Raw genomic sequence first — 72089 nt, forward strand, 5'->3', positions numbered from 1 at the left:
TCTTCTTTAGTGGTAGAAAAATTGCCTATGCTGTTGTGCAAAAATACGTTCTCTCTTTGGTCAAATATTTTAATTTTTCCTTTTTAAAAAAAGAAAAAGTGTTTTAGCTTCATAAAACCTGATCAAATAAACTCATTCCTTTCATTTCAAATTAATATCCGCTTTCACAAAAATCATTACTACATTAAAAATTAAATAATTATTTCTAATTATATATTTAATAGTAAATAATGTTCACAACACTCAAGAGAAAATAGAATCTATTTGATTAAATAAAAATAATTTAATATGATTTGTTATTTTCTTGATGAGCAAAACGATAATTTAAATGAACGAAAGAAGTATAAAATTTGGATTACCACCTCTAGTTTTCGATTGACCCTTTAGAGTAATAAAAAAGAAAAAAAAATTGGATGGTTGATATTCAAAAGAGAATAAATAAGGGTGACATGAATTTTTAATAAACCAATAATTATTTATTTTTTTGAATAAATTTTATTTAAATATTCGATTTACGATCGGTTTGAATTGAGCACTTGGACAAAGTGTTTTTATTAGACACTTACAATTCATTTTTTTTTTGCACATCATGAGTTAAATCGCTTAAATTATGTTATTTTATTTAATCATACACATCAATCTCAATTTAAATCGTTTAACTTATACATAGGTACTTGAGAACATGCGTAAAATATTTATTTTTAAAAAATTTAAGTATAAAATATCAAATATAAGCACTTTATTATATATTTAATTAAAATAAATAATAATTTAGTGACAAGTTTAAAACTGTTGAGGTGAGTTTCCCTCCAAATCCGACAAACCCAGGCAACCCGGGAAACACGAATCGGGTCAATCCGATTGAATTAGGGAAGACAGAAACGGGAGAGTTTGAAAAAGGAGGGAAGCAAAGAGTGTATAATCGTCCATGGCGAGTCTGTCGAGTTTAGTCCACGAACTTCGAGAACGCATAGCAGCTTCATCATCTACACCTCCTAATATCCGAAACGACGATGCATTGGAGGTCCGATTTCGTGCCGTACTTCCCAATCTTCTCAATGCCTATGTCGTTCCGTCTGCCTCAGGTCTTTCTTTTTCTTATAGAATTTTCTCTTGCTACTCTAAATGTTAAGTAATTTTGATTATTCCTTTTTGTTTGAATATCTTGTAGCGAACGAGAGAGAGGTTTTTGCAGTGCTAAAGCTCATAGCACACACCGCTAAGAACTTTCCTGGAGTATTTTATCATGGCAAAGCTGGTGCTGTTCTTCCTGTGATAGGACGTATATTGCCATTTTTGGCTGAACCTGCTTTCCGGTGAGTTGTTTTGAAACATTATTTTCTGCATTACATTTTCATATTTGAGTAGCTGGATATGTTAGGTTTGAATCGTGACTATAACTATGCATATGAACTCATTTGCCCCAGCCTTGGTTGGCGGCAACTATTCGAGTTGTAGTGGTAGGTTGCCAGGTGAATTAGTGGAGGTATGCCCAAGCTGGCCTAGACATAACTGAATGGAGAAAGCTTACTTGAGTTTGTTAGTGTTGTCTTGTGATATACTCGCATTATTTATTGCTAAGAAACATGTACTCTCTTTAGTCATTGGAATTTGGATCTTTGATGAGAGCCCATTTTTCCTTTCTTGCATATTTCAACGGAAGAGATAGGGGAGTTAGAATTGAGGTTTTATGAGAGACATTACTTTTGTTAAAAGCAAGCTTGCTTGAGTTTGTTAGTCCGTGTCTGATTTTTCCAACTCCAGACACACAGACATCACTTCTTTTTTTTTTTTTTAAAAACGGTTACATGAATCTGTTAGTCTGGCCTTTTGAGATGCTCTTTAATTATCTTCTGCATAGAAACACGTAGAACAGTAGAAGTGCTGTTAGCCTCTTTGCTCAGTGGAGTTCCGACCCTTGATGAGAGTGATGAGAGCCTATTTTGTCTTTTTTTGCATGTATCAAGATGCTGACAAGATAATGAGTTGGAATTGAAGTTTTATGAGAGTTACCTCAGATTAATTCCATGTAGTTAAGAGTAACAGCTAACAACCATTCTGATTTTTCCAGTTCCAGACATGCAGTGATTATTGAAACAATTGGAGCCCTATTATCTACTCTTCGTACAGGAGATCGAGATGCTTATCGGCAATTCTTTATGGACACGTTATTGGTGGTTGAAGGTATACATTGAAATTGTTTTCAAGTAGTTCCAGTAGATCCATGAATTGCAATGTGGATTGGTGGTAGATAATCAAACAAAAGTTTCAGTGTGACTAGAGTCAGCAAATTGCTAAAGTAGTGCCTTTGGGAGATAAACTATTCATATGTACATTAAGATTATTTCGATCATGTTAAAGGGAGCTCAAAGAAAAACATCAATGCAAATAATGACTGATGAGGAATGCCAGATAACACGGAAGAGATAAGTCAAATAATGTTTTGACTTGTCTACGAGTTAAATGGAAACAAAAAAAATAGATTACTATATGATTTCTTTTTATTTGGCTTCTATTATAATTATAGTTGAGATGTGTGTTTGACGTTTCTGGATTATGACTATGCCCCAACTGTCATGAACATTTCTCTAGAATTTTACTTGCACAACAAATATGTCGATGTTATGCTTATCTGCATTGAGCTTGAGATATGTAATTTTTCCTAACATCTTTTGAGAAACCCAAACGATCTGGCAGGTAGTTTTCCTCCTCATTTGATTGCTATTACCAGAAAACCTGACTTGTTTCTTCTTCATGTAGATCTTCTTCATGTTGCTTCACTATGTGATAAACGAAGCTCTACAGAACCACAAGAAGTATTTTTGAGGTGTTTCAGTGTATCATGTGGCGGAGATTGGAGCAACCACGAAACAACGATATTAAATGATCTCCCCTTGTGTTGTAAACCTCCTGATGGCCATGGCATTCTGATTAATGTCAAAGGCAAAGAAAGGTGGCAGCCTTTTGCTTCTGCTTCCATCAAGATTCTCTGTAGATGTTTAACCGAAGGAACTCTATATGTTGAAGGACTCCTTAAGATCTCATCTGTTTTGTCTGCATGTACACTTCTGTGTTACGGAGATGTTGATGTGCAGATGGTTGGTACTTCCATAGCAAGCTATCTTGATTTCTTTATAACATGCTTTGTGGTTATTCATAACTTTAACCTTGAGGCCCTTTACTCTCTTGCTTTTTTAGTCTGATATTTTCCTTGCCAAAATTTTAATCAAGGCATGTTTTGACTTTCTACGAATCACTGGAGCAGCTATGAATCGTGAAATGATTCCTGCTGAGAGATTGATTCAATTGATTACGGCCATATTATGCGGAGATGAGGATGGGCTTCCAGTCTTCAGGTACCGATACTTAACTTTTGACTTTGGAGTTCTGATATAAAGGGCAAACCACCTCTAAATTTTGAGTAACATTGCTATTCCTCTCTTCTGCATTTGGCTTAGTGAATATGGATACCAGCAGAGCGTGCACTTATGTTGAAAAAAAAAAAAGTAAATGAAGGAGATGCACCAATTTGACTTCTCTGCTTAGTACAAATTCAAAATCCTTTTGTGTATTCTTTTGCCATTTAATCCAGGGATATAGGATATTTGTTTTGTTAGTTTGTGGACTTAAGCATATGAGATCCGTAGTGTTTCTTGATCATGGTTGAGGTTATCATCCTGACACACTTTAGCAATCACATAGCAACTTCATTGAAACTTCTTCCAGATTCTTCCAGAAATGGTTAAGAACATCTCTTAAACTCGCACTGGAAATGGTTATGGCTCAAAGCTCAAGTTTGTTGAAGAGCAACATCAGCATTAAACAAAATCTTGAAGCCATCGCCGATCCATTTTCTGAAGAGATAGGGAATTAGAATTGAAATTTTAAGGCTAAAATCCCATTTGCTTTGTTTATTCTGAATCTCTCCTTGCTTAATTGTTTGCTTCTGCACATAATCCCTTGTTTCACTGCAGCAATACAGCTTATGATTCGTCCATTGGCGGATGCCTTCATGTATTATACACCAATTGTCCTGATGACATTGTTAGATCGACATCTGCCGAATTAGTTAGTATCTTTCCCCATTCGTTGCTTAAAACAAGAAGTCTTGACCTGAAGGTGCACTGAATCTTATTCCTTCTTCCTTCTGCTTATATATCTGTCTATAGCAAGTGAACTTCTTCTCTATATAGTCTAAGCAACCTAAATGAATTGATTTTTGCCCTCTGATATAATTGTTTTAATAGTTAAAAACTTATTTCAGGATGCTTTATGTCTTGCCTATACTCGTATTGCAAAGAGTTGCCCTCCTCATATCTGGAGACCTGAATCTCTCATACATTTGCTTTACTCACCCACACCTATCATGCCTTTAATCGAGTGCTTTCAAGTGGCTTTATCTAGGCTTTTTCCTGATCTTACTAGAGGTGAAAGTGTTAATAATGGTGTAAAAGGTTTATCTGATGTGCATGAAAGTCCAAGGGCTGCAGAGAAAAGACCAGGTGAAGATTTGGAGATTTCAAATGCCAAACATCAGAAAATTGATGGTGAAAATCGATATTCTAGTATGAAATATGAAGATGTGATCCAGCTTAGCTATGGATTTGGCTCTTTGGGGGAGAAACAATATGCTGATCATATGCACAACTCATTGACTCTTTTTATTAAACTTCTAAAGCCTCCTAGTCAGGAATCCAGTTCTTTGGGCCCAGAAGTTGCATTGACAGCTCTTAGTACACTCTGTATTGTTTTCTGTAGATATCCTCAAGCGGAACTTTCAATTCAAATATTCCATCAGATGAATGAATGGGTCCCTTGGGTGTGTGAAGAGGTTGGTGGTCAGTTATGCATGTTCATTTGAATTATGCACTCCTTCGTCCCCATAATATGGTCATTGTCATGCAGGCAAATCAGAAATTTCCAAACCCTATTGATTTGCATTTCTTTTTAGAAGCAATTCACAACCTATTGATCATAGCAGGTAAATGCAAGATCTATGCTAATTCATTCAGCACTTCCAGTAACTTTTCATTGCTTATAATCTATCAGGAAAAAATATTCATTGCCTGTTAAAACAAGTTCCGAGTGAAGAAATAAGAGTTCCAACATATTTTGCTAAATCTTCATGTCTCATCAATTTGTTACTTTCGATGCTGATATTTCTCGAAAATGACATATCAACTATATGTGTTTCCGTTTGTTGGTTATTAAGGCAGCAGTATATTTTGTACTAATTCTATAACTTCTGCCAGAATAAATATTACCTCTCAGTCCAAGTTCTAAATTGATGTCATCCTTGTGAAGCAATTGCAGTGGGGATAGGTTTTTAATTTAGGTTGTGACGTCTTGCTAGTTTGCAGATAAGAGTTATCAGTTTAGTATTTGATAATTCTCTCCCGTTGCTTCTTCTCATTGTGTTCCATTTGTTGAATTAGCTAGCACTATTGCGCATATCAACATAACTGGGGATACCTTTGTTTTTTAAATGTGAATTGCAGTTGAAATCTACTTGCTTTGTTTCATAGCAATGTGAGTAATTTAAATTTATCTGGCTATTTATGATATCCTCTTAGAAGTTGTGTCTGTGAGTCAATGAAAAGATAAGTATCAACCTTCCATTAACTGCATTTTTTCTTTCTTTGTTTTGTTTGTCTTTCCTTTTTAATATGTAAAATCTATTTAGGCTCCCTTCCCAGTGAGAGTGAATATTTCAAGACCAAGGGCGGCAACTTAGCACTTATGCAGTCATTGCTAAGGCTACCATGGACCAGATCTCAATCTACTGATACCTACTCATCATCGAAGGCAAAGATCCTTTCTCTGTGTGTGCTGTCTAAAATTGGGCCTATACTGCAAGGTGGAAATGATCTTGATATATTGGACTTGGGACTCCATGATACCGCCGAGGATGTTAGGATTGAAGCTGTCATTTCCATGCCAGTGATATTAATGTGGTCTGGTTGTGGTTTACTGAATCATATTTTCAAGAGGCTGGAGTAAGTGAGAATTATATTTTATTTTTTAATGTATATTTGTATGAACAAGACTGCTCTATGTAACAGGCAAAAGTGGTTGTTTAATTTGGTATATTATATGTTGTCATGTGGTTTTGTATTTATCTGCTCTGATATACGAGCTTGTGCATATAGATGTGCAAATAAAGTTGGAGTAATTTCATAAATTTTCTGCTTCTCCGTCTCTACAATGTCAAGCAATCTTGCCATATCATTAATGAATTAGTTAATTTTTATATTGGTTTGCAGGATCCTGGAAAAAGAGGCACATGGTCAAATTAACAAAGTAATCCCGGGGTGTCTTGGTTATTTGGCATGCCTTTATGGATCCTGTACAACTGGTGTATTAAGGAAATGCCAATGCAAATTTTACTTGCCAAAGGGTAATGTAAGACTAAATATGACATTGGATGACCTTGAGGGAGGATTTTGGTGTTCAAAGTGTGACATAAATGCTGGACTTGTGAACCAATCAAATTCAACTGTTTTGAGTCTTCCTGACATACACAAGAAAGAGCCTACTGCAGATCATGAGTATGTTCATTTACAATCCATCTTCTTCCGGCTTCTTTTTGATGAATCATCAGAAGATGTTCAATTAGCTTGTGTAGATGTGCTTCAGAGAATACTCCTCCATGGAACTGAAAGTATTCTGCTTAAAACAAGATCTGAATGGTTAAAATGTGTTGATTTCCTACTCATGCACGAGAAAAAGGCCATTCGAGAATCCTTTTCTAAACAGATTAGTTTCTTCATTGAGGAACCTATTCTGAATTGTTTGTTCTTGTATGAGGAGGGCCACGAGGCTGCTAACAGATCCAAAGAACAAAAGTTCATGGACAAAATAAAATACGCTGTGGAAAAAGCGGATGATCCTCTGGTTTTCGCAACTCTTCTAGAAGCTACAGCTGAGATTATGAAGGTGATTGATGTGCAGAGCCAGTCTTTTATGTTCTCCCTTATTTTATTGATTGAACAGCTTGATAGTCCCCATGTGACAGTTAGAATAATTGCATCAAGGTTGATAATAAAGTCTTGCTACTTTCATCTTAGAGGAGGATTTGAATTAATCCTGTCTCGATTTCTTCATATTCGAAATGATTTATTTGATTACCTGTCTATAAGGCTTGCAAGCCGACCCAAAATGGTTGAAGAGTTTGCAGCAGCTATTCTTGGCACTGATACTGAAGAACTTGTCAAGAGAATGGTTCCTGTTGTCCTCCCAAAGTTGGTTGTTACTCAGCAGGATAATCAACAAGCAATTTTCACTTTATATGAGCTCGCCAAGCGCTTAAATACAGATATGGTGCAACTAATTGTTAATTGGCTACCTAAAGTACTTGCATATGCTCTTCATCGAGCCGATGGCCAAGAATTGCTATCTGTTCTGCAGTTCTACCATGAGCAGACTGGTTCTGACAAACAGGAAATTTTTGCTGCTGCACTCCCTGCCCTTTTGGATGAACTTGTATGCTTCACAGACGAAGATGAGTCAAATGAGATAAGTAAAAGGTAATATAGCTTCAGAAAGCACAAAGAAGATTACATTGTTGAGTTTCTTGAAGCATAGATTCTAGTTTCTGCTAAAGAGGCAGTTTTTGGCCTTTGTTCTTTATTTCTTATCTTTTCTATTTTGCTGTTCTTTTTCTTTATTTCCCTTATTTTAGCTTTTCTCTCGGGGTGGCGAGAGCAGCTGAGGTGAGGTTGGATTAATTCTGAACTTTTACCTTTTTCTAGTGGGTTATTCTTTCTGGAAATGGAATCACAAATTGATAGTATATAAAGCAGGTAGAGGTCCTAGTTTCTAGTATTACTATCATGATGTCATCAGTTAATTGTACTGTGACTTTCCAGATTCCATCTGTTCTGTTGGGCTATAGTAGTGTCTGGATAAGTGGAAAATCTGAAAAGATCATGAAAGTACTTCTTCCTGCACAGGAATGTGACCGAGCAAGTATCCTTCCAAAATTTTGTCTTTTTTCCATCACCCTATTGAAGGTATACGTCTGTCCAGAAATCTTCCCATAAATTTTTGATAACTCCCTTTCTATATGTATTAGAAACAACTTTAGCGCACCAAGAACCTTCCAAACTATATGTAGCATCCATGAAATTTCTCCCCAAGGCATCTTATTCATTTAAAAACCATCCTATCAAGATTATTTAAAATGAAAAGTAGCTAACTGTATTCCAGAAGTAATGAAAATTACTGCAGCTTTACATTGTATGAATGATGTTGCTAATTTCACAGGTTAATGAAGGTGCCTCAGGTGATAAAAGAAGTTTCTGGGATTCTAACTGGTGAAGAAGATATTCCTGCGTTTTTAAGGAATCATTTTGTTGGTCTCCTAAACAGCATTGATAGGAAAATGCTGCATGCTGAGGATATATCACTGCAAAGACAAGCTATCAAGCGAATTGAGATGCTGATAAGTATGATGGGTTCCCATCTTAGCACTTATGTACCAAAACTTATGGTTCTTCTCATGCAGGCTATTAATAAGGAATCACTTCAGGGGGATGGTCTTTCTGTTTTACATTTTTTCATCAAGAAGATAGCGCAGATATCACCATCTAGCACGAAGCACGTGATTTCTCAAGTTTTTGCAGCTCTGGTTCCCTTCCTGGAGAGAGAAAGTGAAAGTTCCTCTTCTCATTTGAATAAAATTGTGGAGATCTTGGAAGAACTCGTACTTCAGAACAGATCAATTCTGAAGGAACACATTGGAGAGTTTCCTCCTTTGCCTACTATTCCTGCTTTAGATAGGGTGAACAGAATGATAAGTGCGGGCCGTGGAATGATGACCTTGAATGATCAGTTGCGGGATATTATTGATGGTTTGGATCATGAAAATTTGAATGTCAGGTATATGGTTGCATCTGAGTTGAGTAAATTACTCAACCTTAGGAGGGAGGATATCATGGCTTTAATTACTAAAGTAGGAGATGCAAACAGGGATGTAATGAGTGCTTTGATCACATCTCTGCTTAGAGGATGTGCAGAACAATCAAGAACAATGGTTGGTCAGCGTCTGAAGTTGATATGTGCAGATTGTCTTGGAGCACTTGGTGCAATAGATCCTTCAAAAGTCAAGGGATTTTCTAGCATGCGATTCCAAATTGCTTGTTCAGATGATGATTTAATTTTTGAGTTGATTCATAAGCATCTGGCCCGGTCCTTCAGGGCTGCTCCTGACACCATTATTCAAGATTCTGCAGCCTTGGCAATTCAGGAACTACTAAAGATTGCAGGCTGTGAGGCATCTCTTGATGACAATGTTGTAGCTTCTACTTCACAGACAAGAGGAAAACGACTGGTGAAGTTGCCTGTATCCATGGTGGATGGTAAGTTGACTGAAGTGCAGGGAAGGGGTCAGAGATTGTGGAATCGTTTCTCTAGTTACGTGAAGGAGATAATAGCCCCTTGCTTAACCTCCAGATTTCAGCTGCCAAGTATGTCGGATTCCACATCTTCTGGTCCAATCTATCGCCCTTCAATGTCATTTAGAAGATGGATATTTTTCTGGATTAGGAAACTGACTGCACATGCAACAGGTTCTCGAGCAAGTATTTTCTATGCCTGTCGTGGTATAGTCCGTCATGATATGCAAATAGCAATGTATCTTCTTCCATATTTGGTCCTCAATGCAGTATGTGATGGTACTGAAGAGGCACGCTGTGGCATAACAGAGGAGATTTTATCTGTTCTGAATGCTGCTGCATCAGAGTATAGCACTGATGTTGTTAACGGTATAAGTTCAGGGCACAATGAAGTTTGCATTCAAGCTGTATTTACTCTTCTTGATAATCTTGGTCAATGGGTGGATGACGTACAACAGGAACTTTCACTTTCCCAGTCTATTCAAACTTCCAGTTCGAAGCAACAAGCTCTCAAGTCAAAGGAGAAGGCCATCAATCTGTCAGGTGATTCTGACCAGGTGCTTATTCAATGTAAACATGTCTCTGAACTCTTGGCTGCAATTCATAAAATGACTCTTGCAAGGGCATCTTTCAGATGCCAAGCTTATGCAAGGTCCCTTTTGTACTTTGAATCTCATGTGCGGGAGAAGTCAGGATCATTTAATCCTGCCTCTGAGAAGAGTGGCCTCTTTGAGGATGAAGACATCTCATTTCTGATGGAAATATATAGTGGGTTGGATGAACCAGATGGCTTGTGTGGATTTGCTTCCTTACGCAAGTCGAAGAGCTTGCAAGATCATCTATTGATAAATAAGAAGGCAGGAAACTGGGCAGAAGTATTGACTTCTTGTGAGCAGGCTTTGCAGATGGAACCAACTTCTGTCCAGAGGCATTCAGATGTTGTCAACTGCTTGCTAAACATGTGTCATTTGCAGGCCACAGTCACCCATGTAGATGGATTATTATCTAGAATACCTAAATACAAGAAAACTTGGTGTATGCAAGGTGTCCAGGCTGCATGGAGGCTTGGAAGGTGGGACTTGATGGATGAATACCTTAATGGGGCTGATGAAGAAGGTTTAGTATGTAGCAGTTCTGAGAGTAATGCTTTATTTGACATGGATGTCGCTAAGATTCTTCAAGCAATAATGAAGAGAGATCAGTTCTCCGTTGCTAAGAAAATTACTTTGTCGAAACAAGCTCTGATTGCTCCTTTGGCTGCTGCGGGCATGGATTCTTATGCTAGAGCTTACCCCTTTGTCGTCAAGCTTCACATGCTGCGGGAGTTAGAGGATTATAGCAGTCTCCTTGGTGGTGAGTCTTTCTTAGAAAAATCATTCATACTATGTGATTCAGATTTCTCAAAACTAATGGAAAGCTGGGAAAATCGGCTCAAACTCACTCAACCATCTCTCTGGGCTAGGGAACCACTCTTGGCTTTTCGGAGATTAGTTTTTGGTGCAAGTGGTCTTAATGCTCAAGTTGGGGAGTGCTGGATTCAATATGCAAAGCTCTGTCGTTCTGCTGGTCATTACGAGACAGCAAGTCGAGCAATTCTAGAAGCCAAGGCCTCAGGTGCACCTAATGTTCACATGGAAAAGGCTAAGCTTCTGTGGAGCACCAGACGAGCTGATGGTGCCATTGCTGAGCTGCAGCAGACCCTTCTGAATATGCCTGTTGAGGTTGTAGGCTCTGCAGCAATATCATCAATCACTAGCCTCTCATTGGTTCCATTGAACCCACAGCCTCTACTTTGTGGCACTCAGTCTTCCAATGAGAATAGTGGCGTTGCCAAAACTCTCCTACTCTATTCAAGGTGGATACATTACACTGGTCAAAAGCAGAAGGAAGATGTGATTAGTCTGTACTCTAGGGTGAAGGAATTACAGCCCAAGTGGGAAAAGGGATACTTTTACTTGGCAAAATACTGTGATGAACTACTTGTTGATGCCCGAAAAAGGCAGGATGATAAGGAGCAGTGTTCAAAAGCAGTCCCAGTGAATTCGACCCTTGTTGCTGCCATCAGTATGAACACTGAGAGAAGTTGGTGGTCATATCTTCCTGATGTGCTCTTATTTTATGCAAAGGGCCTTCACAGGGGCCATAGGAATCTATTCCAAGCCCTTCCTAGATTGTTGACACTGTGGTTTGATTTTGGTAGCGTTTATCATATAAGCAGCTCTCGAGCCAATAAAGAATTGAAAACAATCCATGGGAAGGTGATGTACACACATATGTTTCGTTTGTGTTGTGATGCTGATATCTTTGGATTCTTTTCTTAACTTTACCTCCTTTGCAGGTTCTGAGCATCATGCGAGGTTGTTTAAATGATTTTCCAACATATCAGTGGCTAACTGTTCTCCCTCAACTGGTTTCCAGAATTTGCCATCAGAATGAAGAAATTGTTCGGTTGGTGAAATACATAATAACAAGTGTTCTCCGGAAATACCCTCAACAAGCCCTTTGGACAATGGCAGCTGTTACAAAATCTACGGTTCCTTCAAGAAGGGAGGCTGCTGCTGAGATTATAAATGCTGCAAGAAGAAAGTCCAATGAAGCAAGTGTTAGTTCTTTGTTTGCGCAGTTTGCTATGCTCATTGATCACCTAATCAAGCTATGTTTCCATCCTGGTCAAACAAAGGCAAGAACAATTAATATTTCAACTGAATTTAGTGCTTTGAAGCGGATGATGCCAGTGGAAATCATAATGCCAACCCAACAGTCCCTTACTGTCAATCTACCTACATATGATGTCAATACACCTGAGTCCATTACATCTGAAATCTTCTATTCAGAAGACCTTCCTATGATTTCAGGAATTGCAGATGAGGCTGATATTCTTTCCTCGCTTCAGAGACCAAAGAAAGTAAGGCCTTCTCTTCTTGATGCTTTTACATCTAATTTTCCCGAAGATTATTTTTCTTCTTAGAAATTTCAATATTCTATCTACTTTCATTTACATTAATCACCAAAAATCCATAAGAGAGACATTTGTAGTTTATGTATGTTCTCAACTTTGCTTTCGAAGCTTCTAAGATTCCTTTCTCTCCAGTCTGGAGGACTTCACACCAGAAAAGGGCAGCCCGGTGCACTAACAGGGTAAGGCTGCGTACAATAGATCCTTATGGTCCAGACCTTCCCCGGACCCGGTGTATAGCGGGAGCTTAGTGCACTAGGCTGCCCTTTTTATGATGTGAAGTCCTCCATACTGGAAACAAAGGAATCTAAGAAGCTTGGGAAGCAAAGTTGAGAACATACATAAGCTACAAATGTCTCTCTTATGGCTTTTTGGTGATAATGTAAATGAAAGTAAATAGAATATTTGAATTTATTAGCGCTTTACGTTGTGAAGAAGACGATCACTACTGTAAGGACCACCTGGGTGCTGCTTTTTTCCAGTAATTAGGGTGTTTGGATTGGGTTTTTTAAAGTAGCCATAAGCTAAAAGCCATAAGTTGGTCATACCCAACTTTTGGCTTTTAAAACATTTTTTTGTCTTTCCCAAACACCTCCAAAAATAAAAAAGAGCTTAAAAGCCAAAAGCTACTTAAAATAAGTCGACACCCTCTAAGATTCTTCACTTACCTATCAAAAAAAAAGTCTGCCAGGCTTCTTTAATGTTCTATTGAAATGCTTCACCCCCAATGAGTAATTCCTCTTTCCTCTTTAATTATAGCCAACTTAGTATAAATACTGAATGTTTAACCTAATGGGATGCCCTATGAAGTTTATACACCAAAGCTGTTGCTTAGCACTTATATGGACATAGCAGCTATAGATGACTGCCTGATCAGATGGTTGTGTACAGCTGATATTTTCTTTGATAAAAGATAAGTTGTTATTAATTCTAGCACCAAAAGGGTGCTATTTGGAGCATGTACACTGTACAACATTTGCCCCCTATTTAAATTGAGTAAGGAGCTAATAAAGTCTCACATTCTTTTTCCATCTAATAAAGTCTAACAGTTGATATACAACAACAACAACAACCCAGTGAAATCCCACAACGTGGGGTCTGGGGAGGGTAGATTGTACGCAGACCTTACTCCTACCAAGGTAGGACGGCTGTTTCCGAGAGACCCTCGGCTCAAAAAAAAAAAAAAAAAAAAAAAAAAAAAAAAAAAAAAAAAAAAAAAAAAAAAAAAAAACGGAAAAGGGGGTCAGATAAAGTTAAAAAAAATTCAAAGCGCTATAGAAAAATAAATCACGAAGGCATCACAGATAAAATAGAGTAATCAAAAGTACTGAAAGCAATAAATAGTAACAGAAATAGCAGAAATGAGAGTACAAGGAATTGTAATGTGCTAGTGCGCCTATGAATAGGGAAGAATAACGATACTATGTACTAGCCTTCTACCCTAATGTGGGTCCTCCACAGCCTCCTATCTAAGGTCATGTCCTCGGTAAGCTGTAACTGAGCCATGTCCTGTCTAATCACCTCTCCCCAATACTTCTTCGGCCTACCCCTACCTCTTCTGTAGCCATCCATAGCCAACCTCTCACACCTTCTCACTGGGTCATCTGTGTCTCTCCTCTTCACATGCCCAAACCATCTCAGTCGCATTTCCCGCATCTTGTCTTCCACCGAGGCCACTCCTACCTTGTCCCGAATAGCCTCATTTCTAATCCTGTCGCTCTTGGTGTGACCACACATCCATCTCAACATTCTCATCTCGGCAACTTTCATCTTTTGAATGTGAGAGATCTTAACTGGCCAACACTCTGCCCCATACAACATAGCCGGTCTAACCACCACTTTGTAGAATTTGCCCTTAAGTTGTGGTGGCACCTTCTTATCGCATAGCACTCCGGAAGCGAGCCTCCATTTCATCCACGCTGCCCCAATACGATGTGTGACATCATCGTCAATTTCCCCGCTGCCTTGCATGATAGACCCAAGATACTTGAAACTACTTCTCTTTTGAATAGCTTGGGCACCAAGCTTAACTTCCACGCCAACCTCGTGAGGTGTCTCACTAAACTTGCACTCTAAGTACTCAGTCTTGGTCATACTCAGCTTAAACCCTTTAGACTCCAAGGTATGTCTCCAATCCTCCATCTTAGCATTAACTCCACTACGAGTCTCATCAATCAGGACTATGTCATCCGCGAAAAGCATACACCATGGCACCCCACCTTGAATTTGTCGCGTCAATGCATCCATTACCAAGGCAAATAAAAATGGACTTAGAGCTGATCCTTGATGCAACCCCATCCCAACTGGGAAATGCTCTGAGTCCCCTCCTACTGTCCTTACCCTGGTTTTGGCTCCCTCATACATGTCCTTGATCACCCTAATGTATGCCACAGGTACATCTTTAGCCTCCAAACATTTCCATAGTATCTCTCTTGGAACTTTATCGTAGGCCTTTTCTAAGTCGATGAATACCATATGCAAGTCCCTCTTCCTCTCCCTATATTGCTCCACCAGTCTCCTCATAAGATGGATGGCTTCTGTAGTTGAGCGTCCCGGCATAAATCCGAACTGGTTCTCTGAAATAGACACGCCTCTCCTCACCCTCATCTCCACCACTCTTTCCCACACTTTCATAGTGTGGCTTAGTAACTTGATACCTCTATAGTTGTTGCAACTCTGGATATCCCCTTTGTTTTTGTATAGAGGGATCATTACACTCGACCTCCATTCTTCGGGCATCGTTGCCGTTTTAAAGATGACATTAAATAACCTAGTCAGCCACTCCAAACCTACCAAGCTGGCACTCTTCCAAAATTCCCCAGGAATCTCGTCAGGTCCGGTTGCTCTTCCCCAGCGCATCCTACGAACAGCACCCTTAACCTCTTCGACCTTAATACTCCTGCAATATCCAAAATTGCGACGCCTCTCTGTATGTTCCAAATCTCCCAACACAAAGTCTCTGTCCCCTACGTCATTCAAGAGTTTATGGAAGTATGACTGCCACCTCTGTTTAATGAGAGTCTCTTCTACCAATACTTTTCCATGCTCGTCCTTAATACACTTCACTTGGTCCACATCGCGTTCCCTTCTCGCCCGCACCCTGGCTAGCTTGAACAATTTCCTATCCCCACCTTTTTCTTCTAGTTCAGCATAGAGGCGTTCAAAAGCTATCGTTTTTGCCGTCGAAACAGCCGACTTCGCCTCCTTCTTCGCCATCTTATAAAGTTCCTTATTCGTCCACTCCTCCACCTCATCCGTGCTTTCTATCAACTTCGCGTATGCCATTTTCTTTGCTTCCACCTTCCCTTGCACTTCTACATTCCACCACCAGTCCCCTTGATGTCGACTACGACTGCCTGTCGAGACTCCCAACACTTCCCTTGCTACAACCCTAATACAACTAGTCGTCCTATCCCACATACTGTTCGCATCCCCACTACTATTCCAGGCCCCCATGTCCTTCAATTTCTCTCCCATCTCTAAAGCACTAGCCGTGGTCAAACTCCCCCATCTGATCCTAGGTCGATCATTCCCGACCCTCTTCTTCCTCGTCATCTTGATCCCTAAATCCATTACCAAGAGCTTATGTCGGGTTGTAAGGTTGTCTATCGGAATGACCTTGCAGTCTTTGCACAGACCTTTATCATCCTTCCTAAGGAGTAAAAAGTCTATCTGAGTCTTAGCCACCGAACTACTGAAGGTTACCAAATGGTCCTCCTTTTTTGGAAAATTCGAATTAACTATCACCAACCCAAAAGCTCTTGCGAACTCCAAAAGTGAAACTCCTCCTCCATTTCTGTCCCCAAAACCAAAGCCTCCATGCACATCGTCATACCCTCCCGAAATAGACCCGATGTGCCCATTGAAGTCACCTCCCACGAAAAGCTTCTCAGTAGGCGGTATGCTTCCCACTAACTCGTCCAAATCCTCCCAAAAGCGCCTCTTCTCCTCCTCTACTAAGCCCGCTTGCGGCGCATAAGCACTAATAATGTTCAAAGTGGTCCCTTCAATGACCACCTTAATCGACATCATCCTATCAGTGATTCTCCTAACCTCCACCACCTGATCCCTTAGAGCACTGTCTACTAAAATGCCTACCCCATTCCTATACTTTGATCTACCAGAGAACCAAAGCTTATACCCGTCTACCTCCTTAGCTTTAGTACCTACCCATTTGGTCTCTTGGACACAAGCTATATTAATCTTCCTTTTCTTAAGAATCTTAACTAGCTCTATTGGCTTTCCCGTTAACGTCCCAATGTTCCAAGAACCTACTCTTAGTCTAGACTCTCCTTTAACCCATTTACCCCTCCTTACCCTCGTCCCCGACCCTAAATGAGAACATGACCCTAATCCACCATCACTATCCAAAGCCACGAAAACGCGTATGAACTACTAAAGTATTAAATGGTCTAAAGTCAGCAAAATATAACGACAAGTGTATGAACAAAGAATATTTGGAAACCGGAGGTACCAACTCCAGTTGAAAAGAACCTGGTTCACGCCGGAAATATTGTTCGCGCGCTGGAAACACTGTTCACGTGCCGGAAACACTGTTCACGCGCCGGAAACACTGTTCACGCGCCGAAAACACTGTTCACGTGCCGGAAATACTGTTCACTCGCCGGAAATACCGAAATACCTGTGCAAAAACTGCCCGAAAATCTACTGGTGGAGGATTTTCGATCGCAGTCAAAGAGGAAAAAGGAGAAGAGAAAAAAAAATACAAAGAAGAAGGAAGGAAGAGATGAAGAGAGAGAACAGAAGGGGGGGAGATCTGGCCGGAAATAGTCTTCGCCGGAGGCCGCTAGGGGAGGTGTTGGCCTGGGTGTAGATGGAATGGAGATGGGGGGGTCAGGGGGGTCGGGGGTGGGGGTGGGGGAGCACTTACCGTTGGAAGATGAGAGGAGAGAGAAGAGAGCAAATAGCAGCAATAAAGATTATGAATTAAGCATTGTTGTTGTTGTATTCTTTTTCCATCTAATAAAGTCTAACAGTTGATATATACTATTTTTATCCTCTTGTTTATACCAAAAAGAAGAAACCGGATACATTTAAGTTGATGCTTGGTCTTATGCTTCCTTAAAAGAAGTTGCTATTTCTCTCCCAGCACCCAGAGTATGCCCTGTGGGATTGTGTGGATCTTTTTGCTGAGGCTCATTGTATTATGTCATTCATATTTGAGCAAATCCTTTTTCTTTCTTTTTTTGTGTTCTGCAGATTATTCTTTTGGGAAGTGATGGAATTGAGCGTCCATTCCTTTGCAAACCCAAGGATGATCTCAGGAAAGATGCACGTATGATGGAATTCAATGCTATGGTTAATCGTCTACTATCTAAGTGCTCTGAAAGTCGTAGGAGGAAGCTTTATATTCGCACATTTGCAGTAATACCACTGACAGAAGATTGTGGTATGGTTGAGTGGGTTCCTCATACCCGTGGGCTTCGACAAATACTCCAAGACATTTACATAAGCTGTGGAAAATTTGATAGACAGAAAACAAATCCTCAAGTTAAGCGTATTTACGATCAGTGCCTGGGTAAAATGCCAGAAGATGAAATGCTGAAGAACAAAATCCTTCCAATGTTCCCTCCAGCTTTCCATAAATGGTTCTTGAACATGTTTTCAGAACCAGCTGCTTGGTTCAGGGCTCGGGTTGCATATGCTCATACTACGGCTGTTTGGTCAATGGTTGGCCATATAGTGGGCCTTGGAGATAGGCATGGCGAAAACATCCTCTTTGATTCAACCACTGGTGACTGTGTTCATGTTGATTTCAGCTGCTTATTTGACAAAGGTTTGCAGTTAGAGAAACCTGAACTGGTGCCTTTCAGACTAACACAGGTAAGAAGAAGAGAACAATGATCTTTTTCCATATTAGCATTGGTGAAAAGTTTGAAATTTATCTTGGTAATCAGGTTGGAGTTGAATTTGGTAGGAATACTCATGTTTTATGACTTACTCGTTACATTGACCACATGCAGAACATGATTGATGGCTTGGGCATTACTGGTTATGAAGGAATCTTCCTAAAGGTTTGCGAGATCACACTTTCTGTATTACGGGCACATAGAGAGACACTAATGAGTGTCCTTGAAACTTTCATCCATGATCCTCTGGTGGAATGGACTAAATCTCATAAATCTAGTGGGGTGGAGGTCCAAAATCCTCATGCACAGGTTGGAGCTTTTATCACTTATCCTTAATATTTGTGCTACAGTTTCCGTTATACTTTTTCTCTGGTAAATGACATTAGTGAGTTTTGATAGGCAAAATTGACTTTTGTTTCCTTTTTTTTTTGTGAGTAACATTGTTATACATTATCTTCCAAATTTTGGCGCTTTTGACCTTTTAACTGATCGAGATACCCAATTCTGATGCCCACTTGATGGAAAACCTTATTGTGCCAAACTGCCAATCACATCAAACACAAATTAGGTAATTCTGACCATTTTAAACTCCTTAAACAATGATTCACATTTTTCTCCAACTTCACCTTTCTTGTGCTCAAACCCATCTTTTCTTCTCCTTATCTCGTTCCTAAATCTATACCCTAGTATTTTGGATGCGTGGAGCACAGGTGCTTGATGGTTAGTTGGCTATGTCGTGTTTGAAGGAAGTTGTTTGAAAGTCTCATGAGATGGGTGTAGTGGTGTAGTTAAAGAGGGAGGCAGTGATGGAGTTTGGGGGTGAAGGTAGAGGGCAGTAGATGGGAAGGAGAAGGTGAGCAGATGGACGAGACGTGGAAGGCTAGCAGGAGGGCCGCTTCCAGGAATGGGAAGAAATGAGGACTTGTAGGGGTGGGCTGCAAGAATGGAGATCTTGCAGAAGGAAGGGGGTAGAGGATGGGTTTTGCTGATGTATGCGTAGGCTTTTAGTGCCAAAATGTCAGTCACTTGTTTGCCTGTTAGCCTAGAAGAATAATATCTCACATTAATTACTAGTTAATGGCATGGGATATTGTCTCCCCAATACTGTTGGGTTAAGAAGGAGCGTTAACAGAGTTTCTAGCTGGTGTGCAAAACAAAAAACAGATAACCACCCCACTCCCAAACAAGTTGGATCAGCTATATGATACCTTTCTCCATTTAAGCTCAACTCATGTTATCATCGTACCAAATAAAAACAGAAGTGAAAATAAGTTTAATATGTATAACTAATAATATTAATAGTATTAGAAATTCTCTACAAGACTAAAACCTTTCCTAATTAGTAGATATCACCTATACATATCTTTTTTTATGACTGAGATATCTGTTTGGAGCCAAGTGCCAACCCTAACATCACCTATATAGATATTTCCCCCCTTGTTTCCTATCTTTAGCTAAATCTGTTCCAAGAATGTAGGTGTTTCGAGACAATGTCCTTCCATGTGCTTTTAGGTCTGCCTCGTCCCCTTTTAACATCTTTACTCGCCATAGTGCATCTGTAGGTCGACGACGCAGGACATGACCAAACCATCTTAAGTGACCTCCTTTTATTTTATCCAAATACGTGTTACTTGCACCTTCTCGCAAATGTGGTCATTTTCTTATCTTATCTAATAGACCTTTGTGGTCCGGCCTTCCTCGGACCCCGCGCATAGCGGGAGCGTAGTGCACCAGACCGCCCTTTTTAATCTAATTTTTATAACCACGCATCCATCTTATCATATGCATATCGGCAACACTCAATCTTGTGGATATGTAGGAATTTAGCTGCCGAACATTCACTACCATATAACATTGCTGGTTTTATAATTCTTCTATTGAACTTACCTTTCACTTTGATTGGCATCCTTCTATAACATAACACCCCAAGCACTTCTCCATGACTGGTGTGCGAAACACTAGAGCATGATGCAAGTAGCACCATAGACAGGACCATAAGTGCAATATTCCAATTTTTGAAAAATACAAAATCTTTTTTTTTTAAAAATCAATTAAATAATATTCTTTAATAAAGGGATAAAGAACTTTCGTATACAAGAGCTATACTGAAAAAATAGAGAACCTACAAAAGTAAATAGTGCTGTACAAGAGACATCCATCTTTCAATACAAATGGATCCTCATGGGTGCACTAAAAAGATATCAAAGATAAGAGACTGTTCTTCAGAATGTATATGCAGAATGCATATGGTGTATATAGCCTTAAATTTCATGAGTTATCTTTCGAAGTAGACTAGGTAGGAACTGAGTTTTGGTAAGATACCTGGATATGGATTCTGATACTTTTGTTAGAACCTGATGTAACCCACTACTCAATCTATTTTTTTTGTTTTTATAAAAGTGCCCACTAATGAAAAAAAAGAAGAAGAGGTTCTTAAAATTGTACAAAATCATGTGCTTCATCTTACGTCTTCTAAAGGCCCAGCTGAATCGAGCATCCTTCACTGTAGCCTGTACATTATCCCAAACATATAATGTGTTACGACAAGAAAAAACTGGGTTGAATGGGCAAATTGCATTAGTTACCTTAAGCACAGGGATTCTTTCTACTATTACTCTAATTGTACTTTTCTCTTGTAATATTTTTGACATAACTGCTAAATTGATTTAGTTGAAATTTGCAGCGAGCAATCAGTAACATAGAAGCACGGTTGCAAGGAATTGTTGTTGGTGTCGGAGCTGCACCATCGTTGCCTCTTGCTGTGGAAGGGCAAGCTCGTCGTCTGATTGCTGAAGCTGTTTCACATAAAAATCTTGGCAAAATGTATATATGGTGGATGCCGTGGTTTTAAACCTCTGTGATGCCAATCATTCACAATAGATATATCTATGTTCAAATTGAATTCTGCAAAATTAGTTAAAACCGTCAGCATCGAATTCTGCAAAATTGGTTGTGACCTTGTCAGGCATCTCTGGGAAGATACAGTCTGTAAGTAAACCATTTACTTTTTTGAAAATAAAAGAAAGTACATGCTCTGCCCTTCCAAATGTTCTTATAGTGCTCTTCATGTCCATGTGGATCATTCGATGAGCATGTGTGCATGAAATGATACATTTTGGAGGCACCTCAAGGTGAATTTTGAACTTTCTCCTCAAATGGTTCTATTAGCACTTTTGTACTGCCAGATTTCACAAATCTGCTTGAGAATTTTTAGACTGCTTAACTTCTGGTTATCTGATTTTTGTTTGCACCTGCAATTGATCCGACTGATTGCTTTTGGGAGCTTTAATGGAAAGTTAATTTTTTCTTCTGCCTAGTGTCTGAAAGTGAATGATCCAAGTCATTCAGTCATAAGAACAAGAAATCTAAAATGTTTATCTGTCACCTTTTTCCAGCAATGGCTTTTCGGCACATGGAAGTTTGATAAGGAAAATATTTTCCTCATGACGGTGGTGTTCGGGCTAGCTTGGGCGCACCTTGACTAATTCCACCAGATACCTACTAACTCCGCACAAGTATCAAATAATTCTTCCCTCCAAGGCTTTGGCATTTGTGAAGAAACAACTTAGTGTTTTTTCCCTCCTTTGAGAGTTTGAACCTGAGACCTTATGGTTCTTCTCCCACTTCATTGTTCACTAGTTCACACCCTTGGATATAAACATAACAAATTAGTTAAGATGCAAGTTTTGATATAAACATAACAAATTAGTTAAGATACAAGTTTTGGGACCACGCCTTTTTTATTAGAGCGTTTCTTCTTGATAAAGAAAATATCTAGGTGGAGAAGAAATTAACTCATTATAAAATCCAAATATTTCAGTTATTTGAGGAAGTAGTAATAGTCCTGCAAGAAGTGCTTGGAAATTTGCATTTTCATTTTTATGCACTTGATCTAGTATAGCTTTATTATAGTTAACCTGCAATTAATGGATATATGGTGAATTAGCTTGTTTGCGTGATTTACTCCCATTTTACATTTTTGTGGGGGGGAACTGAAAAACAGCAGTCACACAGTTACATAGTGTAATTAACAAATGGAATTACAGTAGTCACATATTTGCATATTTGCAGTCAACATGTCTTGGTGATTCTTGATTCATCTAGCAAGTACTGCAAGTATAAGCAATTGATTTAGGATAGGACTGATTTCACAAAAATCTTGGTCATTTCTTTGTGACATAACTTTCTGGATAATATATGAGAAGCTTGGAAGTGGCTTTCACCCTTATTGCCCTGGAAATCTTTTATACACTTGTGAAATTCTGCTGATGGATCTCACCTTTCTTGTACACAGGAGGATGTGGTTGAATAGTGACTGGCAGGCTGTAATACACTTTCAGTAGACAGTACGACTTCTTGTAAGAAGATCCTCCAGTCTTCCTTGGAATATGTTCGTGTGCACTGAATATATTTTCTAGCACCTGTAGAAATCTTGGTTGATTGGTTGGGTAAGAGCAATATGCTGCAACTTGGTTTTGCCGCTGTCTTTGTTTTACTCGAGAATGCTCTATTCACACTAGGAGCTCAATGACTTTGTTTTGCTTATGAAGCCATCAAGAGTGACTTCTGCCACATATTTGCTTGAGATCTTGCAAATCCCTCGGATTGATTTACTTCTTACCTACGCTGTTGCAGTTTGATTTGCTCAGCAGGACTTCCAATTGCTGAAGTTGATGTCCACTTGGAACCCCAACATTCATATGATAACCAAGTATTAGGTGCTCGAGTAGCTCTTGAAGAGTGATTTTTCAGCAAACATGCTGATGGTTCAATGGCTGAGGATGATTATTCCCACAAGTCACATACTTCTAAGTTGTCGAATTGATTATGAAGATAAAAAGCAGTTGAGGGGTATAAGGGAACTGGCTAGGATTAACAAAATGGATTTGAAGCCACCCTGTTTTCCAATTATGCGTGCATGTAACACCTCAGGTGATGGATCAGCCATTTGTGCAAGTCAAATTTTAGCCCCCACCTTAACAGAGAAAAGTCCTCAAACAGGTGATGCTGGAACAGAACTGGCCATAATATTGAGGTGATGTATTCCGCTGTGGCTTGAATTATGCGTTGAAATGAAGGTGATGACTGATGATATTGGTCTTGCAAAGTCTCTTTTTCTTAATCCCAGTGCCCTTGAGTCCCCATACATATGTATTTATTTCTTTTCCTTGAGGGTGAATTCAGGTTCTTTTGACCCCTGTGACCAATAAACATATATGACTTTATTTCTCTTTACGTAAACTATACACCTTGAATTTTCCATTTGTAAGAATGTATGTATACTGAAACGCAAAAATCCATTTGAAGGGAATCAATCCACGTTGATTGTTAAGATTTAGACCAGTGATGAAACACCACCATCACCACCACAACAAACCTAGTGTAATCCACCAAGTGGGAGCTTATGCAAATTTTACTCCTACTTGTGAAAATAGAAAGGATGAAACACAAGCATCCAATTAAACCTGAATCGACGAAAGGTACGAATAAAACTTGATTTCTTGGAATGGGATATTTTGAATTTGGCCTGTGTAAACTGTTCATAGTGTCCTTTTGCAATTGTAAGTTTGTTTCTGTTGTTACATATCTTTAATTTGGCAAATCATAAACACGTGTCACTTCGACTGCCATATTTCCATTGACTAAAGCTTCACAAACTATTTTTATTTTTGCCGAGTCTCATGACAGACGTCGCGAATAAGCAATATCCATCAGTTAATTGGCTATGATGTTGCTTGGGACGTAATGTTGAAATCCGAGGACCTAATATCCTATTGAATATAGTGTTCACTCTTTATGACTTTCACAAATGTTCTAAATCGTACTCCCTCCCTCTGCTTTAATTTATTTTGATTTGATATAAAGTTTTAAAAAATAAAAATGACTCGAATGTTATGGTCACAAAAATATTATATAAAAAGTTAGGATTAAAGAGTTGTAAATAAAAATAGAAATATCCTTTTGAAACAAAATGAATATCTCATATTGTATACCGTAGTTATAAATTGTTAATAGTAAAAAATTTAGGTATTCGGTGCACTTTTATTTCCTCAACAGTGTTATTGTAGGCGTGATATTATAACTTCGACAAAACGTAAAAAATGATTCTCTGATTAGTTATTATTAGATGAAGTAATTTATTCGTCTAATCTTATATATATATATAAAAGAGAATCTTCAGCCCGTCTCAAGAGATGCGACGCAAAAGAAAAGCGTGCCGCTTCAAAACTTTTTCTTTTCCTTTATTTATCCCCCTTATCAGTTCCCTTTTCGTATTCTATCTGTTCTTGCGGTTTACTTTCTTCCCCCTCTCTTTGATTGCTTCATTCACAGTCCAGGTATGCAACTTTTTCTTTCTCAACCAATTTATTTTACTACTGCTGTAAGATTTATACCTATTATTCAGTGAGCGTTTGGCCCAAGTAGCTTTTGAAAAAAATTAAAAAATATTTGAGATCTAGTTGTTTGTCCATAGAATTTGCTGTTACTTGACAAATATATTTGGCAAAATCCCTAAGTTCCCAATTATTTATTAATTCCAACTAAATATTTATCTACCAACTTACTTTATTAATATGATCAACAAATATCATTAATCCCTCTTAAATAAAACTTATCTATAAAAATGTCCACCGACTCTCTTTAATGAAATTTCTCTCAATGAGCCAACAATCATATTTCTATTAAAGGAGTGTGATATCATTTTCAAGACTACAAGAACAGTGAAAGAGAGCCTAAGAATGACAAAAAACTATTTAACTATAGACATGTCTCTTTGCGTAATGTAATTGAAAGAACATTTGGTGCGTGAAAAAATAGATTCAGAATACTACGACAAGACATGAAGAACTATGACTTAGACATGCAGGTGAATATAGTAGTTGCTTGTGCTGTATTACATAATTTTTTGTGTGAAAATCAAAGCACTAATGAAATATTTACTGAATATGAAAGTGATGATATGATCGTTGATGAAAATGATGAACAATCGACTCAGAGTAATAATATTGTTTCGCCTTCCCGATCATCTGATCTAGAAATGAAAGCTTGCCGAGAAGAGATTGTTCGAAGAATGTGGGAAGATTTTAAAAAAAATAGTTTGTTATTACCTCCTCCGGCAAAAGAATAGTTTGAGTGATAAGATTGGAAAAACAGAATAATTTATTTTAATTCGATTAATGTATTGGTCTTGCCTATTTATTTTATTTTTATTGATTGTTATCAATTATGTTATAATTTTTTTTTTAACGGAACATGTTTATTATAAAATGATTACATAAACTTATGGGTATTTTTAATAATTTTTAGAACTTACAGATACAAAATAATATTTTTTAAAATTTCACCAAAACTTAAAAAAAATTGTGGTCAAATACATGGTAAAACTTGGGAAAATAAGGTAAAAGGGACCTTTGAGAGTGAAATGAAGCATAGGGGATTTGTTTTTTTTTATTATTATAAATATTTAATTAGATGTTAATTATGAAGAGATGGGGTTAAATTAGAATATTTAAAAGTTTAGAGTAAAAATTAAAAGATCAAAAACTTTTAATAAAACCCTAATTTTCATTCATTTACTCCACTTTTTTAAACTTATGTTCTCTATTTCCCTCTTCTCTTCTCTTTTCTTTACTCCATTTTTTAAAACTTCTGTTCTTCATTTCCCTCCTTTCTTCTCTTCTCCTTTCTTCATTTTTTTAAACGCTCTTGTTTCTTTTTCTTTCATCTTCTTCTTCCTTAACTTCTTTACTTTTTTTCTTCTCCGTTTTTCCTTTTCTTTTTAAACTTTTTGTGTTTTCATCTTTTTCTTCGGATGTTGTCATTCTCATTTTTTTCTTCACTCCGATTTGATTGTGAAAATTATATTAAAAAATTGATGAAAAGAGAAGAGAACAGAAGAGAGGATATGTTGTAAATGTTTATATAAACATGAGTTGTTCAAGCAACCAAGAAGATATTTAAACAACCAAAAGTTGTTTAGTTCAAACAACCCTAAATTGTTTAGTTCAAACAACAGAAGTTGTTTAAACAACCAAAAATTATTTAAACAACCAAAAGTTGTTTAGTTCAAACAACCATAAGATATTTAAACAATCCTAAGTTGTTTAGTTCAAACAACCAGAAGTTGTTTAAACAACCAAAAGTTGTTTAGTTCAAACAACCAGAAGATATTTAAACAACCCTAAATTGTTTAGGTGTTTTTTACAACCCTCTTATATGTTGGACCTATTTGTAAATAGCAAAACTTTGAGGTGTATAAAAATATTCTTTTTTTAAATTAGCATAACTCATTAATACCTAATTATACTAGAGTCCCTTTTACCCAATTTTTAAAACTTGTGTCCTATATCCTCAAATAGATAACTCAAAAGTCTCTTTTAATTAAAATCCCCGGTAAAACTTCACCAAAATTTCTCCCAAAAATAACTTGGCAAGAATATTTTGGAACTTGAGACCAAGCAACACCTTCATTTGAATGCTTGATCTTCTAATCAAAGGTTTCCCTTTGCAAGGGACTACTTTCATGGATATATCTTGCACTTTGTTCATAAGATGAAAAAATAATGCTGTAGACCATAAGAAAAATGAAAAGACAAATCTTCTAATTGCCCTCGTCTCTCCCTCTTCTTTCTCTCACCAAGATTAATTGTTGCTCTTCCTTCTTCGATTTTATATCCATGGCTATTCTTGCTACAGTCGAATCGAGAATAATATAGTAGAAACGTTAGCATTCTTTAATGATTGACAAACTTTTTTTATTAGGTGATGTCCATCAAGTATACCTGAAGGAGGTGCTTTAGATTTGATTTTGATTTTAACACCGGCACTGTTGCATTACATATTTGTGCAATTTCGTTTATACATTTAAGACAATCTATTTGTAGGTACACATCTTCACTATCACTCTTTTGCTGGAATATTTTCAACATCCACAGTTATATTGGTTAATTGTGGCCGAAACTTTCTTAGCCTGTATCTTATGGTATTCTATCTGGTTGGCTCTTTAAACCTCCAATATTACATCTGATTTTAAAATTGTTGGAGTTAATATGTCAAGAAGTCATTCAATTTTGAGTGATTTTATTGAGACATATGTCCAAGATGAGCGATTGATACAAAAGCTTAAATTGAGTGATCTTTTGAGATATTAACTCAAAACTATGAAATGCTATGTTTTTTTTTGCTTTATTCATTGATTAGAGGCATGTCAATTTGGTTTGAATCTGGTATATTTTTGTACCATTTGACGCCATATGAATTACTAAATTCAACTTATTCAAGTGATGGACTGATATGAGCGCGTTTTACTTTTTTCTTGCTCAAGTCGTAGTCCTTTGTTGAATCTGTAGTCATTATGTAATGAAAATTAAAAAGTTTAGTTTTATGAAGGTTAATAAGTAATGTACCACTAGTGAAACTTTAGCACTACTAATTATTAATGTAACTTTAGCACTACTACTTGAGAGGTAAATATCTTTTTTGTGATCTTGAGATTTATTTATCTCTCACAATTTTATTGATGTTCATATATCTGTATTTTGAATTCTTAATGGTGAAGTCACGACGTTATTTCGTGGGATAACAATTGTATTTTGCAATGGAAGAATTCAAAGTTATATGTAGGCTTTGGAGAAATTAAAAAGAAAGTATGTGTAAAGGGGAAAGTTTTGAAAATAGTGTTGGTCTGATTCAATAGAAAAAAATAGGATAATGAAACTGTTGAAGGTGAAAAAAGGGACGAAGTTATTGAAGTTGAAACGAGGAAAGCATGAAAATAGAAGAATGGAGTAGTATGATTGAAGGTTTTTGGTTGTTTTAGGTTTTTAGGATTGGTCTTTTTTGGAGCTTCTTTAATTGATTATTTTGATTAGTATATTGTGTGTAATGAAGCAAAGACAAAATTTGGAGTTGAAAGCTGTTACTATAGATGACAAGGTTAGTAATTTCTCCCTGCTTAAAGTTATGTTATGTCATCAGCTTTTATATAGTTAATAAACATTAACTTGTAGCTTTATCTTTATTTGGTTATTCTGGTTAGTACGTTGTGTACATGAAGAAAGGCAAAACTTGGAGTTGAAAGCAACTACTATAGATGAAAAGGTTAGTAATTTCTCCTTGCTTAAGATATATCATGTCATTAACTTTAATATAATTAAGAAATATTATTTTCTGCTTTTATCTAAATCTTACAACGATATTTTCTTCTTCATCATGTTTTTGGAGCTTTCATACGTTAATGACTCGTGAGTATGATTTTGAATATAGTTTTTAGGGGAGACAAGCTTCGCCAATATGCATGGTTCAAATGTATGGCGACTTCTGGTTGGAACTTGACTATAATGTTTATAGACATATATCGACAATTATTTTTTACTTTAAATCCACTTTGATGAGCTTGTAAAGGCAGACTTATATTAAAATTTTGTATGAATGTAAAATAAGTCAACCTTAGTAGTATTGCATCTGTGATTTATTTTTCGATTTTATTTCATATGAGATATATCTCCATATCCAATATATTTTACCTCATTATTTTATATAAATAAGATTCTTCACACCTTTTTTCACTTTTGAGTTTTGTGTAATTAACGTCAATTAACAAAGTATATTGTCTCTTACATGATTGTTTTCACTTATGCAAACTCTTATACTTACAAGTTTGATTAAAGTTAAAGCATACTTTAAAATTAATTGATTGGCAGATAGCTTCATGCAAATTTTCTTTGTAGTGTGCCAAAGATTAGATCATTAATATTTTGTAGAAAATTGTATAAAGAAAGAGGTTTTGATAAACATTTTATATATCCATTTATTGATTTGACTTGAAAAATTATACATAGTCTGAACTTGACACAACGAACTTTCATTATACCTTGATCAACAATTAGCTGGTATAATCAAAATTAATCTCTTGAAATAGATGAAAATTGATAGTATTTGAATGTCCGGTGATTCAAATAAAAAAGTTTTCCAACAACACATTGTATAGCCAAAGATTTGATAAGATACTAAAGTACTCTATACTAATATTCTATAATATTTTTTAATGTCCGTGAAGACATATTATCATGTTACATAATTAGGTGTTAAAAAAGATTACACTATAAATAATGAATACTTTTACAACCGCGCTTCAGATTTGATAAGATACTAAAATACTCTATACTATTATTCTATAATATTTTTTTAATGTCCGTGAAAACATATTATCATGTTACATATTTAGGTGTTAGAAAAAGATTACACTACTTTTAAATTTACTAGTATATGTTTTTCAATTCTTAGCATTTGGTGAGTTTTCATATATCTGTTGGTGAAAAGTAAAGTTGTACATTTTAACACATCTAATTGTAATAAAACAGGCAGTCTGCAATGATGAGTTGTTTGGTGAAAATTTTGTAATTGCAGTTGTATTTTTCTAATAAATAAATCTCTATTTTCTATATGCTATTTCTGTTTTATTATCCCTTTAATAGTGACCAATGAGTTGTTTTATGATTTTATGTAAAAAGAAGGAATACATTAGGAAGCAAATTGTAAAAAATAAAATAAGATAGGGTACACATAAAAAATGTGTACAAATGCCAAAGGACTCAAAATCCTATTTGAGGGGGAAAAAAAAGGAGGAGGAAGGTAAAAAGAGGGGAAAAGTAATTTTAACCAGAAAATAAATATAAATTGGGAGACAAGTAAAAGGGAGGTGCAGTGTGTTCGTTTTCCTTGTCGCAGTTGCAAAATACAATCAGTAAGAACAAAAGCATATAGTAGCGGCGAGATCTTCCAATGGCCGTTTTCAATCCTCTTTGATTACGATTTCAAGTTAATTCAATACAGTCTCAATCAATCAATTTGATTGCCATTGTCTTTGTCTGCATGTATATGTAGAATTTGACTCCCAGTAATTTTATTTATATATTTATATAAACAGTAGAAGAACCATCAAATTCACTCTATTCTGAAAGCGATGATGAGGAAAATGACGAGAAGTAGCATCGATTGTGCAGTTGTTGATGTTTGGAAACGGGCAGTCGGTGAACTCTCTACCAGAAACTTCGCTCACCGTCTCGGTGCCTCTGAGGTACTTTCTTCTCATCCCTAGTTCATTTGTATTTTTTTAAAAAATGTTTTGATGCCATTCTATGTATTGTTATGTGGTGTTGTATGATAAAGTAAATTTTCTGATCGTCTCTGTCTTAGTTGTTTATTGTTACATGAGTTTATGATCATTGGAATATGTTACTTTGTCACACTTTTTTTTTCGGATGGAAATTCGTAAATTGTAATCCTAGTATTAAGCTGTATGATATGCCCTGATTTTCTCGTAGTTTCTTTTTCTTCAATTCCGATTATCATCTGTGTTTTTGGTGCTTCGTTTGTCCTGTTATTTTGTTGTCATTATTGTTCTTTCCTCTATAAGTTGTTTACTGCTCCCATTTCACATTATTTCATTGTGGTTACTGCTCTCACTTGTGCATTCCCCTTTTCAAATTGCTTGGAAATGCTTTATTTTAAGTTGAGGGCCTATTAGAAACAACCTCTTTATCTCTATGAGGTAGGGATAAAGTATGTGTACACTCTACCTTCCTTTCCAGATGCAACTTGTGGGATTGGTAGGTTGTTATTATTTTTTTACCGATTGTTCAGATGAGTTTTGGATCCATAAAAGATGTTAAGGTGAAACGTGTTTTCACCTATTATATTTATCACTATTATTGCTGTTAAAACAATAACATTGTATCATTATAGTTGTTGCTGCTGCTGCTTTGCGTCAATTCATGCTTATATCTTTAGTTTTGCTGACCATATTGTTATTGTTGGGGGGAGGAAGCACCACAACTTAAGTTTGATATGATGAAAATAATGAAAATAAATTGGACACGAGAATTTTACGTGGATACTCCTCTAAATGATAGAAGGGAAAAACCACGGGGTAGAAGGATCTCACTATAAAAATATGGAGTACACAGCTCTCAAATACAAGGAGAAAACAATAATTAACACTTCTCTCTTGTAAGAGGAACAACTACTAAAGAGGACACTCAAGACTACAATATTTATCTTGGTGTATAACTCTCTTTGTATTCTTACTCTCTCTTTCTGGGATGGTTTAAATGAGGGCAGGAAGCCCTCTATTTATAGGAGGATGAAAACGCGTAAACGGATTTTACGCGTTTCATCAAAACTCATAAACAGCTGTCTGCCAACTTTTTCCTCCATTCCCTTTTCCTTTTTGGCTGCCATTTCTTGCTTTTACTTTTCAAAAAGGACGGTGCATGTAGCACCTCCTTTTTGACTTCCTTTCATTCTCCCACTTGAAGATTTAATTGAGAATCAATTAAGTCTTCACACCATCCTTTCTACCCAATTACTGCAATGTTACGTTTCTGCTAGGCCAATAGAAGATCGACACCATATGAATTTGTTACTGTTGATCGGCTTCGTAAACATATCTGCCAGGTTGTCATTAGTGTGAATTTTCTGAATATCCACACTGCCTTCTTCCACCTTCTCACGAACAAAATGATACTGAACTCGTATGTGCTTTGTCCTTGAATGAAATGCCGGATTCTTTGCAAGATGCAAAGCGCTCTGACTGTCACAAAACAAAGCAATCTTCTCTTGTTTGTGCCCGAGCTCCTCCAATAACATCTGCATCCATATTGCCTCTTTGCTAGCTTGTGTAGCTGCTACATATTCTGCTTCCGTCGTAGATGTAGCCACGATAGACTGCAGTTTTGAAACCCAGCTTACAGCTCCTCCAGCAAGAGTAAACACATAACCTGTGGTGGACTTGCTTTTATCAAGATCACCTGCATAATCTGAATCAACATAACCTTTAACAGTAAAGTCTGATCCTCCATAACACATTGTAACATCTGAGGTACCCTTGATGTATCTTAGGATCCTCTTAACAGTATTCCAATGCTCTCTATCAGGATTAGCCATGTATCGACTAACCACTCCCACTGCTTGTGCAATGTCAGGTCTTGTACATACCATGGCAAACATTAAACTTCCCACTGCTGATGCATACGGTACTCGAGACATCTCCATCCTCTCTGCTTCATTGCTAGGACTCATACTTGAGGATAACTTGAAATTAATAGGAAGTGGGGTAGAAATTGACTTACAGTCTTGCATCTTGAAGTGTCTCAAGATTTTCTTTAAGTAGTTCTTTTGAGAAAGCCAAATCTTCCTATTATTTCTGTCTCGGTGAATTTGCATCCCTAGAATCTTGTTTGCTGGTCCCAAGTCCTTCATTTCAAACTCCCTAGCCAACTGTGCCTTTAAATTTGTGAGACGATCTTTGTTGGGGCCTGCTACCAACATATCGTCAACATACAACAGCAAAATAACAAAATCTTCATCACCAAATCTCTTGTAATAAACACAAGGATCTGAACTATGTCTGTTGTATCCAAGACTTATAATGAAGGAATCAAATCTCTTATACCAACATCTCGGCGCCTGTTTGAGACCGTATAGAGATTTGTTCAACCTGCAAACCAAGTTCTCTTTTCCATGTTCTTCAAAACCTTCTGGTTGGAGCATATAAATTTCTTCTTCAAGCTCTCCATGAAGAAATGCAGTTTTGACATCTAACTGCTCCAAGTACAAGTCAAATGTAGCACACATCGCCAGGACCACTCGAATTGTTGTGAGTCGAACCACTGGACAAAATATCTCATTAAAGTCGATACCTTCTTTCTGAGCGAATCCTTTCACCACCAATCTTGCACGATACCTCTCCACTTGGTCATTACCATTGCGTTTGATCTTGTAGACCCATTTGTTTCCAATGGCCTTCCTTCCTTGTGGTAATTGAACAAGATCCCATGTTTTATTTTTATGAAGAGCTTCAATTTCTTCTTGCATTGCTGCCACCCACAGAGATGATTCTTGGCCTTTCATAGCCTCGTGAAAAGTTGAAGGCTCTCCATCTTCTGTTAGTAGACAGTATGCAATATTACTCTCCATAGAATAATCTGAGTGCCAAGCTGGTTCTCTTCTCTCCCTAGTTGACCGTCGAACTCCTGGAGTTTCGATCTCAGCTTGCTCTTGTTCTTCTTGCTCTGGTGCTGCTTCAGAAGAAACTGGAACTTCTTCTATTTCTTCAACTTCAACTGTAGTAGTCTCTGATTTTTCTTTTGAAGTGCCACCTTCTTTTGCTTGTATCTTGTTTTCAACAAATACAACATCCCTGCTGATTACCACCTTGCGGGCTGCGGGATCCCACAAGCGATACCCCTTGACTCCATCAGCATACCCTAAAAAAATGCATTCCCTGGATTTTGGATCCAACTTTGATTTTTCTTGGGTGTTGTACATAACATAAGCAGGACTTCCGAATATATGTAAGCGAGAATAATCAGCTGGTTTTCCTGTCCACATCTCCATTGGCGTTTTCAGATCAATTGCGGTTGATGGTGACCGATTGATCACATAACAGGCGGTTTTGACTGCTTCTGCCCAGAATGGTTTTTCCAACCCTGCAGTTGCCAACATAGCTCTTGTCCGTTCCAACAAGGTTCTGTTCATCCGCTCTGCTACTCCATTTTGTTGTGGAGTATATGCCACCGTGAACTGCCGTTTAATACCTTCTTGTTTACAGAAGTTATTAAATTCATCACCAGTGTATTCTCCTCCATTATCTGTCCTCAAACACTTGATCTTTTTCTCAGATTCAAGTTCCACCCGCGCTTTGAATTCTTTGAAAACTGAAAAAACATCTGCCTTCCTCTTGATTGGATACACCCAACTTCTCCTGGAGTAATTGTCAATAAATGACACGAAATATTTCGCTCCTCCTAGAGACTCCACCGGTGCTTGCCAGACATCAGAGTGAACCAGATCTAGTATTTCCTTGCTTTTAGCAGAGGAACTGCTAAACTTCAGTCTATTTTGCTTACTGGTAACACAATGCTCACAAAAGGGTAGTGAAACCTTTTTGAGCCCTGGAAGAAGTTTTTGCTCAGCAAGAATCTTCAAACCTCGTTCCGACATATGGCCAAGTTTACGATGCCACATCATCGTTGATTCTTCAAATGAACTTGCTGACGCGGTTGATGCTTCTCCTTCTTGGTGTGTTTCACCTTTAAGCACATATAGATTTGCCGCAAGTTTTTCCGCTTTCATTACTACAAGCGCTCCTTTGGATATTCTCATGACTCCACCATGAGTCTTATATGAACATCCATTTTTATCTAGTTGTCCTAAAGACAATAGATTCTTCTTCAAGTCTTTTACATGTCGTACCTCCTGGATGGTGCGAACCGTGCCATCATACATCTTTATTTTGATGGACCCAATACCAATAACATCCAAAGCATGATCGTTTCCCATGAACACAGACCCTCCTGAGATAGGATTATATTGATGGAACCATTCTCTCCTGGAAGTCATGTGCCATGTTGCTCCTGTGTCCATGATCCAGACATCAGCGAAACGTTTTCTGCCTTCATTATTTGATATTGCCTCACTACATAAAATATCGCCATCATCCGAGGTACATGCAACATTCCCTTGAGCATTTGATGACTCAGGGTTTTCACTCTTCTTCTTGAACCGACAATCTTTCTTGAAGTGCCCTTTCTTGCCACAGTTGTAGCACTTGATATTCTTCTTACTTCTTGATTGAGATCTGCCATGATTGTGACTCCCACTGGGGCCACGTTCCGTTGGTCTTCCTCTCACCATCATCAAAGCTTCAGCTTGCTGCGAATTTGCTTGTCTGTCTTCCTTATTTTTGCGCCGATTTTCTTCTTCCAAGACAGCGGCTGCAATTTCATCGAAAACTAGACTGTCAGTATTGTTCGTCAGGTTGATGATGAGTATCATACGAGTCAGGCAGACTTTGAAGTAGAAGCTCCGCACGTTCAGTCCACTCTATTTTGCAATCCATTGTTGTAAGTTGCGAAAACAGAGTATTCAAAGTATTGATATGTTCAGTAACTGACATGGACTCTGCCATTCGAAGAGTATACAATCTTTTTTTTAAGAAGATTTTATTATGTAAAGACTTGGCCTCATACAACCCCGTAAGAGTATCCCATATTTCCTTCGCCGTCCGCTTTTCCACTACACTAGACAATACTTGATCAGCTAGTGCCAAGTGTAGATCAGCAACTGCGTTGCTGTCTATGTCATTCCACTTGCTGTCATCAACAAAGTCTGTGGGCCTGCCTTCAATTGCAGCTAAGCAATTGTCTTTTCTCAGTATTGCTTTTATTTTCATTTTCCACAATGAGAAATTAGTCTCATTGAATTTCTCAACGTCAAACTTTGTTGTACTTGACATTGTTATTTGCTTCACACCCTTCTAGATCGTTTCTGAATATTTTTGCGAACAATCGTGACAAACTGTACCGTCACCGAAATTTACTATTCACGTGAATAGTACTATTCACCAAATTTTACTATTCACGAAAAGTTACTATTCACAGATAGTATCTTCGCATAAAATAGACAGAATAACCGAGGGCTCTGATACCACTGTTGGGGGGAGGAAGCACCACAACTTAAGTTTGATATGATGAAAATAATGAAAATAAATTGGACACGAGAATTTTACGTGGATACTCCTCTAAATGATAGAAGGGAAAAACCACGGGGTAGAAGGATCTCACTATAAAAATATGGAGTACACAGCTCTCAAATACAAGGAGAAAACAATAATTAACACTTCTCTCTTGTAAGAGGAACAACTACTAAAGAGGACACTCAAGACTACAATATTTATCTTGGTGTATAACTCTCTTTGTATTCTTACTCTCTCTTTCTGGGATGGTTTAAATGAGGGCAGGAAGCCCTCTATTTATAGGAGGATGAAAACGCGTAAACGGATTTTACGCGTTTCATCAAAACTCATAAACAGTTGTCTGCCAACTTTTTCCTCCATTCCCTTTTCCTTTTTGGCTGCCATTTCTTGCTTTTACTTTTCAAAAAGGACGGTGCATGTAGCACCTCCTTTTTGACTTCCTTTCAGTTATTAGGGATATAGAGTACGTAGCATTTGTTATTTCACAGAGTGGAGCTTAGGACAAAGGAAGAGTAGGTTGTTTTGCATTCTCTCAGCTCTTACCTTATTTCCTTTTTTAGTTTGGTGTCCTTGAGAAAATTTGAAATATCCATTTCATCAGGAAATAGAAAGAAAGATTGTTAAGTGCACTCCCCTTCTCCATTTGTGTCCTTAGTTATTCTGAGTATGACCTCAGCTGAAGAGCTTATTTTCATTTCTATAAAGATTCTTTTAGCTGTATTCTATTTATGTTCCAAGTGGCGTCTCAGAACCTGGAGTGTGTTAACTGTTATACCAGGATCTTGTGCTCCGTCTTGATGTATTCCGGAAGCTGGAGAAGCACAGGGGCTGTGTGAATACGGTTAGCTTCAATGCTGATGGTGATATAGTCATATCAGGTTCTGATGACCGAAGGATCATACTCTGGGACTGGGAAACTGGGAAAATTGTGCTTTCATTCCATTCAGGTCATCATAATAATGTCTTTCAAGCAAAAATCATGCCATATACTGATGATCGAAGCATTGTTACCTGTGCTGCCGATGGACAGGTAGCTACTTTTGTTGGTTTCTTTCTTCATGATGTTTCATGTAGGTCATCGTTTTCCTATATGGTATGCTATCTTCGCCTGACATTTAATTATTTTTTCCTTGATCTTCCTGAAAGGACGGAACTTATTTCCTTCTGAGGGGTTGCCGATGTACTTTGAAACTACAAAAGGATTATCGTTCACTTCTGCTACTACATCCAGTGAGAAAAAAGAAATTGTTACTTTACACTTTTAAATGATAACAATCATGCAGGTGAGACAAGCACAGATTCTAGAACATGGGAAGGTGGAAACAAAGTTGCTGGCCAAACATCAAGGACGAGCTCACAAATTGGCAATTGAACCTGCAAGCCCCCATATTGTTTACACTTGTGGAGAAGATGGATTAGTTCAACATGTGAGTTACGTGTAGTTCTATAGTCGTTACCTTCCTAACATGTTGTGGCAGGTTTTATTTTTTGAAATATAATACAAACTGTTACCTTCTCAAAAAAAAAAAATAGTTGTTCCCTTCCTCACTGTTTTCTTTCAAAATTTTCTCTTTTTTTTTTTTTTTTGGGGGGGGGGGGGGGGTTAGGAAGACTTGGATAGTGTGGCGCAGGGAGAATGTATGAAGAAAAACAGTTAGTAGTTAGTACAGTTCTTATGGATTAAGCTCTCTTGAAAACTCACATTTTGTGAAAATAATTTGCATTCATGTGTGCACATGGTAAAAATAGAGCACAAAAATTAAATAATTTGATTTTTTACTCAGAATCGTTTAAATAGAGCACAAAAAGACACCAGGTGCCTTCTTCCCATCTGTCCAAATTTTGGTGGGTAGAGTTATCTGTTACTTGTGTTTGGCGGGGGTACTTGTGCTGGTGAGATATAGTAGGTATCTCGTGGAATTAGTGAAGTACGCAAGCTAGCCTGGACACCAGTGGTTATATGAAAAAGCATAGTTATAAATCAAACTCTTAAGGAATAATATGCTGCAGGAAAATAATGATACAATGTCCTTTATAATGTTGTAAATGATTGCTCAAAACATAATGGTTTTACGGTAATAAAGAGTTAATACAGAAAAACTAGAATACTGAAATACCAATAGATTGAGACTTTGACAAGTAGGTATGGATGTGGTTGAAGTTTCCCACAGATTCTTTTCGTCAGAGCGTTATATGGCTAACGATTTGATTCAATGTGTTCTTACAGATAGACTTGAGAACAGACACTGCTACAGAGCTTTTTACTTGCCAACCCTTGCGGGTGAGGAGATATATGTCTGTACTTCATCTAAATGCAATTACGATAGATCCAAGAAAACCCTATTTGTTTGCTGTTGCTGGATCAGATGAATTTGCTAGAATTTTCGACATTCGCAAATATAAGTGGGATGGATCCACTGATTTTGGCCAGCCGGCTGACTACTTCTGTCCCCCACATCTAGTTGGTGATGAGAATGTGGGGATAACAGGCTTGGCTTTCTCTGACCAGAGTGAGCTTCTTGTTTCATATAATGAAGAAAATATTTATCTTTTCACAAAGGACATGGGGCTGGGACCTGATCCATCCCCTACTTCGCCATTGTACAATGAAAGTGATGAGAGTGAAATGGGCCAAGATCACGAATCTGATGCGTCTGCAGTTGACATGAAGTCTGGAGCAAACATTGGTCCACAAGTCTACAAGGGGCACAGAAACTCTGAAACAGTGAAGGGTGTGAACTTTTTTGGGCCCAAGTGTGAATATGTTGTGAGTGGATCAGATTGTGGTAGAATTTTCATATGGAAGAAAAGGGGTGGGGATCTTGTTCGTGTTATGGAAGCAGATAAGCATGTAGTGAACTGCATTGAGTCCCATCCTCATACCGCGGTGCTTGCCAGCAGTGGAATTGAGAATGACATAAAAATATGGACTCCAAAAGCCACTGAAAGAGCTAATTTACCTACAAATATTCAAAAGGTATGTGATATCAAAATAAAAATTCAATTTTGAAGCAATTGAGTTTCTTTATTGTAGGTTCTTTAGCTTGTTTGTCTTAACCATTTTGTTGGAAATAATACACAAGTCACTTCTATTGATGGACGATGGGAGGGAAATGTTTTATTTGTTCTCAATATCTCAAGATTTTATCATTGGGTCATTATAAACTTGGTTCACCTTTTTCAGGCATTACCCAAAATTGTAGGAGTAAATAAGTTATACATTACAAGTTCTCCTTGATTTCAGGTGCCAACATACCCTGATCACTTAATGCTAAGCTAGTAATTGGACAACATTTAGTCGGATTGCTACTTATTTGAAATATTACCATACGACAAATGGTCAATAATTATGTATTCAAACTTCGTACCTAATAGATATCAAAACACGAAATTAGTGGAAATATCATCTCTTGAAATTTGAATGGTTCTTTTTTCAATTGCATCCCTTATTAAACCTCACTTAGGCCTCATTTGTTTTCACTAAAATTAATATGTCTGAATCTGAATGCACATCTGAATATTAAGATAATGCATTAAGATCGGAATATTTAATAATTAAGACTGTTTGTTTTCTCAACATCTGAATATATAAAATTTATCTTTGTTTAAAAAATAATAAATATAAAATTCAAATAAAATACTAAATTAATTTAATATTGTATCAATTAAATATTTTAAATTTTGTACATGGCAATTGGTGCCGATGATGACTAACGATGGTGATTGTGTGTGTCGATTGATATGGTGGTTGTAGGTAGTATTTTATGGTATAGTGGTTATTAACCGTGGTTATTGGTGGTGGCGGTTGATAATTAGCAGTGGAATGATACTGATACCTAACGGTGGTGGTGAATGATGATGATGGTTAATGATATATAATGTTGACTAATGGTGGTAATTATCGGTTTTGCTTAGTTGGATGTAATAATGGTTGGTGGTGATGATTGCAGATGATGGCTAATGGTGATGGCGATCGATTTTGGTGATTGCCGGCAGTAGTGGTTGTGGTTGGGCTGAGGATACTAGTTGTGGATGGTAATTGGTGGTGATTAATAGTGGTGGTAGTTGTGATTAAAATGGTGGTTGTGGTTGGTTGGTGTTAGTAGATGGAGCAACGGCGAACTGTTATCTTCGTACAAATTCTTAAATAGACATCTTAATAATATTAAGCCTTTGTAGATCTTAATCATTCAGATCTATTTGAATCCATTAATTAGTTGTAAAATAAGAAAAACAAACGTACCTAATGATTAAGATCTGAATAATTAAGACTCAGACTTTGACAACAAACAGACTTAATGACTCAGATCTGAATGATTGAGATTAAGACCTTCATTAAGTGCATTGAACCTAAGTTATAAGAGAATTGGATTTTTACTCAAAAACTTGACTATAAAGATGTTAAAGCATTGAACTAAGACACTTATAGTTGTAAACTTATTTCCAGCTCATTCTGATCATTCTAATAAGAGATGAATGTAAGGCTGTTTTCAACCCTGAATGATGTCCTTGTTCATTGTTATTGTTTTTACAGAAAAGGATCAAAACTACCCTCGAACTATTCGAAATAGACCACATATATCCTTCATTTATTTTTGGTCTCAAATATACCCTCGCCGTTACCAAAGGAGACCACTAATACCCCTTCACTTAAGGGTTGGTCATTTCAGCTGATATGACAGTGCCACATGGAAAATATAACCACATGGATGGCCACGTCAGTCTCTCTCCCTCTTCCTCTTTAGTTCGGGAGTATATTGTGACCTTTTTTTTTTATAGTTTTTAATTTTTTTTTGAATTTTCTACACCACCACATATCCCCCTCCCTCCACAACCCCACCCACTAATTTATTTATTTTTTGTAGTTATTGATTATTACTTTTTTGAATTTTCTACACCTACGGAAAAAAAATTAAAAATTAGAAAGAAAAAAAAAAGGTCAAAAATTGTAATTTTGACCCAAAAAAGTTCAAATGTTATTGTATCTATCATCCAGAAAGCCACAAAGATATAGTGCATGGATAAGGTTTCACTGTTCCACTTATTACAGATGATCGGATGTTATTTGTAGAGAATCATGTTTCTATGTAGATTCACCACTTTTTGCATACCTCTTTTATTCTGGGAATTTTCCTGCAACATTACTAGAATTTATCACCTTATCATGAAAAGAAAGCCACAAAAGTAAATGAGGTTTCCCTTACCGGAAAAAAGAATAAGATATATGCGGTTTCGCTGAAGTATCTTACTGCGAAATGATCTTGTCTTGCCCGGGGAAAAAAGAAGAAAAGAAACTAAGTAAAGGTACTTGGAAAGTATCTAAGAAAGGTGAAGCAGGATCAACTGAATCTGGAACCAGAAATTTTAAAAAGATTTTGGGTAGTTCAGCGGAGCTGGGAAAGATTGTTTTAGTTATTTATTTTATTTTATCAGCTAATTTGTCCTTCAACTTTCTGGAGTGTAGTCCTGATCCATATGTGTGCATTGTTCCATCATTATCTTTATGTCAGCACTCTTATATTGACATTGTGTATGTCAGAGAAAAAATTTAGAACAAGTATTTTTGTTAATACCTTAATCTGTCCCACTATAGAGTCAAATATCCCAAAAGAGGCCCATCTTGAACTGACACAGTTGTTTGTTATCCATTGTGGTCCTGATCCCATTCTTGGGCGTGTTAAAGTTCATGCATGTGCTAAGGATATTATCCAAGAAAATGATATTAGATCGTAAATCTGTGCTATTGATCTTATGGAAGCATAAGTAGCTCTATTTAACTGCTAATATTTCTATTAATTAAGGGTTCAACACCTCGTCAATTTCATTTGTTCGATTTTGGCGGTGATGAAGATAATCGCATCTACTTCTTTGGCGACGGAAGTGACGATGATTATGGTGGTAGTAGTGACAATGAGGATGAAGATGATAGTGATATGGATGAAGATGAAGATGATTTCTCCGATGGTATGGATGATGATGATGATGACGACGACGACGACGACAACGACGATGACGATGACGATGACGATGATGGTTTTGAGGATTTAGATATCCACGAAGATGGAAATGGTGATGAGTTCTTTGACACCGTAGGGGACCCTGATTTTGATGATTCCTCGGATAATGACCAAGATGCTCCTAGCGATTCATGCTGTGACGATGATGACTCCAATGAAAATGACATTGATGAATGATGATGTTGCAACAGTAACATGGATTATGCTACTTCTCGTGAAGATAATATAATGCCTCTTACATGTGCTGATGATTTTGCACTTTCTGTTTCCAGCAGAGACCTAAAGCAAGGGGCTGGATGCATCACATGGCTTCTCCAGAGGACCTAATGTTGCAATTACTTTCCCAGCAAAGGCAAAGAACAAACCTGGAGAGCATTGAAGAGAATTCAGAGGTTGAAAGGGAGCTTCTTCAACTCATTTTGACATTTAATGCAAATAGTGACGATTCTTCCGATGATGGTGAAGATACTACGAGTGGTCAAGACTCTTTTGACTAAGTGGTTTGGTTGCAACCCTTAATTCAATACATGTGTAGGAAGTGTACATATATAAGATACTGAATGAATCAAAATCTTTTAACTGATAGGATTTATTTTTTTTTGTGCAAGAAGATTTCTTTTTAATTGAGCCGGTATCAATTGTTTTCTATTCCTTGGATCGTCTCATTTGGATTGTGGTTTTGTTCTGCTTCGCTTTGTTGGGCACGATGGAATATCCTGCAAACAAGTGATAACGCAGTGTATTCCTCAGAAAACTATTATTTTACTTAATGTGACAAATTAGATATTTTTCATACATCTACTGAATTTTACTGCTGGGGATGGTGTGTTAAGTATATTGGAAGAAGGGACCTCTGAATATTTCTCTTTTTTACTTCTCTCTCAATTTAGGTTTCGTTTCATTTGGAGTCTGTATGAAGGTGATATTAAGGACGTGTTTGTCTAATGCTAACTTTAAGCCAGAAAGTTCTTAAAGTCAGTCAAAAATGAAATGTTAGGATTCCTAACTTTTTTTTTCCAAGTGCTTAAAGTCATTTTCTTTGACCATGGAAATTACTTTTGTATCCCTTATATTTTAACTAAATTTCCAAACTACCCTTTTTATTCTTTTAACCCTAAAATTCACGTAATTTTTCTCATTTAAGCACTTTTATCCAAACACTCAACTGCTTATTTATAAAAATAACTTTCAGCACTTTAAAGTTCTAAAAGCACTTCATACATAAAAATTACTTTTTTTAAGCCCATCCAAACGGGCTCTAAATTTATCATAAAGTCAAAAGTATAGAAATAACGATTACAACAACAACAATAACATCTAAGTCTCGGTCCAAATAAGTTGTGGGACTCAATGCCACCAACTCCTTACACTTGAACCTCCTTACGACAACAACAATAATGACTAAGTCACAATACCAAATACGTTGTGATCAACACGAACCTACTTATTTTATGTAAAATGCTATAATTCTTTCTATAGATCAACAAAGAATTTGCCCAACAAAGAAGTTGAGAGAACATGAACCCATGTAAGCAATAAAAGCTATGACATATAAGGAAAAAAAAATTCTGTTCAAATTGTGGGTAGGAGAAGGGAAAATAAGAAGGAGATTACAAAGTGGAAGTTCAGATATCTATCCAATTTGACATAAAAAAAGTTAGTTTTTATTTAATTACGCACTCTATAAATAGAAAAACTAAATGTGCTATGCCTCCTCCCATTGAAAAGAAAAACAACGAATGAGAAAAAAAGAATGGAGTAGAGCTTGTGAGTCTTTAATCCATTGATAGAATTAATACAAGCAAATCAAAAGAAATTATTAGTTTATATAACTGCTAAATAATTAAATAATGTGCAAATAAAGTCTCAAACATGGGAAATTTATCTATCATTCATCATCTTCTTATAGTGTTACTTTTTACCATCGCCATATAGTTGAAAAATTAAAGTTCAAGGACTATGACTCATTATTCAATGCTTGCTTCATTTATTTTCCTTAATGTGGCAGTAAGAACCAAAGCATATAATAGTGGCGACATCCTTGCTTATCTATAATTGAGCAATATTGGTGCCTAGAACACCTATTGTTGATTGTGGTTTTTTTTTTTGGACGGTGGGTTGTCATTTCAAAGTTGTGGTTAAAATTTGAAGTTATTTGAGAAAAATTGGACCCATTTCCAATGGAGTTTCTTGGTTGAGTTCATAGGAGACCAAGCACAATTTTTTTATAAGTTTGTATAAATTAGCATTACAAACATAAAAGTTTGTATAAGCACCTTTTATACACTTTTATACAAGCTTATATATTGTGTACAATAATTGTATAATGTCGTATCACTTGTATAAGCACTGTTGCGGGGGAAAAAACAGAGGTTATGTGGTTGTAATGCAAAAATATATGCTATGTAGATGTAATTATTTGTATTAGACGGTATACAAAGATCCCTATTAAAAATATATCATTTATATCTTCATCAATTTTTTCCCTAACTTACCTTTCATCATATTCCAAAAAAAAAAGAAAAAGGACAAACATTTAGTAGCTATTAACTATATAAGTGTTGATATTATCCGCTATTAATGTTTCCCCTGTTTATAAGATTCGATAGAATTAATACAAGCAAATCTAAAGAAATTATTACTCTATATAACTGCAAAAAAATTAAACACAATGTGCAAATAAAGTTTCAAACATGGGAAATTTCCTCTATATGACACTATTACTTGTCCTATTCTCAAATATCTCAGTTTCAACAAATGAAAACTTTCATCTTTCTCTCAATTACACATCCATTTTGCAAGCCAGAAAAGATTTCATGTCTCTTGATATCTCCAATCTTTCTTATCATTCACCATATTCTTATAGTTTTCCCATTTACCATCGCGATGTATTTGAAAAATCGGAGTTCAAGGACTATGACTCATTACTCGATGCATGGAGAGATCAGAATTTTTATTTTCCATGTCTGAATATTCATCATCTGATCAAGTTGGCCCAGTTAACCCAATAATCGCAAAAGCCTATTCGATACTGGAAGTCGCATCGTTTGGTGGCAATGTGGTCCATGAGAACCAAACAAATGTTACGAACAAAGGAATGATGACTTGTTCGATTCAACTGAATCCACTTCTTTTGAACAAATTAATTGTGTCAGCGATAGTCCAAGTTTGTTTCGAGAGTGGTAGAGTTTATTGCTCTAAAAAAGAAACAAAATATTTTTATGAAGTTATGGATCTGGAGGAAGTGCAATCACTTCTGGATTTATGGCTTCTCATCATATAACATTTTCTAATATACTAGATTATGCAAGAATTATATTTGGTTGTGGTAAAGATCAAATGAGTGGGGTAAAGAAATTCTCTGGATTATTCTGTGGAATAGCTGGTCTTGGTGCTGGTCTATTTATAAATAAAATTGAGAAATATTCATTACAATCACAACTTGGTGCTGTTGTATTTGCTTTATGCATTCCTACTCCAACTTCAGGGAAGCCCTCTTCACTTACCTTTTATGGAACCCCATGGACAACAGGTAAGTTTTTCAATTTGTTTGTCTGATTTTGATTTGATACAATATTTCTTTAATTAATGCTAGCTCATACATGAAATTATTTTGACAACAGGTATGACGGCAAACCTGATGAGGAACAACAAGTTTCCTATATTTTACTACATATCAAACATGGGCAAATTATGATTAACAATAGGGAAGTTCCTATCGATCCTTCTCATTGGAATTTGGGGCCAAATAATGATGGTGGCATATTTGTTGATACTGGAGCCTATGCTACCTTACTTGCTGATGATGTTTATGTCCGATTTAGGGACATATTTAGGTCAGAAGTTAAAAATATGGCATTGGATCCAAATCCAGGAGGTTATTTTGATACTTGTTATAGGGCTGGTGAAAATGTTAATTGGGCTAACTTTCCAATTGTAAGGTTTTATTTTAAAGGTAATGTAATACCTCTTGAAGTAAAACAACAAGTGATGATACTATATGGTAAAAGATATTGTATGGGCTTTCGTAGTTTAGGTCGTAAATGGTCCATAATAGGTTCCAATGTACTACAAACTTTTGGGTTGACCTTTGATCTTCATATGTGGACTTTGACTTTTTCCCCAGATGCTTGTGAATAATGAATAAAATACTAGCATAATCTTTGGTTGACTTGTAGTATCCAAATGTAAAATGATGTTGCTCAAGAAACCAAGGAAGTTTAGGGTTCTTATTTCAATTAATTTTGATTCTTCTAATGTAATATGTTAAACATCAATTAGTTGTAACGTACACTTCTGATTTTTCTGCTTATGAATCTTCTCCAATTTAATATTGTGCAATAGGACTAAGCATACTTTCGAATTGCCTACTGAATTGATTCAAAACTGTTAAATATATTACTCACTCTGTTTCAATTTCTATGATTCACTTTTTTTTAGTTAATATCAAAAAGATAATGACGATCATTATAGCGGTAGTAGTGACAATGAGGATGAAGATGATAGCACTTAGCAGTATGAATAAAAATTGACTCATTGCCAGTTTGCCACTAAACACCTTGTTTCGATGGTTGTTGCCCATTGTATGTATTGTTAGTTTAAATATAATTTTGTTTTGATTGTTATTTAAATTTTGTTATATCATATCATTTAAATTCATTGTTACGTAACGTCGAAATTCTCATTTTGTGTAACAATCGATTTAGTGTGATCACGTCGCTTTCATTATTTATTTAATCGTTATTTGTTATTTTTATTTATTTATTTGTATTTATTTGTTATCTATTCGTTATTTGTTTGTTGTTTTTCTCATAAAGCTTTTAATTTTCTATTCTTATCTAACATTTTTTATGCATTTATGCTTTTACTGAGCCGAGGGTCTCCAGGAAACAGCCGTCCTACCTTGGTAGGAGTAAGGTCTGCGTACATTCTACCCTCCCCAGACCCCATGTTGTGGGATTTCACTGGGTTGTTGTTGTTGTTTGTCTTTACATATTATTTAATAATTCTATTTTATCCTTTACCCTATTTTTTCATAGTATCTCTACCTTGTACCCCTACTTTTCTTGTTGATTTATCATTCAAATTGTTGATGTATGAAATTATATAACGACAGCAAACGATACAATATATCCAAACATTGTATTTATTAAAATAATACAACACAATAAATTTAATAAAATATGATACATTATAAAATAATACCTAACAATAATCCAAACAGAGGGTAACTCTCCATGCTTAACCTACTTAAAACAACTATAACTACTAAGTTTCAATCCAAATAAGTTGTGAACAACACTTAATCTCCAACTATTTCTACAGATTAACAAAGGACGTGCCCAACGAAAAAGTTGAGAGAACATGGACCCATGTAAGCATTAAAAGCTATGACATTTATAACATGCATTTGGTATGAAAGAATGTTATCAACCAAATTAATGGCTGTCCACTTTGCATTAGTGGACAGTCCTTTATCTTTACCTATTAATATTTTTCTCCACTTACTTGTATGGCTATAAATATAGTCTTCTTTTTTAATGTAAAGAAGACATAGATACATATATACACTGTTTTTTTTTTTGTTCTCCAGTTATTTTTACTTCCTCCTTCTTATTTTGTCAAGTTAATTTATTTTATAACAAGAAGTTAATTTTTATTTAATTATGTACTCTATAGTCTATTGACCAAAAAAAATATACTCTCCTTGTGTAGAAAAAACAAAAACAGGACGAGAAAAAAAAATGAAGAATAGCTTTTTTGCGAGCATTTAGTCCATTCATCAATTAAAAATTAACTATTAAAAATATATTTTTCCTAACTTGCTCCATTTCATAAAATCCCAAAAATAATGAAAAAGGAAAAAATGGAAAAGAGCTTTACTTAACCCATTCATCAATTGAAATTAAAAATTAAAAATCAATCATTTATATCTTCATCAATTTTTTCCTTAACTTACTCCTTTCATCAGATTTCAAAAAGAATGAAAAAGGATCACCTGTAATTAGTTAACTATATAAGTTTTGGCATTATCCTATATCAATGTTTTCCTAGTTTAGGAGATGTGATAGAATTAATACTGCTAAAAAAATAAGCATATAATATGCGAAAAAAGGTTTTCAAACATGGAAAATTTCCTCTATGTAACACTATTACATTTCCTATTCTCAAACATCTCAGTTTCAACAAATGTAAACTTTCATCTTTCTCTCAATTACACATCCATTTGGCAAGCCAGAAAACATTTCATGTCTCTCGATACCTCCAATCTTTCTTATCATTCACCATATTCAAACAGTCTTCCCATTTACCATCGCCATGTATTTGAAAAATCGGACTTCAAGGACTATGACTCATTACTGTTGGGATATATACTATTAACCATGAAATATATACTATTAATCATGAGTTTGGATATAGTATTTATTATAGAACAATTGTTTATTCAATTTTAATAAAAGTTTTAATAGATCATATATTCATTTACGTGTCCATTTAATTATATAGTAGATGCTTTAGTGTATAGAGTTTTATCTTATACACAGAGGATTAAATCATCGGTTCTTATAAGTATAAAGTATTTTTTTTCACAATCTAAAATGGAAATTGGACAAGTCATCAGTATGAATGTAGCACAAGATTATATATAATTTATCTTGATTATGGGAGCAGTGTAGTTCTAACTTCTTGTGCTAGTGCATTTTGTATGTATTGAACAGGACCGAGTAAAGGTAGTTGTTTTAGACTGACTGACAAAAACATATTCTCTAAACTGTTAAATGTACTTATATTCTTAATCTTGATATAACTATTATGATCTGTATATATTAATTATCGTTTTGATTTATTAAAAGGTGAGATTTTGAGATGGGTCAATATGCCTGGTAGATTGGATGATAATAATATATATTGGTGAAATAATAAGTTAGTTGATGGAATCTATGTCTCGATATAGAAATTGATGATATGTCTTTTTGAGAAGCTTATAAGTTTTCATTGTGTCAAACCTTGCAAGTGGATTTATGAATTCGACACATGAAATAAGTTAAGCAGTGCTCTAAAGAAAATTAATCGTTGAATTAAATTCTTCAGTAATTTAATTTATTGATTAGTATCTGTAATCTTAACATGAAAATTACATAAGTGTTTAATGGAGAATTTTAAAATATAAATGGAGGAATGTAATTACGAATTTCTAATGAAATGATTTGTAATTTATTATTGTAAGAATAATTCAAATTAATTATTTTGAATTATTTCCATAATAAGGAGTCTCAGTAATTAATTTCATGGTCCTTATGTCCATATTTAACTAGAACTCGGAATCTTATTTTTTTCTCCTTTTTGGATTGGGAAAAGGACCCTATAAATAGGGGTTTCTCCTAACTTAAAAAAGGATAGAGGTAGGGTTTTTTATACGATAATTGCCCACCCAAGTGTTGAGAGAGTTCGGCTGTGAACTTGGAAGAGGCCCTCTATTTATAGAAGAATGAAAACGCGTAAAATTATTTTATGCGTTTTCAAAACGCGTATGAAATGTTCAATTCAACAAAGGAAGGCTGTAAGAAAGTCATTAGGGAGGCAGCCTTTTTGACTTTGTTGGCCTCCCTTTTTGACTCTCTTTCACAGAAGACCGCAAACTGCATTCTAACTTGTGGATTCGCTTGAAGGTATCTGCTCACGCTTCAAGAGATATTTATCGAATTAAATTTCAGAAAGTTTATGTGTTCTAGCATGATAGTACATGTTCTAGCATAAACGTATGTGTTATCTATTATTCATGTAAGCAGTATGATTCTGGTATGCTTCAATTGTGCTTATAGTTTTCCAACAATTACTCGATGCATGGAGAGATCAGTGAATTTATTTTCCATGTCTGAATATTCATATGATCAAAATTCTACCAGTAGTAGACATTATGCACAAGTTAACCCAATTAAAACAGTAATCTATTCTTTTCATGGTAAAGTTATGGTCCCCCTTTGGATTGGCTCTACATTACGACGTGAACTTTTACTTGTTGATACTGGAAGTCGTCGCGTTTGGTGGCAATGTGGTTCATGTGAACCAAAAAAATGTTACAAACCAAGGAACGATGAATTACACGATTCAATTGACTCCACTACTTTCGAACAAATTAATTGTGTCAGAGACAGTGCAAGTTGTGTCGAGGGATATAGTAGAGTTTATTGCTCTAAAGAAGAAACAAGATGTTTTTATGAAGAAAGATGGATATTAAGGAAGTATGTAGAATCACTTCTGGATTTATGGCTTATGAACTCATAACATTTTCTAATATACTAGATTAAGCAAGAATTATTTTTGGTTGTGGAAAAAATCAATTTAAGTGGGACCCAAGATTATTAGTGGAATTGTTGGTCTAGGTGCTGGTTTATATACAAATGGATTTGAGACGTATTCATTACCATCACAACTCGGTGCAATTGCATCAACTCCAACTTCAGGAAAATCCTCTACACTTACCTTTCACGATACCCCAGGGAAAACAGGTCAGTATTCCCTGACACTCGAGTCGGCTCACTTGGTGAGTTTTCTACCTGACACAATTGTGATGAAAGGTTTTATAAATCGCATTAAAAATTTGAATTTCTTTTATTCTTCAACCAGTATTACTAAGATAAACAATAACTTTAGAGAATTTGGTATACAACACAAAGTTTAAAGAGTATTTTCAAAATTAAAAACATAAAATCAGTAAAGAAAATAGAATCTGAAACAGACTAGAAATAATATACAAAATATCTTTTTTCAAAAAAGAAAATCGAGTCCACTGAATGCACAGTGTGTTCTTAAAGAAATTATTCTCCTCAAGTACCCGAGGTTAATGGGAATATATTCTCCCTAGATAAAACGGTCTTACTCACTGATGAACATACCTAAAACAACGCTGTCAGCCAACCACTCAACAACAGTAAAGTACACTTAAAATACTAGATTTAGTAAAAAAAATATTGGCTAGATTTAGTAGAAGAAGAAGAAGTCGAGAAATTCATTGTTGAAAAATGAGAGAAAAATTCCCTATTTATAGACAACAAAAGATACTGTGAACATACGCTTATTGTGCCTTATCAGAAAGGTCGCAATCCTTTGAAAGTAACAGTTTTTCGTAAAAGTGAAAACCTTTAAAAAAATCGCAACTATTCAAAAAAGTCACAACTCTTTATAAGAGTTGCAACTCTTCATTTTCCATTCACATCTTTTAAAAACTCAATATTTTTTATATAAGAAACAATCTCTCTATCCGCACAAGGTAAGAGTAAGGGCGCACACATCACCTTTATTTAATCTCACTCATAAAATTACATTGGAACGACACAAAAACACTCCTACAAAATATATCATTTGAAAATTGTGTGTATAAGATGGATTTTAGATATACAAATAAACATAGCTTATTGAATTATTCTCCTTCAAGCTTCCTAGCAAAGGACATCCCTGATTTTGTGGCTTGAATTATAGGTATCAAACCAGCTTATCATCATGGTAGGTATAATTGCTATCAACTGCACAAAACATTTGACGAAATTACTAATGTATTAATAATATTAAAAATATTTACACTATCAGATCAATTAATAAGTAAAGAATCGGAGTTAAAACGAACAAGAAGGAGGTTAACATATATATGTTAAACTAAATTAATAAGTTTAGTGCTTACCCAAGGAAGGCCGATACAAAACATACTAAAACCAGGATAATTAAATGGAGCTCTCTCAGATAAGAAAAGATCTATAAACATATGAATTGAATATTGTTAGTTTGACAATCAAATACGTACTGTAAATTTATATCAAATTAACACGATTAATTTTATATAGTTTAACAACTTAATTACCTGTCAAAGGACTAAATATAAATGGAGAGAGAATGTTTGCAAAGGAGGTTATGCCAGAAATGCACCCTTGAGCAATTCCCTACCAGGTTGGAAAAAAAAAATTAAAAAAATCATTCACTAATATAGCAAGTTATTTGTCTTATTTTTCTGGTCACTAATTCCATTTATATGGAAAGTGACATGTAATTATCTTTTAAGTAATATTTATATTGTATAATTCTTTTATATTGTCAATGTCTAGAAGTTTAAACTCGTATTATCATAATGATACATGTCGCTAATGAAAAATATATATGTTTATTACCTGTTCGTTTGGTCCAACTTGTTTTGAAACTATGCTTTGTAACTAAATTGGATAAAACACTTATCATTAATTTTCAACTATATATGATAAAATAAATCAACAAATTGATTATTATTTTCTGAAGTAAACAAGAGAAAACTTACAGCTGGTTTTGCTAAATAAAGAAACATGGGAAACAAAGCGACTAAATAAGGAACCTGAAATATATATATATATATATATATCATGAAAAATTGTGATAAATATAAAAAAAATAAAGATCTTTGAATTGGAAAATAGTTTTGTGAAGTTCAAAGGTTTAGCTTTACCCAAGTTGCCCATGCAATGCTATCTATTAGCATCTGCAAAATAGTGAGAAAATTAAGTCCCATCATAATACATCCAAATAGAAAAGTTTAAAGAAAATATAAATCAATTAATTGTCAAATTAGTTTGAATCGACTATATAATTATTTGAGTGTGTTTGGTATGATAGAAGTCTATTTCCGTTGAAAATATTCTTTTTTGAAAATGTATGAAAATATTTTCGAAGAAAAAATGAGAAATTACAGGAATTAGCAGAAGATACATACATTGCTAAAACCAGCTATGAGTGCCAAAGAAAGTATTGTCTCCTCTCCAATTATTGGAGCCAACTTGGGCATTAAGATTAACTGCTCCAAAAAAGAAAGAAAAAAATTATTGTAAGAACAATTAAAAACTTAGTACATGAAATCAATCAATTAAGTTGATTTATGTTTTTCTAAAAAAAAAAATTGAACATGTACTTGAGAAAATGTTGCCCCGCCGTAGCAAATAAGCATTAGGACAGCAAAATTGTCTTTATTGTATTGAAATCGAGCCCTTAAGAAGTACTACAAAAAATAATAATACAAAATAAAAATGTTAGTTGTGAGGTTATTAATCTATGCAATTGACAATTTTAGAGAGCTAGAGTTACCAACTTACCAAAAATGGAGTCTGTGCTCCTCCCTCACCAAGACCATACAAGAATGAAATAAATGTTGCCAATAAAATTGTGGTGCTGCAAAAATAAAAATTAAATTAAATAAATCTTAGAAAAATGCACGAGTTGATTGATTCTTTTTATTTTAATTTTTTGAAGTAACAAGCAAAAGAACAGTCAATCCATGATATGCCGAACTATTATTTTGGGTTAGTCTTTAACTTATGTCCTTGATAAGTCGTAATAAAAATAAAATCATTGGAAATAAATATATATTTTAGTATTATAACATTTTTTAAATTATAATCCTCATTAATTTAATTTCAAAATAACTTATACCATAAGTTAAGTTGTTGACAAAAAAATTAAAGACCAATCTATTTTATCAACAAAAAGTTAAACCGACAATTAGTGGAATTGTCTTTTTCAAACTTTTTATCAATTGTCTTTTCAAAATTCAAAAGTTGGGGTTAAGTGGTATCATTTCATTAATGCATAACGAAAGTCTTTTCTTTTATAAAAAAAAAAGTGGGCACTCTTTCCATGTGTTTATGTTGAATTATTTTTACCTACCAAATGATTGAATCTCAATAAATAAGAAAAATAAAAGATAGAGTAGTAATATGTAGGTACAAGGCCACCCATCTTACCTACTCTTGAGCAAGGAAATAATTTGATAAAATGGTGGAGTATTTATTGGACTCAGCGTTTTCTCTGAGGAGTCACTTTCAGATTCATTAGCTAAAATGGGTTGATTCAGAGCATTGTACTTCTTATTAACGTGAGGAGTTGTGTCCTTTAGGAATATTGTCATGTATAACGCCGCAGCTGATGAAGAAATTGATGACACCTTCACTCCCAACAACCAAAAAAAAAAATTACAAGAAATTATAACATAAACTAAAAAGCAAAAGTTAATTAGTCATAACTAGAAATTATAAGAGTTCAGCCAACCAGAAATATTTGAGCAGTCGATAGGAAACGAACAGCAAAGGTAGAGCATACAAATGCAGCAGAACCTACACCTGTCACAATTCCGATAGCAGAAGCGCGCTTGTCCTCTGACATGCAATCGGCCTGATTTAATAAAAAAAGGGAATTCAAAATTTAGAGTCGATAAAATCTATAGTTAATATGAAATCATAAACTGAGGTCAAATATTACCGCATAAGCAATGGGGAGGCATTGAATGCCGATATCGCTGATCATGCCAGTCAAGGTCCTTATGACATAGTATGCATAAAAATAGTTTGTTGTCCTCCTGTATGCCATTATTACTTTAAAAATTTGAACAAATTAGGTACTATTAATTGTTTGTTCAAAAATGTACCAAGACGCAATTTGACATAATTTGAATTTCTGACTCCGAATGACAAGATTTACCTGAAGGAAAAATCAAGAGAGTGACAGGAATTGTGAGCAAAGCTTTCCTTCCATATACATCAGATAGATTTCCAATCAGCGGCATCAACAACATTGATCCTAATCCCATAATCTACAGTAATCTTCTAGTAACATATGAATCATAGAATATTTTTCAATATAGAAAATAGAAGAATTGGTATGAATTGATTCGCCTACTTACAGCTTGCTGGAAACCAGAGAGATAAATAGCAAGAGAGCACTTGTCTTGAGAAGGACAAATTGCGTCCATAGTGATATCAGTAATTGCTGGAGCCACCACATTTAAAGCAAAATTTGACAGAAATACTGTCACAAATAAGTGTTTCAAACTGCTAATATTATCCATATTATGCTCTGCTTCAAGTGTTTATCTTTCTAATAGAATTCTGTCATAGCTTTCTATTCAAACAACATAGAGTTGGTTTGTTGCTTTTATAGGAACTTCAATCATTATGTCTAACTTATTGGTATGTTTGGTGAAAATGATAATGGATTAAGATACCTTTAAAGCCAATAAGCCTTATCCTACTGACAATTATAGATAGTCAAAAAGTATATATTTGTAATAGTTTGATCTTTTTATGTTAGCACATTGGTCTAAATATATTCCTATCAGTTAATATTTTAGACCAGAAATGCTCATATTATTACTTAATTGTGTTGGTAATTCGGATGAATCATCTTGTGCAAATTATCTTTTCATATGCTACCAACCTCTAACTAACACAGCTTTTAAGTATTATGCACTATGATGGAACCTTTGAACTGCCCATCATTAGTTGGACTAGAATAATGGTATATTGGATTATTAATTCTGCCTGTTTACTTTCTTTATTAATTTTAAATTAGATTACTTGCAAATGCTATCCTCACTCGGACCAAAATAAAACTTTTACTTGTTCAAATAACAATTAAGGTGACCACACAACTAAACCTAGAGCAGAATATATGGGTTGGCCCAATTAAGACAAAATCTTGTCACAAAAGATGTTTTCATGAAAATAATTTTGTTGAACATAAAATTTCAACGAAACGGAATAGCTTTTGAAAGCGAATAAATAGTCGTTTCATAGAAAAATTTATGATTTTGTAATTTTTTTATTTACATAATTTTTAAAATATAATTTTGCATTAATCTTTTGACTTTATAAATACAATTATTGACAAAAATTTTAAATGTGAAGATTTTTCCTTTGCCTATTGCCTTCTTTTGAAGTTGAGTTTTGGGCTTTTTCAAATAGAATTTTCATCCTCCTTGGACCATTGCCAGTGGCTTCTTGGGTTGTCTAGTTCATTTTTCCATTCCTGTAGTCCCACATAATAATCTAATGGGGGCCTAAATACTAGAACACCTATAGTACTGTTGAAAAAAATATCTTACTATTCATTTGTAGGGGTGACAAAATCAGCTTAAAAATTTATGATCTGCCTAATTTGTTGAGGTTTGAACGGGTTAACAACATGCTTATTTCATAAATTGGGCTCGCTTTGATTTGCTTAGTTCAGTTCATTTCAAAATTTATGATATTTTCTTTTTGTCCTCTCATGAAAATTTGACAGATTTCTAATTAGTCAATTTACATCCTCATTTTGTCAATAGTAGTTTTTATACTTTCTCTTGAAGAATTAATTTGGCACATTGAGTCACCCGTTTCACGTTAAGTTTTCATAGATGACAATGACTACACAACCAAAGAACGCGATGAAGTGGATAGGGTTTCTAGTTTTTTAACAAAAGTTTTTAAATTCGAGCTCTGAATATGAATTTTTTTTTTATATAAAGTATTTTTCCTTGATATTAATTAACTAAATTATGTTACGGAAGAAAAATTGATCAATTTTTTTATATAGCAAATTAAGACCTTTTACCGTTCTAAAATGACATGTGAATTTTCTTTCAAATTTCTGGTAAGAATTTGTAGGATCATTACTACGTTAATAACACTAATATCAACAATTGATGACATTAATTGTGTCATGTATCTTCTCCGTTTTATATTACTTGACCCTTGTTGATTTGATAAATTTACTTTAAAAGTTCTAATGAAATGTTATTTAGCTAAATTAACTTTATTAATGGTGCTTTAAATTTGACTACTACTACTACTTGATGTAGTTATTTATACTAAAAGTAATATCGAGAAAAAAATAATAAAACTCTCCTAATTTACTAGAAAGGACAATTAAAATGATATATTCATATCTGTCATAAAGGCAAAATAAAATGAAACGCACAACGTATTTTATTTCAATTTACAAGTGAACTGCTAATTGATATATTAGCCTTTGTCAAGAACTTTTAAATTCAATTTTAGTCGAAGGTAAATTTAAAATTTGAATTTTAGGCGTTCAAATTTTAGGATAGCGACTTCAACTAATATTATTGGGTTCAAAATTTAAATTCATACACTACATCTAGATCATTTTACCTGTCAGCCTCATTAAAAATAAATAATCCATATTGTTTGTTATTTTAGAAATAAAGACGTAATTAATTATTTGTTTTCATCTTTATTATTGGTCATAAATATGGGATTATATTAATTTGATGCAAAAAAAGTAATTAAATTAAAAAAATAATAAATAAAAATAATTTCTTTCCAAGTGGTGTACAAGAAAAATTGACAAATAAAATAGATCAAAAAAGTACTATATATTTAAAGTTTACATACATAAAATTTGTTTTAAAGCTATTAAATTTGGTGAAACTTATAGCACTCAACCTCGGTGCCTCCGACTGACTTTGCAACAATAATAGCATAATAGGAGATTTTTTTTTTTTTTTTTTTGGAGGATTTATAGTATTTCCACACTTCCCCTCTAGTGTGACTCGAACCCAGGATCTACCGGTCGTGGGTGGAGGTGCTTAACCAACTGAGCAATCCTCACTTGTCAGCACTACGTCAATGTCGTGTCATAAATTATAATATTTTATATCTTTTTATTTTATTTTTTATTAACTATATTTGACACTAATTAATTAAAAAAAAAACTCCCTAATAATTACATAATCTTCATCATTAAATTCCACCCACTTCATCTCTCATCTCACAAGAAAAGCCACTTTCACTATCTATTCTTTGTTCTTCATCATCACTATATCACCTTCAATTCTTCTTCTTCACTCACCACAAAATATCACCACCACCATTATCAAAAATCTAAATATAGAGCATACAATCTTTATTTGTTACAAAAAAATCATGATTTTCTCATCAACCCCATTAACTCAAAGTTCAATTCTTTATGAATTTGAGTTAGATTTCTTCTTCTTTTTTTTTTTTTTCTGAAAAAAATAAATCAAGATTCAAAATGGAGAATAAATAGAGGAAAAATAAAGGTAGGATATGTAGGTTCCAAAGATATTTGAAAATTCAATGGCGACAGCGACAGTGGAAAAAGAAAGATTTTTCGATTTTATTTCGTTGTCTCACACTTTCAGATTGTGGTGAAAAATAAAGAATAAAGAAAAAGAGGATAATGAATGGGGTGTGAAGAAGAAGAGGAGGGGATGGTGGAGTTATTTTGATTTTTAATTTTTTTTTATTTTAAATTTAATATGACACACTATATTTTATTTTATTTTTGCCACATAAATTTTAGGGGTAAATAAATTAACTTTTAAATAATAAAAGTGTATAATATATCTTTATAATAATTTAAGCGTGTAATTAATTTTTGAAAATAAGTTCAAAAGAGAATCTATACATTTTTCCGTTAAAAATAAATAAATAAGGGTAAAGGAAAGAAAATGTGAAAAGATTAAAAGATGAAGGGTAAAAACTCATCAACTAAATGAGTTACTAAAATTTATTAATTGTCAACTCACAACTCACCAGGAGGAGTGTATCGGTCGGTTCGGTTTTAAATATTATCAATTTGATTTATTAATTTTTGATTTGTAAATACGTTAAACCAATAACCAAATCAATAAGATATTTGTTATCGATTTTCAATTTATCGATTTTAGATCTTTTATAGTTCGATTTTCGATTTAACTGATAAGTAAAACTTTTAAAATAAATATACGAATTCTAGATCCATCGTCGTTGCAACTTGCAAACTTTTGCAACTGAACCTAAAGTGGCAAAGCCTAAAGGATAAATATTAAAATATTAAATAGTATTATATAGTGATTAACTTATTATATATTTATAGTAATATTTTTTGTTTGATATTTGTGTATGAGTAAAAAACTAAAAATTAAATTAGTAAACTATTATAATCTTAATGGGTTATCGCTTTACCCAATAACTCAATATTATAAAATTAATATCGAACCGATAATCCAATAATTATTTTTTATAAGACCATTAAATAACCGTTAATCCAGTGACAATAAACCAATAAAAAAAGAATGATTTCTTTTATTTTTTGGTATTATTTTAATTATTGCTTTCTATGTGACATATTTAAAGCATAAAATTAAAAAATATTTTGATATATTTAATATAATTTTAATTAAAAACTATTTCAAAATTTTATTTATTTTTTTAAATTCAATTTTAAGTTAATTAAATTATTCTTTTAAAAATAGAGAATATATTATTATTTCGCGAATAAAGAAGATATGTTCTCGATAACTTTCGACCAACAATCAGAATAAATACCAAAAATACAAAAGCACCATAAAATTACTTTAATTAAAAAAGAAAAAAGAAAAACAAGTTTGGAATAAGAAAAGGAAACAATAAAAAGATAGTGGATCTGCTTTATAATTTTGCCTGAAAAAGTTAACAAAGTATGTCAACAGTTGTCAATCTTACAAAGACAGATCACATACATTTGTTTTTACCTCGAATATTTGAACATAGTTTTATACTTTATTTAGTTTCTCCCAAAATAGTTGACATATCCTTCTTGTAGGTGCTCTTAAAACTGTGTGATATTATTCTTATGAAATTTACAATTAAAAAAGATATATTTACCAAATCGCTTTATTGCTTATTTTTAATTCAATTTTCTTCCCAATAAATTTTAAGTGGGATTCAATAAAAGTAAAATGGAGATAGTGTCATAAAATAGTTGTCAAATAAGAGCATGTGACATTTTTTTGAACAAGCTAAAAATGAAAGTATATCACATAAATTCTAATAATGGGAGTAGTTTCTATGACTTTTAAGATGGCACAAAAGTTATTCACTTTTTCTAAAGGCGGAATATATAACCATGTCTTTTAATTTGATTTTATTTGATATTTTAGTCTTTTAATTTTGGGTATGTATAACTAAACACTTCAATTTATATAAATTGAATAAATAGGCACACACGTCCTACACGACATAATAATGTAGGACACAAAATTACTATAGATATTAACTAAAGTCAAGTTGAAAGACACGTTTATGTATTATCTCTTTTCTAAAATAATTTTCACTTTATTATGAAGTTGGTATTTGATCATGAAAATTTATATTACAAAAGTTCCAATTGCTTATGTTTACTCGCTTCAATACTCGTTCCATATCAAAATATTTATCAATTTTTGCTTTTCGAGACTTAAATTATTTGAATTTTTGATGATTAATATTTTAAAATATATTTTCTCACAATATGAAGAAAATAATAACTTATAAAAATTCTTATTTATTTTTTAAATATTTAAATATTTATTTTTTAAAATATTATATTTATCTAATTTAGTTCAAAATATACAAAAGTTAAAATATGGCATAGCATGTCTTCCCTAAATACCAACAGGGTTGTGGTGCAGTGGTGGAAGCCTTGAGTGGGAAGAAAATTTTATTAGTAGCGTCCCTTTCGAATAAGCTCTGCAATACGCGATTCAAATTTAATCAGGGCTCTACGAGCTCCAAATACCGAATAGAAAATCAAAAAAAAAAGTCTTCCCTAAATAATCTTGGTAAATCAAATTTTACCATCAACAAGTTGGGATGAGAGGGCACTTATCCCTCAACATCAACAAGCTGTCACCCATATGAATATGGAGCCCTACCCACTATTCTAAACTTTGAATTTTCCTTTTAAAAAGTACAACAATGGAGTAATCCTTAGTGGGATAAGTGCAAAATCCCACTGGACTTGAGATATTTCGATTTTGCTTATTTAAATATATCATATAAAATACAAAACCTTTTACAAACGCATATAAAATATCATTAAATTAAACTTTGATTTCGAGTGTTATTCAATATCCATGCTTGACCAAAAGAGAGAAAAGGACAAAATGTACCACGCGCTGCCCTTTAAAACTCAAGAATAACAGTAAGCACATGAAATTGAGACATCACTTTATTAATTTTATTCTTATTTAATGTAAACTATGAAAATTTTAAATTCTCAAATACTAAAAAATAATAATTAGTATTTGGGTCAAATATTCTATTGGATTTTTTTTAAAAAAAATCAAAATTTTTACATTTTATAAAAACACTTATTATTTATAATTTTGAAATGAATTTTAGTTTAAATTCATTGTACAAAATTTATATATATATATATATTTATATAATTTTGATCCAAGCATGTTCTCCAAAATTACTTTCAATTATAAATAATAATAATAATAGTTTTCCGTATGCAAATCAATAATATTTTTTTTTGTTTTCTTCCTTTTTTTAGATTTATATTAACGGTATTCACTGTTTTAATTTTTCATAAAATATATTAATTATAAAATAATAATACAATTTATGAATATTTTTAATAATTAATTTTAAAACAGTGTAAATCATATCATCAAACGGTATAGTCAAATACAAATTTGATCCATAAATAATTTATAAAAAATATTTAAAAATGTAAGGCCAAAACACTCATAAAAAAAATAAAGAGATCTCAAAAATAAAATAAATATAGGGAGTTATGTTTGACGTGTCATTACGTGTCTATGAATCTCCGCACGCTGTTTCCATAAAAAGAGCCCACTCCTTTATCACGCTCCACTTTGCTCTCTCACTTTCCCTCTTTCCGCTTCCCACCCAAATGGATTCTCTCACTCTCATTTGTACCGCCGCTCTTCTCGCCGCCGGCGGACTCTACTGGTTCGTTTGCTTTTTTGGCTCCGCCGAGGTCAAGGGTAAACGTGCCGTCCAACTTACCGGCGGCTCCATCGACAAAGAGAATGTCCAAGACAACTATAAACAGTACTGGTCTTTCTTCCGCCGCCCTAAGGAAATCGAAACCGCCGATAAGGTTCCCGTATTCGTAGATACTTTCTATAATCTCGTCACTGATATTTACGAATGGGGTTGGGGTCAGTCATTTCACTTTTCCCCTTCTCTCCCTGGCAAATCTAACCGTGAGGCTACTCGTATTCACGAGGAGATGGCGGTAGATCTATTGAGTGTGAAGCCCGGGTCCCGCATTCTCGATGCGGGCTGTGGTGTGGGTGGGCCGATGCGGGCTATCGCGGCCCATTCTAAAGCTAATGTGGTTGGAATCACTATTAATGAGTATCAGGTGAAGCGAGCCCGGATGCACAACAAAAAGGCCGGGCTCGATTCACTTTGCGAAGTTGTTTGCGGGAATTTCCTGCAAATGCCTTTTGCAGACAACAGTTTTGACGGAGTTTATTCAATTGAAGCTACATGCCACGCTCCTGAGCTTGAAGAAGTGTACCAGGAGATCTACCGGGTATTAAAACCCGGATCCTTGTACGTTTCTTATGAATGGGTTACAACTGAATTGTACAAACCGGAAGACCCGGAACATGTAGAGATTATCCATGGGATTGAAAGGGGTGATGCTCTGCCAGGTCTGAGAAACTACAAGGACATTGCTGAAGTTGCTAAGAAAGTTGGTTTTGAAGTGGTGAAAGAGAAGGATTTGGCAAAGCCACCATCACATCCATGGTGGACAAGGCTTAAAATGGGTAGGATTGCCTACTGGAGGAACCACATTTTGGTCACAATTCTTGCTTTTCTTGGAATTGCACCAAAAGGTACAGTCGATGTCCACGAGATGCTGTTCGTGACTGCTGATTATTTAGCTCAAGGTGGTGAAAAAGGCATTTTCTCTCCTATGCATATGATTCTCTGCAGAAAACCTGAAGAGTAAAAAAAACAAAAAAAAACAACCCCAAACTTATTTTGCCCTAGAGATTGACCATGGAGGTTAATTTCATTCTGTTGTCCCTTCCATTTTAGTTTTGTTTTCTTATTGGATCAATTTTAATTTTATTTAATGTCGTTATTTTCCTTGTTTCTTGTAGCTTGAATTTAATTGCCGATCTCTTTCTTTTTGTTCTTTGTTTCAATCTTAAAAACTAGAAAGGATCTATCTTTATTTGTTAATCGCTTGACCTAATTTAAGAATTACCAATTATTATGGTTTTTGTTTCAACTTTTGTGGCACTCTCTTGTTAGTGGGGTTTGATCAGATATTATTTTCCTTACTCTCTGATCAGATAGTTGTCGTATATTGTGGAACTTCTGTACATAATTATGTGGCACTTTATAATTTGACAGGACATTGCATGTGATTAAGTTAGCTGTATGATGACTATGATCTACTTTTTCATTATTCCCTCTTGCTAGTGGTCCTCCCCTACTGCAATAATAATTTTAAGACTATCTAGTGTTTATCAAGTAATGTAAAGATTGAGCACGCACTATAATTTATGTATTTTACCTTTATGTTTCCCCGACTTACTCGTATAGTTAGTGGGTCAAGCGGAGACAGCAAAACACTGTATAGTTTTTAGATTGCGAGATGTCCAGCGGGCGGAGACTTGTAGATAAGTTTGGAAATCAAATTCTACTTAAAAGCCTCGGTGGGAGGATTCACTTTTCACTCCTCCTATTTCAATTTATGTATTTTACCTTTTTTAGTTTTATTTGTTCGTATAAAAATTAATATCAGATTTAATTAAAAACTCCATAAATGGTTACAGAATTAACAGAGAAATTGTTTTAGAGAGGAGAATTATATCTAAAGCAAAAAATATCTTCAAATGAGTTAAGAGACTTAGCACTCATACAGCTGTCGTATTAATACAAGTAAATGCTAACCGACTCTAACTAATCCATGAGAAAATTTTGTTTCGACCTGCCATTTAAATTTTTTAGTTGTACTTTATTTTATAAACATAAAAATTTATAAGTTGTGAAAATTATTAAAATGAGTTTGGGGATAATCGTATATTAGTTAAGTTTAGGTGTATCACGAAAATTTCAAGTATAGTTCGAAGGTTACTTATATCTTCTTTTTTTAATATAATTTTATCAAATAAGCAAAAGTTCATAACAAAAGTATAATACATTGTCACAAAACAATCCCTAAAAAATACAATATTTATTGATCGAACTTTAGTTCAATAAAAACATAAAATTGAACATGAATTATAGTATACTACTCTTTAATAAAATTGAATATGGTTAATACTATTAGTAAATATATCATTATATTTATATTTTATAAATATTTCATCACACCTTTGGTATTTTCGCAAAAAAATATATAGCTATAAAATAGTATTTTTTTTACAAAATATAAATTTATGGGGCAATTTTTATATCTGAAAATATGAAATTCTCAAATCAATTTTTTGAGAGAATTTGAGATTTGTCTTATAATTTAAAATCACGAGATTAAATTACATGTCTAAATATCTATTTTATTAATAAATATATTATTTTTTGTATCGTGGTAGGAGTTACTTCCTCCATTTTAAAATAAATAAAGTCGTAGAATGTGATGTTACTCTATTATATAAAAGGGAATGAGAGGAAGTTAGAGTCAGTCTCATTTGATCTATTTGCCCTGCTCCTTCAATTTCCTCTATTCACATTTAATATTTTATTTATTTTAATTTACTTATTTTATTACTCTATTATATAAGAGGGAATGAGAGGAGCTTAGGGTCAATCGGCCATTTGATTGATTTGCCCTTCTCTTTCAATTTCTTCTATTTCTATTTAATATTTTATTTATTTTAATTTTTCATCTTATTTTTCTTTATATTATGTTATGTATTAACAAATTACTAAATTTTCCTGTGCCTTATAAATGGAGATAGAGGGAATGATATATATTATTATAATAACAAACAACTTAAAATGTGGTTAACTCTCAAAATTTTACACGTGCCACATAAATTAGGGCAGAGAGAATAACACATATTATTTGAAAATTACGTTAATTATGAGTACTACAAATCACAATAATAAACAATTTAAAATATTTTTAAAAATATATTAAAATTTTTAGTTGACTCTCAAAATTTCACGTGTGCCACATTATTGGGACAAAGTAAATAACATATATTATTTAAAAATTATGTTAAAAGTACTATAAATCATAATAATTAATAATTAAAAATTAAAAATTGATTGACTTTCTTGATTTCATTTGTGCCACATAAATTGAAACAATAGAATAATATATGTTGGGCCCGTGCCATGCTATTATATTGGAAAAATTACTAGAAAAAATATTTTTTAATAAATAATTTTTGATTTTAGCGATACTTTTTATTTATTACTATTTATAGCAATATTATGATATATCTACTATGTATTAAAAGTGAATTATGCATGCAATATAAATGTATTTTAAGTGTTTTAAAATATATTATACTTGTTTGGTAAGAAATTGACACAATGTATTATAAGTGTATTAAAGTATGTGATAAATAAATTATCCATGAGTAAAACTTATATTATATGAGTTTTATAAATTATTCTCGCTAATATATATTAAAATTGTATTATAAGTGTTCATTGAAAAAAATATTATTATTATAAATAGTAAATATTTTTTTAATGTAGTAGATTTATGTAAATTTCCCTATTATATATAGTATTTTTTAAGAAGGTCAACTAAAAACATCAACGGAAGAGTAATTTTAATTTGTCAATATGACTCATTTGCTTCTTTTCAATTTTTTCTTGAAATTACAGCTTATCAATCTTCACTCATTCCAGGGAAGAGTAATTTATTTAAAAAGTAATTAATATATTTTGAAGCATGAAGAAAGTATCAAAAAATTATTTATATTGAAATATAGTGAGCATACTAGACGATTTGTTTCTCTCCACTAAAATTTTAATGGACATAATATTTGCACTTGTTAGATTCTGATTTGGTCAGAATACTTTTTTCTTTGTATGTACCCGAATATTACCTTTATTTTTTTAAAAAAGTAATAGTAATAAAGTAACCAATAAAATAAAAAGGGCACGTTGCGCATGAGCCTGCTACTATGAGTTGTTTGCAGGCACTAGAACATTGTTTTGCTTATATTATTTGTATTTGGTATTTGTGTTTATGTGGTACATTAGTTGGAATATTTGTTGAGTGATGTTAATTAATTTCACTTTCTTCAAGAAATAATAAGTTACTATTGTCGAGGTGCAGTGATGGAATTGCTTCACCTTTAATCAGAAGTCTTGGGTTCGAGCCTTGGGAATGAAAAAAATCCTGTTGTAGGCGCTACTCCCTAGTGGGCCTTGCAGTGCACGATTCGAATTTAGTTATAGCTCCACGGACTCCGAACACCAAGTGGAAAAAAGTAATAAGTTGCTATAATATTGGTGGCATGTGCCTCCGATTTTGAATTTGGGGGGGTAAATTTAATTATTAAACTATTTACAAATCTCGATGTACTTTTGTTAATTGTAAAGCTAAATTGGATCCATTCAGTCATATACTTTGACAATCAAATAGTGAACTGTTAATTGCTGTCTAGGTTCATTGCCCAAATATGTAAAAATATCTATAGAAATTCACGCATCATTGTTGTCAATAACATCATTTTCAAGAATTAATGCATATAATGTCTTCGGCAAGGATGTTCAACTAATAATTTTATGATGTTCAGGGTGCTCAAATGCTGGAAAAAATGAATTTTAGGTCTTATCAATGAGACGTAGCGATATTAATAAGACACATAAAGCTAATGATATATATTTCATAACTAATTGATTAGACAGCTGTGGTTTGTGTTGGTGTTCTTTCTTTTTAGTGTTGGTGTTGTCACAGCTTTTTAACTTAATTTTGTGCTTCGTAAATTTAGGGAAAATTCCAAAACATGCCAGCTTTCATATTTCCGTCTCTCTCTCTCTCGTGAAATCCCATGAAAATAAACGTACAAGCAATGTGGTCTACTTGTCAATCCAAATACAGTTACATTTGGATGGATGCAGAATGTATATAGTATATACTCGCTTAATGGTAGCGGCGGAAAAAAAAAATTACTTTAAAAAAAAAGTGTAAATTTTGAAGAAGTAAATACTTAAATTAGTGAAAGGAAGTTCAACATTTATTATATATATAATAATTTTAATTATATATAAATAGTATTTTTTTTATCCCAATTTATATGATTTTTTTCTAGTCAGATTCAAAAAGAATAACTGATTTCTATGTTTAGTAACAATTTAACTTTAAAATGTGCATTTTATCATTACTGAAATGATTTATTGTCACACAAATATCTATAACTTATTATAGACCATAAGTTTTAAAAATCTTTCTTTCTTTCTTAAATTTCGTGTCAAGTCAAATTAACTCATATAAGTTGAAATGGAGGGAGTGTAGTTTTATGTCGAATGAAGGGTTCAAATGAACTCCTAACTGGAAGTTGGCTCCGACCTTGCTTGATGGACCCTCAAATTGAATTGTAGCTATTTTTATGTGTTGAAAATACTTTCCTTGTTCACTTTTACATATCACATATTTCTACAATAGATTTTCATATTTACTAGTCACTTTTGACACATCAAGAAAAGATAATTATTATTTTTTATTTTCCCCTTAGCATTAATTACTATTGTCCAAGTCATTTTCCAAAATCTAATACTCCCTTCGTCTCATAATAGTTGTCATCTATACTACAAATAGTTGTCCAAAAATAGTTGTCAATTTAAACAATCAAGAGAAAATTAATTATATTTTTTAAATTTACCCTTAATATAAATTATTCTAGAATTAAGAGGCACATAAATAGATAAAGATCAAAAAATTAATAAGGGGTATATTTATCAAATAATCTGTCACGCCCAAAAGGGTACCCTAGACATGACCGACACTCAGAAACCATTACTGGCTCCCAAATGAACCACTTGACCTGATCACGCATCCGTTCATTCATTCAACCAACGGAAGACTTAAAATAAAGAGGTGATTAAGTGGACAACTCAGATCAACAATCTAGCTCAAAGAAGAAAGGTCATGGGCCAACAAGTCTAACCCTAATGTTTGTCATTAAATAGTCTGACAAGAACAATTCAAGAAAATAAAATACTCAATCGATCCATCACTATCTAATCTATGAAGCCTCTATCACTACTATCTAATTGGTGCCAATGACAAGTTCATAGCTATCTCAAATCAGAATGAAAAGACTAAACTCATCGCAAGAATAACACAAGTGGTATCCTCCGAATGTAGGGGAGGATTCACCAATAACCTGAGTGTGAACAAATCCTCAACGGTGCGCTTATTGATGATCTCTTAAACCTGTCTCTGCATCATGAAACTATGCAAGTCAAATGGCGTCAGTACGTGGAATGTACGAGTATGTAAAATGACATAATGAAACATGCGTCAAGATAGAATAATATCGGTTCAAATATCTCATGTCAGAAAGATAAGAGAGATTCAATCAAGGTATCATAAGTCTAAAGTAAGAATACAGTTTAGACAGATACCAATCATATACAATCCGATCTAATCATGTACAATCCAATTCAATCCAATCATTTACAATTCGATCCAATCCAATCATATACAATTCGATCTAATCCAATCCAATCACATACCATCCAATCCAATCCAATCATATACAATCCAATTCAATCCATTCATATATAATCTGATCTAATCCAATCCAATCATATACAATTTAATCACATACCATCCAATTCAATCCAATCATATACAATCAACTCAACAATAAAGTCAAAGGACTCAACTCAATAGATATGCAAATTATAATTTAGCAATGTTTTACAATTCGACTCAATCATCTACAATCACAATAAAACTAATCATATCATGCACAATCCACTCAATTTGAGAGTTTCTCTAACCGAAAAATATCCTCTATGATCCAGTGATGTACAACAAGCCGACGTTGTTGCCACGTCCGTCCATACTTTGCCAGGGTATGAACGAATCAATCAATCATGGATCTATCCATCAATCAAGTCCTATCATTTTAGGACAACGAAATAGGGAAACATCCGACTTTAACGATCCATTCCCTTCCTACGTTGGCTACGTAGTTCATGGGATTTGAGTATGCACTATACTCTTACCCAATTCGGTGCTCAATACTCCTTCCAAAACTCAATATGCTCATATCTATCAGGTAAGTAAAATACTCAAAATACTCATTTAGTCTCTTTTGGACTTGGTTCAAATTAACTCATTTACTCTCATTGAACTCTTTTCAAAACTCAATCAATCTGGTCTCATTGGATCTTCTTTCAAAACTCAATCAATTTCAATCTTCACTTCATTCAATTAGGCAATCCTTTCAAGACTTATTCATGACTCATCAGGACTCTAAATCAACAATCGTTAATTTTTTCATTTAAGACATGCTTTCAACTCAATTATGCAGTAAATATGAAATGCATTTAAAAACATAATTTTCACTCTTCAAGTTAAACTCAAAATAGACGTTTTAATGTAAAAATGCTCCACTCGTTTATACTTAAAATACTTAGGCTCAAACTCTTTCTAAATCAAAGATGGAAATAATTATTTTTTAAACTCAAAAATAGTGCATAAATAATTTGTGCAAAAATGTTCACAAATCATTACTAAAACTCCATCTCAAACAATCATTTATGCTCAAAGTGCTCACAAGACTCCAATCAAATCGAATTATGCAAACCATATCATGTAGTCACATTAGATTCCAATTCATTACATCTCAAAACATCATCATCAACATTGCATCTTTATCAACCATTTCACTTTTTAATGGTGAACATCATTTACATCATCATCAAACATCTTGCTTAAAAATCCTCATTTAACTCTATGTTCAATTTCATCAAACTCACTATGAAAGCAATATTTTATGTAACCATCAATCTCAACCTCAAGACAAATTATGACAAAAATTGAAGTCTCATCTTGGGTTCATGTGAATGAAAACATGAATCCATACTCTCAATAAAACTCACCTTAAGAACATTATTAATACATATGAATTTATATACAAAACTCAATATAAATTATAGATCACTCAAGAACTAAACTCATGGAACCTCAAACACAACTCAAATCAAATCAATGAAGATATAGGGCACGTGGATGAACTCAATCCAACGTTATGAGTAGCCTTACATTCTTGGAATGAAGATTATCTCACAAAAAATAAAAAAACATGGCTTGAAGATCTTGAATCATTGAGTTTGAGAGCAAATTTGTTGGAGATGATTTGAGAGAGAAGAGGATGAAGTTTGGGGGTTTTGTAGAAGGCTAAAGACTGAAAAATGCCCTAAAAACGCGTCCAAGATCGTATATATATAATAGGAAATGGTCCAAGTTGCCCTTACTAAAATCTGGAGGGCATAACTTTTTATTTCGAACTCCAAAAAATATAATCTTGGTGGCGTTGGAAAAAAGACTCAAAGACCTTTAATTTGATAGGTCATAGGACACCTAATTCATTATATTCTAAGAGATATGGTCGTTTGAAATTGACCCTTATACGAACTCACACGAAAACTTAGCCGATTGAAAATCTCTAGACTCAGCTTGGTGATAGAGATCCCTTAGGACTCTAAAACACATCTAATACACTTCAAATACTTAAAAATTGATCCTAACTCATATATACAACTAGAAGTCACCAAGTTCGATCCTACACGCACATGAAGAATGGTTCGAGTCTTGGCAAAAAATAATTGGGGTGTTACATAATCCTCCTAATTAATATTTTCTTAAGGGTTGTGCAAACCTTACCATGACAACTAAAATGAAACAGAGGAAATACTAAACATCAATTAATAAGGATAATATGATAAAATACATATATCAATTATTATTTTCTTAATGGGTGTGCTAAATCAAACAGTAACAAGTAAAAATGAACAGAGTGAGTAGTAATAACAATAGTAGCTAATAAGTCTTGTCAATATTACTAGTTGTTTAAAAAAATATAGTATTCTCGTTGTCCAATTTTACTTGTCCATTATATTAAAAATAAATCTCCAACAATACTTGTTCAGCTTGGAAAATCAATGAATTATACCCATTTGAGTCCATTGTACCATTGTTGTTAGATAATCCTATTTAATATCTAATATATTTCCTAAAACATTAAATTTAATATATTCAAAAAATAATATATAATAATAGTATATTTATTATTTATTATTTTTTAAGGTGTATGTCAAGTCAATAATAAACAACTATCAGTATCAATTATATCCAATGTGAACGTATAATAATTAACCATGAAAGGGTGATAGAAACATATGTTTTGTCGGTAACCATATGGAATAATCAAATATTGATCATGGTTAAATAATAAAAATTTATTTTTACACACATATAATTTTAATATAAATATTTTTGATAATAGTTGTACTCTCTCCGTCTCATATTAGTTGTTATGTATATTAAAAATAGTTATTTCAAAATAGTTATCAATTTAAATAATCAAGAGATAATTAATTATATTTTTTTAATTTTATCCTTGACATTAATTATTCTAGAATTAAGAGACACATAAATATATAAAAATTAAATAATTAATAAAAGGTATATTAATTAAATAATACTTTTAATTAATATTTTTTTAGAATTATGTAAAATTTTAACATGACAATTAAAATGAGACTGAGAGTAATAGTTGGGCGTTACAACTTATGACACAGCAAGTCTGTGATCCCAATTCCCAAGTCGAATAATGAAGGGAGCAGTTTACGTTACAGTTACTCTTTTAAAGTTCTGTCAAGAATCAATATAAATAAAAAAATTGTAAATGGAACAAATTCTGGCAGAATGTTAACATTGTGCAGATATATTTTAATGAAACAAATTCTGGCAGAATGTTAACATTGTGCAGATATATTTTTTTAGTTTAATTGTAGCTTTAAATAGACTGGTTTTAAATTTGGTTCCTTCAAATAAATTGTTTTTAAAATTTTATTTCTAAAAATGAATTTATAGCTAGACATAAGTTTTTAAAGTAAGGCATAACTGTTGGTGTTTGCCCTAACTTTTTTAGTATAATTAAATTTTCGTAGTACAAGTGTTACGTTAGCACTTGTGTGGACCTCTTTTTATTTCGAGTGAATTGTGTGAGGTTATTTTTCTCAATTATTTGTACTGTCATATTTATAATGGATTGATCATCTCCTCTCGTGGATGTAGATCGGTTGATCGAAGCACGTTAAATATTTGTGTCTCTTTTGATATATTTCTCGCGTTTGTCTTTTTACTCATGGTCATTCGAGGTTTACTTTGCTGACTTCTGCATGACACCTAATTATTTACGTTCCTAACAATAACTTATGTAATATTATAATATAAAAATATAATTGTATGCAATACACAAAAAAATCTGTGTATTTTACCAAATAATCCTTATAAAAAGTCATCTTGATATTTAGTTTTCCATAAAAAAAATCTTATAAAAATTCTCTGTTTATTTAATAAAATTTTTTGAAAAAAAATTGTCCTCTAAAATCTCACAAAATAAAAAAAGCCTGTATTTTGATAACTAAATTAAACTAATTTTTTTTTTCTCTCTTCCTCCTTTTACTTTCTCGTTTTTTGTCCTTTTTCCTTTTCTGTCTTACGTTTGATTTTTCATTTTCTTTCTTACGTTTCCTTTTTCTTTTCCCTTTTTTTATTTTCTTTCTTTTTCTTTCT

The 72089-nt window shown here is 34.0% G+C and overlaps 4 protein-coding genes and 2 pseudogenes across 14 annotated transcripts; 5 read left to right on the forward strand and 1 right to left on the reverse strand.

Annotated features, from left to right (window-relative positions):
- Positions 1-916: 916 nt before the first annotated feature.
- On the forward strand, positions 917-23553 carry LOC129885289 (serine/threonine-protein kinase ATR). 3 transcript variants are annotated; one of them, XM_055959508.1, is made up of 17 exons: positions 917-1085; positions 1172-1316; positions 2072-2184; positions 2761-3098; positions 3232-3356; positions 3975-4119; positions 4265-4831; positions 4906-4981; positions 5684-5996; positions 6264-7526; positions 8266-11653; positions 11734-12300; positions 17572-18195; positions 18336-18530; positions 20905-21352; positions 22516-22669; positions 22857-23553. In XM_055959508.1, exons 1-15 carry the CDS (start codon positions 929-931, stop codon positions 21070-21072), a joined length of 8184 nt encoding a protein of 2727 aa, XP_055815483.1. In that variant the 5' UTR covers positions 917-928; the 3' UTR covers positions 21073-21352; positions 22516-22669; positions 22857-23553. The 3 variants fall into 3 exon arrangements, with proteins under 3 accessions (XP_055815483.1, XP_055815484.1, XP_055815485.1); XM_055959509.1 differs by having other exon boundaries at positions 20905-21209; XM_055959510.1 differs by lacking the exons at positions 917-1085; positions 1172-1316; positions 2072-2184 and having other exon boundaries at positions 3016-3098; positions 3266-3356.
- Positions 23554-24427: 874 nt separating this feature from the next.
- Positions 24428-42572, forward strand: LOC129885290 (uncharacterized). Of its 8 annotated transcripts, none has more exons than XM_055959515.1 (9): positions 24428-24559; positions 26985-27106; positions 28113-28322; positions 30151-30300; positions 36539-36790; positions 37044-37187; positions 37988-38737; positions 41562-41958; positions 42053-42181. In XM_055959515.1, exons 4-8 carry the CDS (start codon positions 30187-30189, stop codon positions 41952-41954), a joined length of 1653 nt encoding a protein of 550 aa, XP_055815490.1. In that variant the 5' UTR covers positions 24428-24559; positions 26985-27106; positions 28113-28322; positions 30151-30186; the 3' UTR covers positions 41955-41958; positions 42053-42181. The 8 variants fall into 8 exon arrangements, with proteins under 8 accessions (XP_055815490.1, XP_055815487.1, XP_055815491.1 ...); XM_055959512.1 differs by having other exon boundaries at positions 28113-28157; positions 28261-28322; positions 41562-42175; XM_055959516.1 differs by having other exon boundaries at positions 42050-42124.
- Positions 42573-44470: 1898 nt separating this feature from the next.
- On the forward strand, positions 44471-45361 carry LOC129884440 (protein ASPARTIC PROTEASE IN GUARD CELL 1-like; annotated as a pseudogene).
- A 2541-nt stretch (positions 45362-47902) lies between these two features.
- LOC129887291 (protein ASPARTIC PROTEASE IN GUARD CELL 2-like) lies at positions 47903-50460 on the forward strand (annotated as a pseudogene).
- Positions 50461-50958: 498 nt separating this feature from the next.
- On the reverse strand, positions 50959-54820 carry LOC129885292 (uncharacterized). Of its 2 annotated transcripts, none has more exons than XM_055959520.1 (14): positions 54469-54820; positions 54267-54378; positions 54048-54160; positions 53838-53960; positions 53534-53733; positions 52886-52961; positions 52705-52791; positions 52510-52590; positions 52246-52278; positions 52081-52134; positions 51938-51979; positions 51634-51712; positions 51457-51527; positions 50959-51301 (listed from the first exon to the last, which is right to left on the reverse strand). In XM_055959520.1, exons 1-14 carry the CDS (start codon positions 54631-54633, stop codon positions 51218-51220), a joined length of 1320 nt encoding a protein of 439 aa, XP_055815495.1. In that variant the 5' UTR covers positions 54634-54820; the 3' UTR covers positions 50959-51217. The 2 variants fall into 2 exon arrangements, with proteins under 2 accessions (XP_055815495.1, XP_055815496.1); XM_055959521.1 differs by having other exon boundaries at positions 50960-51301; positions 54267-54388; positions 54469-54551.
- A 6321-nt stretch (positions 54821-61141) lies between these two features.
- On the forward strand, positions 61142-62441 carry LOC129885293 (24-methylenesterol C-methyltransferase 2-like). Its single transcript, XM_055959522.1, has one exon. It carries the CDS (start codon positions 61233-61235, stop codon positions 62304-62306), a length of 1074 nt encoding a protein of 357 aa, XP_055815497.1. The 5' UTR covers positions 61142-61232; the 3' UTR covers positions 62307-62441.
- Positions 62442-72089: the final 9648 nt, after the last annotated feature.

This window comes from Solanum dulcamara, chromosome 4 (genome assembly GCF_947179165.1).
Source record: "Solanum dulcamara chromosome 4, daSolDulc1.2, whole genome shotgun sequence".
NCBI classification, from domain to species: Eukaryota; Viridiplantae; Streptophyta; class Magnoliopsida; order Solanales; family Solanaceae; genus Solanum; species Solanum dulcamara.

Bases quoted from the DNA above. Each gene is read 5' to 3' on its own strand.
- LOC129885293 (XM_055959522.1), top strand. From the start codon at position 61,233: ATGGATTCTCTCACTCTCATTTGTACCGCCGCTCTTCTCGCCGCCGGC.
- LOC129885289 (XM_055959508.1), top strand. From the start codon at position 929: ATGGCGAGTCTGTCGAGTTTAGTCCACGAACTTCGAGAACGCATAGCA. The intron at 1,086-1,171 runs GTCTTTCTTTTT...AATATCTTGTAG, and splicing joins TGTCGTTCCGTCTGCCTCAG to CGAACGAGAGAGAGGTTTTT. The intron at 7,527-8,265 runs GTAATATAGCTT...CTAATTTCACAG, and splicing joins TCAAATGAGATAAGTAAAAG to GTTAATGAAGGTGCCTCAGG.
- LOC129885292 (XM_055959520.1), bottom strand. From the start codon at position 54,633: ATGGATAATATTAGCAGTTTGAAACACTTATTTGTGACAGTATTTCTG. The intron at 54,379-54,468 runs GTAAGTAGGCGA...AGATTACTGTAG, and splicing joins TCTCTGGTTTCCAGCAAGCT to ATTATGGGATTAGGATCAAT. The intron at 52,591-52,704 runs GTACATGTTCAA...TTTTTGGAGCAG, and splicing joins GCGGGGCAACATTTTCTCAA to TTAATCTTAATGCCCAAGTT.
- LOC129885290 (XM_055959511.1), top strand. From the start codon at position 30,187: ATGATGAGGAAAATGACGAGAAGTAGCATCGATTGTGCAGTTGTTGAT. The intron at 36,791-37,043 runs GTAGCTACTTTT...ACAATCATGCAG, and splicing joins CCTGTGCTGCCGATGGACAG to GTGAGACAAGCACAGATTCT. The intron at 37,188-37,987 runs GTGAGTTACGTG...GTGTTCTTACAG, and splicing joins AAGATGGATTAGTTCAACAT to ATAGACTTGAGAACAGACAC.